Source organism: Papaver somniferum, chromosome 5, assembly GCF_003573695.1.
Source record: "Papaver somniferum cultivar HN1 chromosome 5, ASM357369v1, whole genome shotgun sequence".
In the NCBI taxonomy this organism is placed as follows: domain Eukaryota; kingdom Viridiplantae; phylum Streptophyta; class Magnoliopsida; order Ranunculales; family Papaveraceae; genus Papaver; species Papaver somniferum.
The window spans coordinates 70,780,806-70,852,894 of NC_039362.1; the positions used below are offsets into that span (position 1 = coordinate 70,780,806).

The 72,089-nt window shown below is 37.7% G+C and overlaps 4 protein-coding genes across 6 annotated transcripts; 2 read left to right on the plus strand and 2 right to left on the minus strand.

Annotated features, from left to right (window-relative positions):
• Window positions 1–16,433: 16,433 nt before the first annotated feature.
• On the plus strand, window positions 16,434–19,158 carry LOC113281863 (ACT domain-containing protein ACR4-like). Of its 3 annotated transcripts, none has more exons than XM_026530759.1 (8): window positions 16,434–16,763; window positions 16,855–16,927; window positions 17,028–17,073; window positions 17,175–17,289; window positions 17,403–17,470; window positions 17,566–18,150; window positions 18,294–18,355; window positions 18,516–18,658. In XM_026530759.1, the coding sequence occupies exons 1-7, from the start codon at window positions 16,760–16,762 to the stop codon at window positions 18,312–18,314; spliced, it is 912 nt and encodes a 303-aa protein (XP_026386544.1). In that variant the 5' UTR covers window positions 16,434–16,759; the 3' UTR covers window positions 18,315–18,355; window positions 18,516–18,658. The 3 variants fall into 3 exon arrangements, with proteins under 3 accessions (XP_026386544.1, XP_026386542.1, XP_026386543.1); XM_026530757.1 differs by having other exon boundaries at window positions 16,440–16,763; window positions 18,251–18,355; window positions 18,516–19,158; XM_026530758.1 differs by having other exon boundaries at window positions 16,454–16,573; window positions 18,251–18,355; window positions 18,516–19,158.
• A 1,920-nt stretch (window positions 19,159–21,078) lies between these two features.
• LOC113281862 lies at window positions 21,079–24,406 on the plus strand. Its single transcript, XM_026530756.1, has 5 exons — window positions 21,079–21,188; window positions 21,938–23,275; window positions 23,468–23,581; window positions 23,746–23,895; window positions 23,980–24,406. Exons 2-5 carry the CDS (start codon window positions 22,046–22,048, stop codon window positions 24,118–24,120), a joined length of 1,635 nt encoding a protein of 544 aa, XP_026386541.1. The 5' UTR covers window positions 21,079–21,188; window positions 21,938–22,045; the 3' UTR covers window positions 24,121–24,406.
• A 428-nt stretch (window positions 24,407–24,834) lies between these two features.
• On the minus strand, window positions 24,835–26,259 carry LOC113279158 (UDP-glycosyltransferase 89B2-like). Its single transcript, XM_026527863.1, has one exon. The coding sequence runs from the start codon at window positions 26,257–26,259 to the stop codon at window positions 24,835–24,837; it is 1,425 nt and encodes a 474-aa protein (XP_026383648.1).
• Window positions 26,260–28,178: 1,919 nt separating this feature from the next.
• LOC113281864 (ankyrin repeat and SAM domain-containing protein 3-like) lies at window positions 28,179–29,829 on the minus strand. The gene is made up of 2 exons (XM_026530760.1): window positions 29,586–29,829; window positions 28,179–29,432 (listed from the first exon to the last, which is right to left on the minus strand). Exon 2 carries the CDS (start codon window positions 29,404–29,406, stop codon window positions 28,462–28,464), a length of 945 nt encoding a protein of 314 aa, XP_026386545.1. The 5' UTR covers window positions 29,407–29,432; window positions 29,586–29,829; the 3' UTR covers window positions 28,179–28,461.
• Between the last annotated feature and the right edge of the window lie 42,260 nt (window positions 29,830–72,089).

The following is a 72,089-nucleotide window of genomic DNA, read 5'->3' on the forward strand; positions in this document are numbered from 1 at the left end:
ACATAAAATATGGATCAGGTAATGATCAATATTGCGGCATATACAAGGATTCATTCTATTTTTCATCACTATTTGCACAATGACATACAATAGACATAATCCTTGTAAACAAAAGATTTTAACCCATCTTTCATCAGTAATTGACATAATAGGCTTACTTTTGTTTGTCAAAAGTTCATGGATCTTGTATCAATACTCGCATATCGACATATAAAAGAGATAACTTTTGACATCATATGGGACAATAATAGTTCACGGACGCAAACACACATATCCCATAACATATGGCAATATATAAAACCATAAAGATTAATACTGCAAAAATCATCTTCCAAACAATTTTTTAGAATTTTAAATAAATAAACCTAAAAAATAAATATGAAAAACGATGGACATAGTTATGTGTACTTACAATAATGGTTGTTCCAAACCCTAGTTATCCTTCTTAAACAAAAACAAGAATAAAATTCTTTTAAGAAGTTTTACTAGATAAATAAACTCATATAAATCATTTCACTTACTTTGAATACTCTTCTCATATTCTCCGTATTCATCAAGCTCATCTTCGATCAGATCAATTCTAGATTCCAGATTATCCATCTTTTCTTCAAGTCTCTTGGAAGAGGTTTCAAGTTCACTTTTCAGGGCACGAACTTGTTCCAAGACGAGATTCATGGTTAAAGAGATCTTATCAAAATGAGAAACCGAGATGTTCCCGTCCAGAGAAGAGCCGTGAATGTCAGGGCTCATTACATTATCATAAGAATCAAACCGTATCTTCTTAGATGGAAAGAGAACAATCCAAACATCACTTTCTTTGCTTCAAAGACTTGAATAGGACATGATGGAAGAGATAGATGAAATGTTTATTCAAAGGAGAAAAACTTAATTTTAAACGGAACTGAGGATAAAAGATAAATATCCAAAATGACCTTTGACAAAAACCCTAACAGAAATTGATTATCCTCAGTAAAGGTCTTAAGAAGAAAACCGTTTGAAAACATAAACAGGAGGCCAAAAAAAAAATAAAACAATAACAGAATTAATTCATCACAACCATGTTGAAGATTATGATTTTTATCTAAGAGGGATAGACAAGAATCATCAATACAGTACTATAAACTGTAGTTGTTCCAATCTCTTGCAGGACTGGGTGACTTGTTTCGAGGAGATGAGGTATTTTTTATGCTTTGTTTCTGTCTTGTTTTTAAGAAAGAAGAGTTATGTACTTCATCCTTTCTTTCTTTCAGCACAGATTTGAATACCTTGATTGTTGATTTTCGCAAACTATGCATTCTATTGGAAATCTCTTTTACAAGGGATGAGGGTCTTGTATGAGATTTATTTTTCTTCTTCTGCAAACAACGTTTGACAGAGGAGAACTTTTCCTGTTTCATAGTGCCACATGTTTTAAGATGATCCTGATAGTCACGTGAGGAAATCACAAGATTAGATAAACTCTTGTGATTTTCTATATGATCTTTGTCGTCAAGGTGACTTAGGAATGATATAGAGTCAGGAGGAATTTGCTGACAATTCATAGTCGAAGAGGTTCGATATGTTTTGTAAGAATCACGATTGATCATCTCCAATTTTATATTAGACAGTTGGAATTCCAGATTTTCAATCCTTTTAATTAAGACTTCCTTTTCAAGTTGAAGCATTTTTGAAGAACTAAGATTGTTTATCATGGAATAATCAGGACTGTTAGGAGGACAAACGTGATTATCAGCAAAAAAGATTAAGAGAACCGTCATAGATATCATCCTCAGGACATTAGTCAAGAGTATCCATCCATGCTTTAGTTATCTTACTCATCTCCGTATCAGGACATTTAGAAGTATTGTGAACACTTCTATAGCACTTGAGACTGGAATTGTTAACATAGTCTTTCTGAACCTTTTTATTGATTGACTGAGCTTTCTTTTGAGACTTTCCTTTATCTGTGTAAGAGATTTCTTAAGATGTTGTATAAACAGTGACAGAGTCGAATTAAAGCAATTCTCATCCCTCTTATCAGTCAATTTAGGACGTCGGGACTTACGATCAGATGCAGCAACATGGTTGCTAAACTGATGACGTTTCTATCTTTGTTCAAGATCGAAAATTTTAACTTTTCAGTAAGGGAATTTCTGGATAGAGTATCAAGGTTATTTCCCTCAACGATGGCATGCTTCTTAGAGTCGTATCTAGATGGCAGTGATCTGAGAATTTTCATCACAATGTCCTTTTCAGGAATAGTCTTACCCAATGCAAAATATGCATTAACAATTTCAGACACTTTATGATTAAACTCATCAAATGAATCCTCATCTTCCATACGAAGGTTTTCCCAATCGGAATTAAGGTTTTGAAGCCTAGCTTCCTTTTCACTGGTATTTCCTTCGAATACGGTTTCTAAGATATCCCACGCATCTTTAGACCTAGTGCAATTTGACACATGGTGCTGAAGATTTTGGGTAATGGCATGTATGATGACATTCAAATCGTCGGAGTTTTTCTTTGCAACAAGTATCTCAGCAACATCGTATTCACCAATATTTTTTGGAACATTAACGTTACCTGCTGCAACAACGGGATCATCATAGCCATTAACAACATATACCCATGATTGAAAATCACGCGCTTGAAGAAACGCTCGCATACTAATTTTCCACCATAAGTAATTAGAGCCATCGAAGACTGGTGGTACGTTAATAGAGATAACACCTCTGTCCATAGAGTCAGATCGCTACAAACACAGACTTTTGAGGTCTTGAACGTTTTTGCCTGCTCTGATACCAATTGAAAATCCGGGGGGTCTAACAACCTCACCCAATATTTCGATTAACAATCTGTATGGACTAACTCTAATATACTTTTAAGAGAATCAACTATACAGTCAGACTCAATCTTAATAAAAAGTATATCAAAGAGTTAATATCTCTATATCTTGATTTAAATCTTACTCAAGCAATCTGCGAGTCTCGATTAAATACAAGAGAGATAAACTTGGATGGTACCAAAGACCAATATCCAAGGATCAATCAATATCCAATCAATAACCAAAGGTTGGATTTCACTGTTGATCGATACAACGCACAACCTGTGATATTTCAATAATATAACAAAATATAATGCGGAATAGAAATAACACAGACACCAGAAATTTTGTTAACGAGGAAACCGCAAATGCAGAAAAACCCCGGGACCTAGTCCAGATTGAACAACACACTGTATTAAGCCACTACATACACTAGCTTACTACAAACTAACTTCGGTCTGGACTGTAGTTGAACCCTAATCAATCTCACACTGATTCAAGGTACAGCTGCGCTCCTTACGTCTCTGATCCTAGCAGGACACTACACACTTGATTCCCTTAGCTGATCTCACCCATAACCAAGAGTTGCTACGACCCGAAGTCGAAGACTTCAGTAAACAAATCTGTATCACACAGAAAAGTCTACAAGGATAGATAAATTTGTCTCCCACAGATAAACCTAAAAGTTTTGTTATGTCTTTTGATAAAAATCAAGGTGAAAAAGAACCAATTGATAAACTGGACTTATATTCCCGAAGAACAACCTAGTATTATCAATCACCTCACAATAATCTAAATCGTATGGTAGCTGATAGACGCATTTATGTGTCTATTTTGTTCTCAATGTTCTGTATTGTTAGACTCGATTAAATACTTATTGTGTTATTTTATGTTTTTGTAGATGTTTTTGGAAAAATAAGCTCTTACGGCGAAATTGGCTAGAAAAGTGGTGTTTTACACCCCAGGATAGAGACTATAAACACCCCAGAAATGCGCCGGAGGAACCGAGAAAAAGTGTTGGAAACACCCCATAAAAATTACTAAAGGCACCCTAAGGGACATGTGTTATTCGGACTTCAACAACGGATAAGGGGCGACCACTGGATAAGGGGTGACCTTCTTCACAAATTCAAAAAAATATTTTGGCGGGAAAATATTTGCTCTTTACTGGCAAATTTTCTCGATTGCATTTGGACGTGATTTTGTGCGATTCAATCGCTGAAACTTTGTGGAAAGATGTAATATATCATAACAGAGCTGGTATGGGTGATTGTTTCGACTGAATTTGGCTGGAAAATCACGTGGAAGAAATCAGGGCAACACGGGTTTGAAAATGATATTCACGGATTTTCAGCAAGTTTGACGTGTGCTGCTCGTGTTTGGATGACACTTAGTCATTGAAGATGCGTGTAGAAGCTAAATAAGGGAGTATCAGAAGCTGTTTACGCGTGAAGAATCATTTCAGGGAAGAAAATATTTTCTTTTAACACCGAGTAATGGAGGATCATGGAGAGTTAATGAGCGTGATTTCTTGTCGTTGTTGGGTATAAATAGGTTCCCTGGGTGTCCTTGAAGGGGTGTCGATAGTTGTAGGTCGAGAGGATAGCTCAGGAGCAAGAAATCACGAGTTGATCAAACTCTGTTTCTGCTGCTGCTGCTGATGAAGAACACCAAGAACACGAAGAACAGACTGGCGTAGACAGTCGTTAATCAACAGTGTCTAAGACGCACACTGGAGGGTCGTAGTGCAGTCTCAACATCAGCAGCACCTGTCTCTTATCGTTCTTTTTGTGACGCCTTCTGTGGGTCGTACATTCACTGTTTTACTCATTTTTATCATTTTAATCAACTTTTGAGCAAAAAACATGTATTTTGAGCAAGTGATTAAAATCTTAATCTCAACCCCAAACTCTCGGCCATTGTTAATATTTTTGTATATATTTTTTTTAAATCTAAAAATTCCATTTCCTTCACAAGTCTGAAACGAATCTTTTTACCACTATCACTACAACAACTTTTGGAAAACCATCAAATTTTGGAGCCGCCGACGCGGATTTGTGCTTAGGTAGAATTTTTAGGTTTTTTTTTTTTATTCCATTTGTTCTTTTTACGTCTCTTTGGTTGTGTCTTTGTATTACAGGTTTGAAGTTGGATACTAAAGACCTTGGAATCAAAGCTTAAAACTAAAAGAGAAGGAAAAAAGACAAAGCAAAAAAATAAAGAAAAAAGAGAGAAAAAAAAAGAGAGAGAGAATTATTTTTATTTTTTTTTATTTTTTTTAAGAGACTTTCCATTTTATTTATTTTTATTTGTAATTATTATTATTATTTTTTGTATTTCTTTTCATTGGACTGGACTTTGGACAATTTATTTTAATTTTAAACCCTACGGAAGGGTTATATAAAAAACAAATTAAATATAAATTGTTTGCAGGGAAGGACGACGATTACAATATCGTCTCGGCCCCCCGGGTTCGCACACTGACACCAGAGTCAGTGGCCCGAGTCGACTACAACGGTTCTTCGCCCGTCTGGTACGGGAGGTAAACTTCTAAACACCCGCGAATCTCCTGTCAGCGGGTTTACTGTCTGCCTTAAGGTGATTATATGTTGAGGACTGAACCGGATGCTTTAATTTCCTAGTAAAGGGCAAGAACTGGCCATATAGGATAAGGGTTCGGATTTCATCACCGTTCCCTTCTTGCCCGCCTTAGGTAAACGAAACCTAACGCGAACCCAAGCTTAAAATTTGATTAGAACGAGACCGATAGGGTAACGAGCTTGGTAGGAAAATCTTTCGAAAAATATTGGTTACTCTTTTAAGCATACTTCAAAGTTCTTGATGGTTTCTGTAAGTTGAATGTGTGACTGCGCCGCCTTGTAATACCGGTGAGGTTTTGGGTATCAAAGCTCCACTGAGCTTCCCTCTCCTCGATTCAACTTACATTAGCTCGGATTGATTCCAGAGGGGTGTGCTCAAATTGTAACAAATTCCTTTTCGAAGGAATAAAAGCTGGTCTAGAAAACAATCTAAGTGGAGCCATCATGCTTTTTGTTTGCTAGATAAAATAGGCTTGTTGTGGTCGAGTCAGCCTTCTTTGTGCTTGTTTAGATTTCCCCTGCAGTTAGGATGTCGAACTGGTATTATAATATCCAATACAATAAGTATCCGACTGAGCAGCTTGGACATTATCCTTTTTGTGACCATAGTGTGAATAGTGATTGGGAACGCGAAACTTTTGAAGGTTACGGGTCATACCATGGTGAGCCCAATTACTATCCACATGCGCACCGGTCATACGAGCAAGAAGACTATAGCACTAGTTCCTCGTCTTTGGAGGATGCAATGAAACTATTGAAAAGTAGTCTTTTTTATGATCCTTCTGATAATTCCTCTTTACTAGAGTCAACACGTAAATTAACTGAGTCAACACGTAAGTTAGCAGAAATGAATAACTTAGTTTTTGACGAAAGAGAACTTTCTATAGAGGAATCCCTCAAGTTGATGGCTGAGACGAACGAAAGACTTGCTCGAAATAATCTTACTTTCCAATATAGTGTTTCCAATAATACCCTTAAAAATGAGGATAGTTATTTGCATAATCAAGATGATGAGGTTAGAATTGGTAACACTACTTGTTTTGATGAGGTTCGATCATTTTCATGTTATTATAATGATGATTATGATGGGGATAGTATCGATAAAGAACATGAAATATGTAGGCATAGTGATCAGGAATTTGTTACACCGATTGAGCTTTATAATGATAGTACTGTTTCCAGTACAAATCCAAATAATTTTACTAATTATTCACCTATTCAAAAGGACGAGGATTTGACTAGAGATACCCCCGTTTTAGATGACGTAGTATTTCCTGTCTACGAAGCCGATGATAGTTTTGAGGAACGAGTTTATTCGGAGAATATTGTTTTAGAGTCTAGAAATTTAGAAACATTAGACTTAGAAAAAGAAAATGAACTCGTAGAAATGAGTGAGGATGAACCCGACTTAGAAGAATCAATTGACCATATTCAGGAATCCGATGATCTAGAAATTAGGGAAGTTGTGACAAGTCTTTCTAGAGACACAGAAAACTCTAAGTTTGGGGGTGATTATCAGTCTCCGTGTGCTTTAACTCTTAGAAAGTTCCCCCGTGAAGGACTTGACATTTGTGCCTCAACCATCTTACAAGATTATCTTCGTACACTTTTTCCTGAACCTAATGATGTCCAGAGAGAAGCTCAGTTGTTAGAAACCTATCCTCTGGTTGATGTGGTTAACCCAGGCTATGATACCAAGATTGACTTTGTTTTCCCACCAATACTTTTCTTCCAATTGTGGGAACATTTGATTTTAAGATGTGTCGGTTATTAAGTTTTGAGACTAAACCTAATTACTTTAGGAGAATAGGGTCGACACATTTGCTTAAGGAAGACCAACTCTTTCATTGTGGTCAGTTTTGTGAGTCAAGTCTAATTGACTTTAAGGATCCGCAGTTGTTCAGGTTATTGTTATGTGCTTCTAAGTTCCTACTTGAGTATTTCCAGACTCTACAACCTGATCTTAAGAATCCTTCTTTTGAGGAAGTCCTGCCTATGAAAACATTTTATTCAGACCCTTTTATAGAGCATGAACCTGAGCCACAACTAGAGATAGTTTTCTTAAACAAAAAGTTAAATAAGGGTATGTTCGGTATCTTCTTGGTCTGTTGTAGTTTCCTCTTCTTGTGGTTAGCAGTTTTTGATCCAGATGACCCACAATTATTCCGGCTACTTTTATATGATTCTATGAGGTGACTAATTCCTTCCGATGTCTGGATGAAGACTTTAAACTTAGCACTTCTTGGGAGGTAACCCAATCTCATGCAACATGGTAATATCTTTCCTTAACTCTTTTGCTTCAAATGGTAACAATTTCTCCTTGTTCATATGCTTTTAATTTTATCTTTAGAACATTGAGGACAATGTTAGATTTAAGTTTGGGGGTGGGGAAAAAACTTTTTGTTAGCTTTTAGTTGCAATAAATAAACTCCAGAGCCTAGAAATTTATGCGTATTCAGGATGACACTAACTAATCTAAATGGATGGAAGCATCTTGGTTGTAGGAGTTGAGGAACCAATCTGATTAGATGGAAACATCTATAGAGTCTATTCATAAAAGCACAGAGCTCAGGTGTTAGAAATAACATGATAGTTGCACCATATCTCGTTGAGTCCTTTTCATTTATTATTTTTATTTTATTTTTATTTTATTTTTTCATTTTAAACTATGTTTCTCTAAGTGATTAGGTGGGGCACACGATTCAAGTTGTTACCACTGCTAGGGTGAATTAGAGTGACTGAGTTACTAAAAAAAAAAAAAAGAGAGACCGGACCAGTTAGACCAATCGGAATAAGTATTAACACTTGGATAGCAATATGCGTGTGTTCTCCCTGTTTCCATCGCCTAAGCAAGCGTGGAATGCAGGACCCGTGGGAACTATCGTGTAATCTGCTGACAAGAAGCATGCGCTTGGATCAAAAAGATCTATTCATGCCGTTAAGTTTAAAAAAAAAATGGTTATTGTTCTGTGTAGTCACTGTTGGTTCCCTTGTATTTGCCAGTTTGTTGATCTAGATTTAAGTTATTGACCGCTGGTTTCCTTGTATATGCCAGTTGTGTTGATATTAGTCAGACCGGTATCTCAGTCCATTAGGATAGGTTCATTCTGGCAGTGGCCGTCAGACAGATATGTGAAACATCGATCATTTGGTTAACATCAAAACCATCTAAATTTTTCTATTTCCATCTCCTTTTTCTATCCATATGATTAGTTTGACTCAGAATATGATGTCCATAGTGCAACTATCTGAGTAGAGCTCTGTCACTTTATATGAATTTTAGTATGCTTGAGTGTAAACTCGTGTACAACAATTGGAATTTCGCATCAGGGTACTTCCTCCTGTAGTCAGTGATTGTAAGCCAACCAAGGAGATTCTTTAGTGCCTTCCAAGGTTCGACATAGATAGCTAGGGTCTGGAGTAATGGTTTCGTGGGTACACCTTTGGTAAACCCTCCCGAGATTAACTCGGTTTTATTTTTTATTTTTGCTCGAGGACTAGCAAATAATAAGTTTGGGGGTATTTGATAGACGCATTTATGTGTCTATTTTGTTCTCAATGTTCTGTATTGTTAGACTCGATTAAATACTTATTGTGTTATTTTATGTTTTTGTAGATGTTTTTGGAAAAATAAGCTCTTACGGCGAAATTGGCTCGAAAAGTGGTGTTTTACATCCCAAGATAGAGACTATAAACACCCCAGAAATGCGCCGAAGGAACCCAGAAAAAGTGTTGGAAACACCCCAGAAAAATTACTAAAGGCACCCTAAGGGACATGTGTTATTCGGACTCCAGCAACGGATAAGGGGGCGACCACTGGATAAGGGGTGACCTTCTTCACAAATTCAAAAAAAAATATTTTGGCGGGAAAATATTTGCTCTTCACTGGCAAATTTTCTCGATTGCATTTGGACGTGATTTTGTGCGATTAAATCGCTGAAACTTTGTTGAAAGATGTAATATATCATAACAGAGCTGGTAGGGGTGATTGTTTCGACTGAATTTGGCTGGATAATCACGTGGAAGAAATCAGGGCAACACGGGTTTGAAAATGATATTCACGGATTTTCAGCAAGTTTGACGTGTGCTGCTCGTGTTTGGATGACACTTAGTCATTGAAGATGCGTGTAGAAGCTAAATAAGGGAGTATCAGAATCTGTTTACGCGTGGAGAATCATTTCAGGGAAGAAAATATTCGGAAAATATTTTCTTTTAACACCGCGTAATGGAGGATCATGGAGAGTTAATGAGAGTGATTTCTTGTCGCTGTTGGGTATAAATAGGTTCCCTGGGTGTCCTAGAAGGGGTGTCGAGAGGGTAGCTCAGGAGCAAGAAATCACGAGTTGATCAAACTCTGTTTCTGCTGCTGCTGATGATGAAGAACACCAAGAACACGAAGAACAGACTGGCGTAGAAAGTCGTTAATCAACAGTGTCTAAGACGCACACTGGAGGGTCGCAGTGCAGTCTCAACATCAACATCACCTGTCTCTTATCGTTCTTTTTATGACGCCTTCTGTGGGTCGTACATTCACTGTTTTACTCATTTTTATCATTTTAATCAACTTTTGAGCAACAAACATGTATTTTGAGCAAGTGATTAATATGAGAAGCTAAATCCTAACACTGGGACGACAGATGGGGCCCTATTTCACGCATGTGGTAATTTTAATAATTCTTTTTATGACTTTTGCACTTGTTTTTAATTGATTTATGGTTCGAATTAATTAGTTATCATTTTATTTGATGGGTCATGCTTGCTTAAATGTTTGATGTTCCATGCTTACGATTTATAACTAATATCTTGAGAATCTATATTGACAAAGAATAAGAGTCCATATTTTTAATATTTGAGCTATAATTGCATGGAATTATTATTTGAATCATATGAATGGAATTTGGTGAAATTCTTAGTTCCAGTACCTCTCACCATTGTTAATATTTTTTTTGTATATAATTTTATTAAACCTTTAAATTTAATCTTCACAAATCTTTGAGTTCGAATCCTATTTACTACAATCACAACCAAAAAATATTAATCAGTAGAGAAACTAGATATTGTGGAATCACAAACGATGAAACAAAGATGTTTATGATTTCTTTTTATCTTGCCCTATCGGAGATATAATCTCAAGTCAATTATTCAATTGAACTCGTACGATAGAAAATGGCAAGATCAGATCGCTCAACTACAAGAGAAGTAGTTTCGTATGGCTTCACAATCCCAATGAAGTCTTTCAGTCGTTAATCGACAGGGTCTCGAGAAGAAACCTACGATTAGAGGAGAATCGACTCTAGCAAACCAACTAGTATCACATAGGAGGTGTGAGGATTAGTTTTGCACATTTGCTAGACGTCTCCTTATATAGTTTTCAATTCAGGGTTTGCAATCTAAGTTACCTTGGTAACAAAGCATTCAATAATCACCGTTAGATGAAAAACCTGATTTATCCAAGCTAATATCTTTCAACCGTTAGATCGAAACTTAGCTTGTCACACACAAATGAAATCTACTCATTTAGGTTTGAGTAACCGTACCTAAACGTGTACATTGGTTGATTCACAAATGGTTGACCAATGGTTAGCCATATGAGTGATTTCATATTAACCGTATTCATCTTTCTCATAACTAGTTCAAATGACTCATAAGAACTAGTTCAAGAGTTGTTCAATTGCTTAGGTCTTTATACATAGACACAATTGAAATAAAATCGGTTTGATTCATTTGAATCAATTCATGAACAATATACCCACAGTTTGCAAAGATTGCATTCCTTATAATTTATTGTTTTAAGTCCATGAACTATCGATTTGTGAAATAACTAGCTAGGGTACGCGTACGGGTATGCGTACCTTAGCTACCGGATTTTGAGTTGGTTTTAGTTTCCAAACTCAGCAGACTTTTTCGGTTAAAAAAGTTCCGCCAGTGCGCGTACGGGTACGCGTACCTAAGGTGACTGGTTTTTTGATTTCGTAAACTTCAAACTCAGCAGAATTTCACGGAAGTGAATTTCCACCAGTACGCGTACAGGTACGCGTACCCAACCTGTCTCCTTCATCAATACCGCATGCACACATATACACACACTTGGTTTTCGGCACATGGATTTATACACTAATGTGCGAACAAACTATATGCTCACATCCATAGGTGGTTACATATTCTCAACTCTACATTTCAATTGTTGAAACATTCTTCTATAATGTTATAACAGTCGTTAGACATAAAGAATCGACTATCGTCATCAAAGCTATTTTCAAGATTGAAACGTCATCATGACTTTCGTCACGGGTAAAGATGAAGATGGTGAAAGCAAAAGATTACCAACACGTATTTCGAGAAAAAGATAGGCGAGTAAACTCGGCTCGAAATAGCAAATGTGTATGTATGAAAACTATCATACTTATACGACTTTTGTCTCAAGAGTAGGAGATAGAGTAGATAGACTTTTGAGTGACAAGATGATTTCAAGTCTCCACATACCTTTTGGTCGGATGAAGTTCCACTGGTTCCTTGAGTAGTTCTTCGTCTTTGCAAGATAATCGCCATGGAGTCTGGAGCTGAACTATTCCTAACTATCCTAGACCGAGACTTAGTCATAAGTATACTAGAAATCAAGACATATAGTTTCGATCACTAATATTGACAAAGATGCTTGAGATAGCAACGCATGCGAATTCGACCGAGCAATGATCTAACAATGTGGTTGGTCAATGCAGTATGTTTTTATTTATGAGATTGATTGTGCAATGTTTAATCCCGGAAAAATTTAAATTACTTATGATATTGATGGTGTAAATGTGAAGACATCCACATGTTTGGTTTTAGATAATCGTAATAACACAAAATAAACAGCAAACTAAATAACATAATACCATAGTGAATCGATTTGTGCTTCAACTTCAATCAGCCCACTCCACCAAAAAACACTTAGGACATTCTCAGAAATTCCTTTCATATGTGTCTTCTTCACAAGAAGTCCGCAAATGCATAAAAGTCTTGTAATCGGGATTTAAGCATCCACTGATTCTCTATGGACAATGTTTGTTTTCGTGATCTCCATATCCACAGTGCTTGCATAACTCCTTCTTTAATTTGGCTTTAAGTTTGAAGTTTTTACAGAGTGTTGCAATCTTTTCTTCTTCTTGTTTTTTAATCTTCATAGCATCATCTACCATATGTGGTTCCTCTGGACAGTTGGGATCTTGACATTGCAAATACCCTGAGCTTTTCCGGTTGTGATTGAATCACCATTCTGACGCGTGAACAATCTTCCCGCGGAAACTTTGAATACATCCAAGGGCATTGCATAAGACTTTGGTTATCCATGAAATATAATGGAGAAACCTCTTTGCTTCGACACATAATATTTGCTTCGCTTTGCCTTTAAAAAACATGGTGGATGTTGAGAAAGAAATCTGTTGGTTTGGTTGAGAATAAAACCTAGTGTTATATTTATAAACGGGTGCTTCAAGGGAAGACGCGCGGTTTTACTACAAACGCCAACGGCTAAATTTCCAATAGCTCGATTTTCTTTCTCGACCTTCCAACGACTCGATTTTCTTTCTCGACCTATAAATTCCATTCTTCCCATCTCCAAAATCACATCTTTTTTTTTCTAAAACTCTTAATCTCTCTCACTATGCTGAAATGTCTGTTAGAAATCGTGGTCCCAAGTTTACTGAAGAAGAGGATATAACTATATGCAAAACATATTTTTCATAGGGTAAGTATGGGCTTTCAAGACGGTTCTTTTTGGGAGAACGTTTTTCAATGTTCGTCTCACTGACGGGAAACTCAGAAAACCGAGATGCTCGTCGATTGCGTGCTCGTTTTCAATCTATTAGGCTTGTAGTCCAGCCATTTCTTGCTCTGGTAATGGAAATTGATCGAGAAAAGTTCATCGGTGTAACTGAAGATGAAGTGATCCAAACAGCTCTTGATAATTGGGAGGAAGCTAACGATAAACCTTTTCGTTACGAAGAGTGTTTTAGAATTCTAAAAGATGGTCCATCTCAAGCACATCTATTCTGCACTCGAATGCCGCTCCCGGTCTTTACAATGGAAGAAGATGTTATTCTTGTCTGATGTTGGTTACATAATATGATGAGACCAATGAACAATGACTATTTCTGAGAAAGAGTATTGGGACATTTTGTAGCATCGCGGAACGAAACCATAAGAAACAGTAAGAGCCTAGAACTAAGAATTGCATTCATCACTAAGGAAGACAAACATTATACTGAAGTTTTGTGGATGGTTCACCGTAGCTATTCTGGATTATCCAACGAAGAACTGGTGAGTATCTTACCTTTGTCCTCACTGATCAACTGCATCATAAATATCTGGACTTGTTGTTTATCTGTTTTACTGAAAACCATCGCTCAGACCAAGTTTACTGAAGAAAGCGGAAGACAATTTAAGCATTTTGAATGTTATGAACTCTATAAAGAGAATGTCGTTGGATTTGATGTAGTTTGATGTTTTTGTTGTGGTTTATTAAAATGTAGTTTGATGTTATTTGCAAGTTTAAATTGTAATAAATTTTGCTTAATCTGAAGTGAAATATATTTTAAAATCTAAATATTTTCATTCATTGATATTACGCCAATTCTTTTGCAAGATATAAACTTAGACAATAATAAAAAGTACTAAACAACTTCAATAAAAATCAAGTACAAGTTTTGGCCTCCTGTTTATCTTCATTTGATGTATCTTCCATTCAACGCGCTCTTTGACAGTTTCGCCTTTGTTTTTGAATTTTTTTGTTGTTAACTTTCAAAACTGGAGCTCTTCTTTGCCTTTTAGCGGAACATTTTCTTGGAGCAACTTCAAAAACTTGAACTTGCCTCTTACAATTTTCAATCTTCTTAAAACTCCCACGTATCTTAGAAACATCAGTTTCAAGTTTTGCATCGCAAAAAAGTGTGATCGCCTTTTCAGCCATTTCATCAATAATAAACTAAAAATTGAAATAAATTTTAGAAGAGAAAATTCAAGAGAAGTGAATTTTGGTGTGAGTGAATTGTTTGTGATGGTAATTTGTAGAGGTAAAAATGATGGCTCAACAAAAATTTTCATTTGACCATTATCATAGGAATTGCCTTAATGTCGTCAAGAAATAATGTGAACTTCTTTTCCTTTAGCTATCTATATGAACGTATACAAACGAGCCGCTTGTGGATGAAGAACAAAATACCATTATAATGGGAAAATCAAAGTTCCAAATGGATGCCAACATCGTAGCAGAAAAGACATAAGCAACTATAAGGAGACAATAGAGTCAGAGATAAGCTTAAGAAAAGGTTTATGCCAAAAGTATGGCTAGGGCAGAGGCAGAAATATGCGTGATGCAGGGAATATCATGTGCATATTGTGGTAGGGGTGGGGGACACATGAGCACCGGCACGAGCCGTAAGACACGCATTGATGCGGGTGGTGTGTTCACGCACCAAACACCAACAACAACAACAGCATCATCTTTTTTATCTCTAAGAAAAAAAATGAAGCTCAAAAAGCTTTTTTGATATATGACTCATTCACACGTTTGCTCACATCTCAGTTGGAAACCCTCCCCACTTGCATCACAGTCTTTGGTGTCTTATTTTTTGACCTTATATTGGGTTTACGTACAGACTGACCTAATTATAAATAATCATCAGCAATTTTGTATCCCTTGTTGGATTGGATAAAACAACGCTCCTAATTTTCGCGCACTGGTTCTTGAAATTTGACCATTTGGCTTCTTCCCACACCCATATAAAAATTTCAAAGTAAAAATATTGCGAAAGTTTACACAAATGTACCACAAATTTAGGTCATTTTCTTTTTCTTCTTACGTTGTTACGGATGCGTAACGAGGGGAACAAACGGAATTCCATCATTCTTGATTGATCCAGCATCATCTTCCGAGGAATTTAATAACCCCGTGTTGTAATAATTTTTGTTGTTTTGTGAACATTCGCAGTTTTGGAGGTTTTACTCACATCTACCAAACAATATACTGTAACAGTATCTCCGAACATTAAACTTTTGGAGAACGGTAAGGAGGAATTATGCCGACTTAAAAACCGTTAGGTACGTTACACATAATGCAAAGAAGTCTAGCTTAATTGGGGGCCAAACATTTTAATTGGGGGCCTTGTACTAGAGGATAAAAAGGTCACCCAATCCTAATTTGGGTCACCCCTTAAAAAAATATTTTCTAAATAGATAAAATATCCCTAAATAATTAGTGATAATCTGATTTAATTAGAATTTAATTCTTTTTTTTCCAGATTTTTTGTCTGCAATTTTGTGTCTGTTTTTTTTTTGCCCAGATCTGTACGAAAAGTCGTTTTGGTATTGAAAATTTTCAGTGACGACCCTAAACAGTCGTTAATTTTTCGATTGTTTCAGTGACGACTCTAAACCGTCGAAGATTTATTAATGGCGGAAATATACGACAGTTTTGAGTCGTCATAAACATAATCAATTCCCTGACGACCCTTTGGAAGAGTCGTTATTGTTTTAGTTATGCATATGACGACTGTAAACAGTCATTAATGTTTTAGAAATATCGTTAAAAATAATCGTTAGTCTCTAAAAAGAGTCGTTATCTTCATCGTTAATGGTGGAAATGTACGACAGTTTAGAGTTGTCACATACGTAATCAATTCGCTGACGACATTTTGGAAGAGTCGTTATTGTTTTAATTATGTATATGACGACTTTAAACTGTCGTTAGGGTTGTCATTTGAAAAGAAAATAAAATAATCAAGAATAACACATTATATTCATGATCGGATTAATACGTCCCCAAAAATTTTGGGATGCAAATAAAATATCATGGCCGCCGATTAGTTTTTTTTTGGCCCCCAATCAAAGGAGGCAAAGAAGAGGAATACTTTTTGACCCGGGAACGTAGGAATAATTAGTTAAACTGACACGTGTTTTATCTCTTTTCAAAATGTACTGTGATAAGACCATACATATGTTTACATTTTATGCTTCGTACATCTCTGAGCGCATTTTAGTTAAAAACAGAGGTTTCCTGGTCATTAAATACTAGCACTAACATGCGCTGGTGTCCTGCAGCTGATAAATCCAGGAAAGAGGATTCGTTGGGTTTTGGGATTTTGGATACTCTTTTTAAGCATAACAATAACATCACCCAAAAGATTCACAGAAAGTGAGAGCTAATTTTAGATAACAGTAGATAGAGAGACTTTGAGAGAGTGAAAGAAAGAAACTGTTTTTGTGTACTACTAAGTTTTGGATTATTGTGTCGGAAGATTTTATAAGATCTTCTCTATCTATCTATATATATTTTTCTTCTAAAACTCAATCCATTCCATAGTGCTTCAAAGAAACAAAAATGGGTATCCAATTGATTTGTTTCATTTTTATGTTTCTGATGTATTTCATTTTTGCTCTGTTAAACTTGGACTGATGATGGGTTTATCAATTCAGATGCTGATTTGAGTTCTTCTTGGGATATGGATGATGAATATGAGAAATTAATTAAGAGAATGAATCCACCCAGGTATATCTAATTAATTTCTTAATTCATTTTCATGTTCAGGATTTTCTTTTTCTTTTCATTTCTCTCTGTTTTGCTTATGTCTTTCTCGGTTCAATTACAGTGTTGTAATGGATAATGAAGCTTGCAAGAACGCGACCGTTATTCGGGTAAAACCAAAATTGTCTTTTTGTTTTTTTAATATATTTCTAGTGGTTTATCTTCTCTGGGTTTTGATTGTTCCTGATGAAAATGGATGTTTATGATGCAGGTGGATAGTGCAAACAAACATGGAATACTTCTGGATGTTGTTCAAGTTCTTACTGATCTTAACCTTATCATAACGAAAGCTTATATCTCTTCTGATGGAGGATGGTTTATGGATGGTAAAAACTAAAACTTTTCTTTTCTTTTTCTCTTATCCATTTAATTATGTCTTTTAATCGCTTGGAAGATATAAAGTAAGTGATGAAATTGATTCTTTTATTTTTGCTCTCAGTTTTTAATGTAACTGATCAAGATGGGAACAAGCTTCAAGATGAAGGAATACTTGATTATATTCGTAAGGTTGGTACTTGTGATCAGCTTGCTTATTTTGTAATTCTTTGAAACATTTCTGAGGTAATTATACCCCATCTCTGATACAGAGTGTTTCTTTGCAGTCTCTTGGAGCTGATTCGGATTTTATACCAACGCGTAATAGATCGGTTGGAGTTGAATCCGTAACTGACCACACTGCAATCGAGTTGACGGGGAATGATCGGCCGGGGCTACTATCCGAAGTCAGTGCAGTACTCACTGACCTGAAATGTAATGTTGTGAGTGCTGAAGTCTGGACTCATAACACAAGAGCTGCAGCTGTTGTGCGCGTAACTGATGAGTCGAGCGGGTCTGCCATAACCGATCCGCACAGACTCTTGAGGATCAAACAACTTTTATGTAATGTGCTTAGGGGAAATAATAAAATCCGGGAAGCGAAAACTGTGATTTCTAATGTGGAAATCAACACTGATAGAAGACTTCACCAGATGATGTTTGCTGATAGGGATTATGAACGAGCGGATGATTATATACAAAAGAGGCCTAGTGTTACGGTTGTGAATTGGTGCGATAAAGACTACTCTGTGGTTACCATAAGGTGCAAGGATAGGCCTAAGCTTCTTTTCGATACGGTTTGCACTTTGACTGATATGAAATATGTAGTTTTTCATGCTAATGTTGATGCTGAGCAGCCAGAAGCTTATCAGGTAATTTCCTTCAGTGTGTTGTATGCTTAGCTAGTATCTGTCATGGTGTTTATGAAGATCTCTATCCTTAATGTGATTATGTTTCTTTTATATCTTGAAGGAATACTGCATCAGGCAGTTGGATGGTTTTCCTGTTAATTCAGAAGCAGAAAGGCAAAGGCTGATTCAGTGTTTAGAAGCAGCAATAGAGAGAAGAGTATCTGATGTAAGGACTATCTCATTTTCATTAATTTTTCCCACAACATGAATTAAGATTTGGTCCAAAGCATAGCCGTAAAAAATGCTCATGGTTGTGCAAAAGGTGTTATTCCATAGCTTAATAGTCTTTTCTGTTTTCTGCCAATTTGATTTGGACATGGTCGCAGGGATTGAAGCTAGAGCTGTGTACAACTGATAGGGTTGGGTTGCTATCTAATGTCACCCGAATCTTCAGAGAGAACAGCTTATCTGTAACAAGAGCGGAAGTGGCTACCAAAGCAGGCAAAGCCATCAACACTTTTTATGTCCGAGATTCATCTGGAAATCCTGTTGATGCCAAGATAATTGATTACATTAGGCAAGTGATTGGTCAGACAATTCTGCAAGTGAAAGGCAGCTCTGAGTATTCCAATTCTCCTGCACAAGAGTCTCCTACCCGGTTTCTCTTTGGCGGTCTCTTCAAGTCAAGGTCCTTCGTTAATTTTGGAATAGTTAGACAGTGAGGAAGAACTGCCTCAATGTAAGTTGTTGTTGTTGATGTTGTTTCATTCTCAAGTGTGTATATTCCATCACATTAGAGAAAAAATGGATACCCATGTTGTAGTAGATGCCGTAGACCATAGTGATAGAAGTAGTGGGAGAAACCGCAGGACACATTTATGGCTCCTTAGGAAAACTCAAGTTGTAACTTACAACCAATGATCGTTGGGTAACATTGTATGCAGTAAAATGGGATTCAAATTGGACTGCAGAAATCCCTTGTACAGAATCAAATTATCAGCATTTTAGTTATTATTCGTTCTTTGCTTATACATGGTTCTCACTAATCCATTCTTTGGCACTTCCTACATAATCCTGCAATGCCACGACGTGATAGTGACCATCGTTTGATTGAAACTTTCGGGAGCCCAAGGGGTTTTGTTGTCTAATTATGGAGTACGATTTCAAATTTTGAATCATTAGATTCCTGGAAGAACAAATAGTTGAATGAAACCATATTTGACCAAGGGACATTACAAGTACAAACATTTTGCTATTTATCTAGATTATTTTTTGAAAGAATTTTTCTTTCTAATTCTTATGGGGCCGCCCACGAAAACAATGTGACACTCCTAGTTCCAAACATATGGCGCAACATCTTCACCATATAGTTGGTGTAAGGTCCGGTCCCTTTGCCCGAAAACTCGTGCTTACCGTGTGACACAAGACACTAAAGTTGACCCTTGCCCCGGGAGTATGGGACCTCATTCGCCCTACACCTTTACATATCTAGATCTCAAACCCCTTCAATCCTGTTAAATGAGCGGCATGATCCATTAGAGGGACGACAATCTAATAAGACAAAAACGGTCATTACATGGTAATCAATTAACCCTTATTATTAATAAACAAGATTAGTATTGGTAATCAAGATTAGTGTTGATAATTAATTTTCATTTATAATAACTCTAAAATCGGATTTTTAGAGTTGAAAAAAAAAAGTTATGAGGGGAAGAAAAAGAAACTTTCGTGATATTTGTGAAACCCTAGATTTTGATTCACTCAACCAAAATGAGTGATTCCAGTGACAAATTTGAGATGGGTAAATCTCTAAATTAGTTCCCATTAGCTTTTTGTCGCTCAAAATTATCTAAAGTACATAAAAAAATCGAAATTTTTAAAATTTCAGAAGAACTTACGGTTGAAATTTAGCTCGTTACCAACCGTAGCTTGCAGTTACGGTTCCAAAAGTATCGAATACCAACCGTAACTGGTTCAATTTGGGGAAAACCCAATCGTAATACCAGTTACGGTTGGTAGAATGACAACACATAGCAACCGTAACAAATTACGGTTGGTAACTAATGAATCGAGATCAACCGTAACTTACCTACGGTTGGTAAGGTTATTTGAGTTACAAGTCGTAACTCAAATACGGTTGATAACAATGATGCAATTACAAATCGTGAAAAGAAATTGAAACATCCAGAACAACTTACGGTTGCAAAAAAAATTCTTAACTGAACATTTTATCTCAAAATCAAGAACTTACGGTTGGTATTTGAGTTAAATGAACCGTAACATCAACCAAATCTACAGTTACGGTTCCAATTGGAGTTATTACCAACCGTAACTCACATGCAACACAGAAATTTCAATTTCAATTTTGATCCAAAACCCTAATTTTTGATACAAAAATAACTTAAATCAAACCAATAAACTAAATCCTAACTGTGTCTTTTCAAAATATAGTTTTCAATCAACGATTATCAATTTTTTAAATCGCTGATTAATCGAGGACGATGAAAATTTCAATTTTGATGGAGGAGGAGAAGAGAAGAGAAGATGAAAAAAATAAAAAAAAATTGTTTTGATTTTTCTGATTCCATTAGGTTAAAAATAGAAGAGGGTAATCTAGTCAATTTATACCCCTATAGGACACCCCCTAACCAATAAGAGGGACATTGCTATCACACTTGCCGCCACTCCAATGGAACATGCCGCCACTTTAACAGGATTGCTATAGAACTTGTTCCTGTCGTCGCTGTCGAGCCATTGCATCTACAGCATCAACCCTCTATACGGAGAATGGTCTGACAACTGATGGTTTTTATCGCAGTGGTGATTTTTCAGACTTTTGTTCCCCCAAACTCTTTCGTTACCCCTGGCCCGAGGCACGTTCCCTTCAAAACCACCCGGTCCACGTGAATTTATTCATGGGGGTGCGTAGACTAGAGAGCTCTGGATTGGGTGTGAAATAGCTAACGAGCACTGGATTGACTTATGATATAGTCATCGTGTGCAGGCAGATCAAGAGTTGTTGCCCTAGAATGGTGATTAGCGGGAGTGGGGCGCCAAAGGTTAGTAATTCTTCTTCTTCCTCTCCTCGTCTTTCCTTTTTTTAGTCGAATTCGTATTCTAATTTCAAACCCTTTACACAAATTTAGAAAGTATCCCAAATTTGATTAGTTTCGTCTATTTAAGGATTTCTGCTTGCTTTTGCAAAATTCTACCCTGTTAGGAGTATATGATACTTTCAGATGCAATTAGTGAAGAACTTTCAGTTACTGGGTAAGGAAATTCATTAGTTTTTATTAACTTTGAGCTCAGAAATATGAACGGGTGAATGTCAAAATTTGGTTTTTTCCTCTACTTGAGTTATTTATTTATTTTGTAGCTGTGTTTTGAATTTTCTACTTGATGGTCAGAAACTTAGGGTTTTGGTTTATGACAAGATCTTCAGTATTTGGGTTATTGCACTTTGATGTTGTTTCCTCTGGGAATTCATTAGTCTGTATACTTTGTTGGTTGTTGTTTGGAGTTCTTGTGCGAGTTTACGCTGTAGTTCTATCATATTGCGTATTTTTCGCATTCAAGTGCACGCGTGCAACATAGATATATGATTAGAGTATATACCAATTTAAAGAAAGCTTTCTGGAATCTCGTGGGTTTTACTTATTAGAAACCTTATTGAATGAATGCCGACATATATCGTTGTTAATTATGGAATTGAATAAATGCTGATTCACTTCATTGATAACGTTGCATGGAATCGAATTCATTAGTTTGTGTATTTTCTTTTATTTTGACTATTTCCTTCTAACTTCAGGTGAAGGAACACGAACCTTGTCGTAAAGGTTCAACCGACACTATCTCCGAGTAATACTCCTCTTGTTGATTAAGTTTCGACTTTATTGGGTTTCTACAGTAAACGGAAATGTCTGGTGGTCAATCTCAACCAAGAACTCAGCTTGGGAGGATCCCACGCACATATAAAGGGAAAGGGAAAGTGAAAATCGAAAATGTAGTCATAATTGATCTAGAAACTGATGAGGTGCATACTGCCACAGTTGGTGGCGTACCAGAATCTTCCAATCCCGAGGATTGGAATGCAATGCTGAAAGGCGGCAAAATACAACGTAGGAGTGTGATTAGCATTGATGACGACGATGATGGTGATGATGGATATTTCAACCCTGGAAATAATGATAAAGCTGGTGCTGGAAGTTCAGGTAATGATAACTGCAATGAAAAGAAGACCAATTGGAAGGAAACTTACTACCAAAAGAAGAACCTCTCCAGAAACCATTCTACCTCATATCCCATTTTTGAGAGTGATTCATCATCTGATAGTGACTCTTCCGAATGTGAGGTTATGGAAGGGTCTATTGGAAAAATCCGCGAGCAGTGGGAAAAAGCTGCTTCCACAAAAAATATGTATGGGGACATTAGAAGAGGCCAGACTGGATTGGAGGACCGAGCTAGTACTACTGACTCGAGCAGTGACACTGAAATACATTACAAGGGAAAAGCTGCAGCTGGACCTCATAGAGAATTACCAACTTGTTCCAGTTCCAGCAGTTCTCCAATTGGTGATGACATTCACATAGACCCTTTCTGTGATCAGGATGAAAACCATTCTACTGATGATTCAGCCCAAAATGCTGACCTTCCTTGGTGGCGCAAGTCCCGATTGACAAATAAGGGTACTCCTGGGAGAGATTGTTTTCAGGTAAAAGAGGAAAAAAATCCTGCAGAATCCTACGATATTCAAGCCCAGCCAAGGAAGAAAGCATGCTTTAATTATAGGAATGCCAGGTTTCCTTCTAAAGAAGATACTTCTCACTATGGCCCTCAGTTGAACAAAACGGAGCTTAGCCAGGACAGTGTATATATATGGGATGAAGATGAAGGAATTTTCCGAGAACCTTCTAAACGGCGTATTGAACAGTCAAGTGATGAAGTAGTTGTCAACAACGGTGCAACTTGTTCTGAGCGCAAAGACGAACTCTCAAGTGATAAAGCAGTTGTTAACAATGTTGCAACTTGTTCTTGGTGGAATGACGAACCTATTCCTTATGGAAGAGAGAAATATAAGGAGACGGATGAGCATAAGCGTGCGATGGCAGAAGAATGGGCATCCAGGAAGGAACAGTTACAAATTCAGGTTTTTCCTTGCACCTCTATAGCTGTTTTGTTTGTCTTGGCCTGTTGTCCTTCGGTTATTCCTTTTATTTTTCTTTCAGATGATAGTCCCTCTGGCTTTTGGGCATCATGGGTTCTTAGGTTTTAGTTTATACGCGAAGTCATTAAATTGCGAACTAACATCTGACACTTTGAGCTTATTTTTTTTTGGCAGTCACAAGAGGCAAAAAAGTTGAGGAAGAGAAGAAGAGCGAAAAAACTTCGGATATTAGATGTGGAAAGTAGGCAGAAAAAGCGGGTGGAAGAATTAAGAGAAATCATGACAAAGGTTGAGTTTGTTCCTGTTTATCATTGTAGTTTACCTTTAGATAGGACTGCCTATCTCCATCTCCATTGCAATTTTGTCAGGCATAATAACCACTTGGGTTCATTTAATACACATATTTATTGACTTTATTAACATCATATGCATCTTAATATTTGCTAATACAGGCTGAGGAAAATATCGACTTAAAAGAGAGAATTCGCGTTGAAATAAGGAATAAACTCGATAAGCTGGAAATGCAGTGTACTGATATGGCAGCACTACTTCGTAGATTGGACATCCATATAGAAGGTGGCCCCAACCCGCTGCCCCGTGAGGTAAGTTTCACCTACCAAACACTCTGATTTCAGTAGTCCCACATTTATACAATTTTTTTTACTCGTATTCCATGATCATGGCAGGTACATGCAGCTTACAGGAAAGCCTTACTGAGATTCCATCCTGATAGAGCATCAAGAGCAGATATTCGTCAGCAAGTTGAGGCAGAGGAGAAATTTAAGCTTATTTCCAAGTCAAAGGAGAAGCTCCTTAAAACTTCATGACATGCAAATAAAGACGTAATGTTCTGAATTTTGTGCAATATTTGTTAACCAAGTTCAAATTTCAGTTTCAAAATATCTATTCATAATTGAGATTTATAGGAGGAATAATATCACCTTGTAGTAGGATAATCATTCGTGTATAGCAGTGTTTGAGATTCCAGATATACTAAATACCAATACCAGCACAAATGATTACTTTTGTTTGCTGTGTAATCCCAAGGAGAGTGAAAAACATTGTCAAACTTGTATTATATATATATTTATTTGGAGAAAATACTTCTATTCAGGATGTTTTAAAAAAAAAATCAGTTGTCATTTGATGAACTAATGTCTCTCTGGCTTTTGGGCATCATGGGTTCTTAGGTTTTAGTTTATACGCGAAGTCATTAAATTGCGAACTAACATCTGACACTTGGAGCTTATTGTTTTGGCACATGACCAAAGAGTGAGGCATTTGATAGGTTAAAAGAAGATTTCATTGATAAAGGGTACGCCAACCCAATGATTACATAGGAACTAAAAAAGGAACCAGATACGGGAGGCCAAGCACCCAAATGAAAAACAAAAGCACCAAGTAGGTTTACTAGACTACTACATAGTTTTTGTAAGCTCTAGTGAAATCAGGCTAACAAGTTTATTAGACTAGTCATATGCTGTCCTTACAAGTTGTAGCTTAGTTGAAGAAAGCCAAGCTACTGCCCTTTCTTTACAGCATTATTTGTTAAGCCCGCGCAAATCTTTAACCAGACTTTGCAAGTCCTTGAATGACGTTCCTCCTTGTTGAGCCGCTGCATTTGCAGCCTTATATAGCTTCTGAGCTCTAACTCTCCAACGCTCGCTGAATGACTCAGCGACCAACTCTCCTAACTTAACTGAGTCAGGAACCAATTCATTCCCTTCACAAACCCTGATAGCAACTTTCAATTGATCCACAATGAGATTTGCATTAAGGAACTGTTCAGCCATCATCGGCCAAGCTAACAAGACAACTCCCGAGGTGAGTCCTTCTAGTGTCGAGTTCCACCCGCAATGAGTCATGAATGATCCAACAGATGGGTGTCTTAGAATTAACAATTGCGGAACCCATCCTCCTCTAATCACCATTCCTCTACCAGCTGTGCGCTCTTCAAATCCTGCAGGAAGAGCACTGTATGCACCTTTAGCAAGTCCTTCTGTAGGCTCTTTAACGCACCATAGAAAACGAACTTTGCTGCATTCCAACCCAGCTGCCAGCGCTTCCATTTGCTTATTTGGGAGTGCAGCTTGACTGCCAAAACAAACAAAGACCACTGAATTCTTCGGACATTTATCTAGCCATGAGAGGATTTTTCCAGGTGATACTGAACTAGGCCCGCCTCTGTCCTTGTCCTTGGCGGTGGGATCGACATTAGGAAAAAGCGGTCCCACGGCCCAGACTCGCTTATAACCCAACCCGTCAGTTCTCTTCTTCATGAAATCCAAGTACACCGTTTCCAACTCGGTAAACGAGTTAAACACAACTCCCCAACTACGAACATTTGCAAGCAAATTTTTTCTGTTAGTAACAGAATCTTCATTTCTATCAGAAAAAGAATCTCTCAAGCTAGGGATATGCCACCGAGGGAAAGTTGGGGAATTTGGAATTTGATGGATAGAAATTGGATCATCATTTGTGCTGTGGAGCACGCCGGTTTGCAACAGATCAATAATTGAAAGCGCCATGGCACAAGTAGTAGAGAAAACAATACGAGGTATGTTGAGCTCACAAGCGAGATTCTGTGTCCAACCTAAGAAAAAATCTGATATGATTGCAACAGGTGGTGAAGTCTGAGGTTTGAACCACTTGAGTAAAGGATCATATAGTTTGCTCATGGTGATCATCATATCTGGAATTAGAGCGGGTGATAGGTCTTTTGCATTTTCAATACCTTTAGGTATTTTGAGATTTCCTGGGAAAGGTAATTCTAGTGGTTTGATAGAAGGGTTTTTGGAGAGTAAAGGTTCGAGAATTGGGAGGTTTTTTGGTGTTACGAGTACGGTGATGGTTAGATTATGCAGAGAAAGCTGATGAGCAAAATCTAGAATTGGAATCATGTGGCCCTGTGCAGGGTATGGGAAGATCAAGATATGTGCAGAACTGGAAGATGAAGAACTCGACATTGCTAGCTTTAAGATTTTGAGATTGATGATCAGGACTCAGGAGAAAGATGATGAATTCAGAACTCACAGAATTTTGAAACTGTTGAGAAACTGTGTATTTGGAGGTTGAGTTTTGAGCACTGAGAATTCATTGGTTTTAGGTGGCTATTTAATGAGTGAGAAGTGGGTGTCACAGCATCTCATGGACAACTAATGGCAACAGAGTTTATGATGGATAAAAAGTGTATCAGCCCCCAGAGAGGAAAGGGACGGAGACATTTTTGTTCTTTATGATTATAAGCCATTAACTTACCCATCACTCGCCATACTCAGGTATTAACACTTTGTTTCACTTTCTTGCTTTCTCTTTGTAGTTTACTAAAATGGTTAGGCCTTTGCTTGAACTATTTTGTAATTTGTAGCTAGATGAAGAAATAAAACTGCTTCATACAGCTGGAGAAGTCTAATTAGAGGTCCAAAGCATCGGTTACGCATCACAATCAGATTTAATTTTTAGTGGTGTCTCAGCTGCTTTATACTGTATTAGTTAAAAGTAAGTGAATTTATTCCAAGTTGATATGAATGACTTGTAGATTTTGGTAAGGGTACAGCAATAACTTCAAAATATGTATGATGATGGAAAGACAAATGAAGTAAAGATGACAAACAACATTCACAGCAGTACTATCAAAATTCAGCCCACTTGCTCTTTCCATCTCTCCTGATTATGTTAATTGGAATTGTCAAAACATAAGGTCTTCTCAGTCAGAGTCTATTTAGTGAAGGGAAACATTTTATAAATGACTATACAGGAAAATACAAAGCAGTGAGCCCAAAATTAGCTTCTCTGGCGCAAGCTATGCTGTCAAAGCTTGTCATCAGAGATTGTCGAAAAAATGAAATAAAATAACCATGAGTATATGCGAGCTTTGCCAACCTCAGACTTAAGCCGCTGATGGTATTTACACTGCTCATTCAGCACTTGGTCAGTTATTCTACCAAATATTGCAGGCAGGTCACCTGCTATATCCTGTCTTTTAAAGTTTTTTTTTTTTGCAGAGCAACACTTCCTATACTTGCGCACTTTGTATTCTTCATTATTATTTCAACAATCTTATGTTCCAAAATACACGAGATGAACAAAAAGGAGGGCGTAAAAATGTACAGTATATATGAATTACTGGCGCAAACACCTGTAGGGACTAATTTACTTATTTTTTGCCATGTAGGGCGTAAATATGTACTCGATAGATGAATCAGGGAAACAAATCTTGCATTACTTCGTTTTCAGCAGAAAGTTCAAATTTAAAAAAAGAAGAGAAGAAACTGTAGCCCTTACTCGAACAACATAAAAAAGGAGTTTCTGTCCTATTCAATCTAGTATGTGACAGAACAATGAAACAACATAGTCATATCAAGCAAAGCTGCAAATAGGGATCCAACTAAGATGATACATTTAACAAAAGAGCAAGAGTTTGAAAACATTCTCAAAAGGAAAAGCCAGCAAAATCTTAAAGAGTACAAGCAAATCAACCATAGCCATAATTGGGTTTGGGTGTGTGCGCAAGGGTTTCATAAATGATAGCGCGAGCCTTCTTAAGCAGGTTTTAGATCAGACCTTGAATATAGTCTAGGAAATGTACCTAACTATAATGGATACGCATTATCATTTCAAAGGGTTATATGCTATAATTTCAAAGGGTTATATGCTTTAGGAGTGATAACGCTTAAAATCCCAGGTCAACATCATCACACAACTTTCTTACTGCACCTTACATATAAAATTTAGACTTCAGAATCCTAATTGCTCACAATTAAACTGAAAGGACCTGATTTTTCTAGTTAACTCTGCACTACAAATATTCAAAATTAACATCATATGGTATACTATATCATCTTAGAGTAGATCAAAAACATGTTCCACCAGCAAAAAAAACATATAATTAAAACATATCAGAGTATGCAACTTTATTAAATAGCAACTTAAGTACAAATATAGAGTAAAACGTGTAACTTTCTTATATTGACATCAAAAGAACTACAAAGACATACGAAAACACGTGAGTTTGTTATATTGACATTTGACAACAACAGAACAACAAAGAAATGCTAAAAAGACTACCACGTCTCATTATTTGTTTTGGCTTGCTATATATGTATATGTTACACAAAAAAAAAGCCGATATAGAGATCTTACCCATCTATAACAGTTCAGCATTTGGTTCAATCAGAATCTTCCTCCCTGAGAAGTCGAATTGCATTATATAATTTGCGACGAGGCCCAACAGCATCAACACCCATCTCTTTAAGATCCTCCAAAGTAAGTAGCGGCAAGGCATCTTCATCGACCTCATGCATTTCGAATATATCGACATATTTACTAAACCCAAGACCTTCCAGCCAGTCACTAACACTGTTTATTACTCTAACAGGAAATCCAATATTGCTGTTGCCATTACCACAACCAGATTCAGGATCAGTATATGGATCATCCTCAGCATCCACAGTTTCAGGGTTTTCGGTTTCAGGGTTTTCATAAGCATCCCTTGACAATGTCTCATCAGAATCATCTCCACCTCGCGATTCAGAAACAGCAGGATCAACTAAATAATCTTCCCAAGCTTCTTCTTTATCTGTTTTTGAAGTATGACGATCCATAGAATCATCAAACCTGTTGGTATAACCATCATCAAAGTACACATCCAATTTCGACCCATCAAAGCTGTTGCTTTTCGCAGCAGGACTTAACCTAGAACTCCAAGCTCCACCAGCAAGTCCACTATACACTCTGGTACTTCTACCTCGGCGCTTCATTACTCTACCCCTCTTAGTAACAACACCAAAATCCAACTTGGGTTTACTCATATATCCCTCATCTGAACATGTAAAATCGAAAGGTGATTTCGATGAATTAGGATTCCAATTCTCTCTATTCTGCTGAGTATCATTCTGAGCTGGACCATGATCCATTTCCATGAATTCAGAACTTGGGATTGGATATCCATAAATTGGATCATAAAATGACTGCCCAGGGTAGTTTTCCTCCAAATTTTGGTTAGGTCTATGAGAAGAAGTAAAACTAGATACAGCAGCTGAAACATCTCCTATCTCATTTAACCTAACATTTGGGCGTCTCTGTCTCTTTGAATTCATACCTAACAACAACATTATCTTCAAACCAAAAATTCCCAAACCTGAACAACAAAAACCCAGATGTTCAAAACACTAAAATTGCTAAAACATAATGAAAACAAATTTATCTTTCTCAAATCAAAAGAAGAAAACAAAACCCTAGATTTCAAAATTAAGAAGAAAAAGACAAGGAGCAAAGAAAAGAGTGTTGGTACCTTTACTTGATTAGACAGTTAGAATTTCTTCTTCCTGTTGTTCACAGTGTGCTTTGAACCTTGACTTTTTTGCTTCAATTTGAAATTTTGCTTTGCCAAATTTTGCTTTGACAATTTTAATAAACAAACAGAGAAAGAAAGAACATAAACAAACCTAGAGATACTGTGTATTTGAGAGTCTTTGTTTAGTAGTAGAAGAAATGTAGAGAAAGTAAGGAAGATAGCCTGTAAAAAACGGCAACTGTCGGTCTTTGTGGAATAGTTTACTAGTAGAAGACCAGAAGATATCCTGTAAGGAAAGACACTTGCCGGTCATTTGTGAAATTTCTGAGTATAGATCAACATTACACGTGGTGTGACTGTTTCTGTGAGCTAGGTAGAGGTTTGTGATCTGATTTGTAGACCATGGTTTCAGCTTAAGGGCAAGTCATAGGTGTAAAAGTTTGGCGCTTGATAAAGCCATCCGGGCTCCAGATTATCCATGATTCCTCTAGATCCTCGGCAAAGTGAACAGGACAATGTGAACTCAGAGAAGAAAACTTTGGCGGTTAAATTCTTTGACCTGCTTAAGTAAAAAAAAAATCTTTTCTAAAGCATTTTTTCTCTTCTTTGGTAAGAAGACTGTCCCGACTTATTAATATCAGTTCTTATATTCAGAATCGCTCTACTCTTCCTCCATGGCAGAGTGTTCTTCCCGCTTAGGAAAGAACGCAAAATTTGGGATAAAAAAAATAATTGGGAGATATAAGAAAAGGACAAAAACTGGATCCATATATCAATTCGGGGTCACCCCTTATCTAAGTATTTTACGTATTACCTAATCTGCCCTTCACTAATTAGGATTAGTGATTAATAATAATTAGTAAAATCATAAGATTTTTGATAAATGATTAGTGTGTGTTTTATTTGAATTTGGGTGAGTGAGGTGAGAGTAGAAGGAGGGAAAAATATTTTGAGAGAGAAATTTTTTTGGGGAAAATGGAGGATGATTGTGAAGAGAAAATTGTTGCTGCTGAATCTTTAGCTCAACTACAACAAGGAGCTAACGACAACAACTCTCAGTTGCAACTCTTTTTGTTGAGCCAACACCCTTGAATGATGATTTTGACGAGTATGGAGAGTTTTTCGAAGAAGCTACACAAGAAAGTAAACTTGCACAACATGCAAGCATCCCCAATACACAGGTAAAGCTGCTAGGAGGTTGAAAAATCGATTTTTTTTCTTTAAACCCGCAATTTTTTCAACTGTAAAACCTCGGTGCCGGCATGGAAATGGTATGAATATCATGCCGGCAGACACATTACCGGTATGGTATTCATACTACGACCATGCCGGTAGAGCGATATCCCCCATTTTGAATATTGATCTGGCATAGTATTCTACCAAAAAACTATGCCGGTACGCAATCAACTTTTTTACCTACCAAGGAATATACTACGGAATATTCAACCGGCATGGTTTCATTGATAGGTTACCATGCCGGAACTGCATGAAAAACATACAGGAAACATTTCCATCTAAAACCAAATACCGGCATGGGAAATTAATAAACATCAACGCCGGAACTCCGTACCGGTGTGGTACCATCAATATCGAGAATGACGGCAGCGCAACCGACGTTGTTAAGTTTCAAATTTACAATGTCGGTACCTACCAAAAAACATACATGAATAAATGTTTGCCAAAGCTAAATACCGGCATAACATATCAATTATTTTTAATGTCGGAAGCGTGTACTGGCTTGGGACAATAAATTACAAGAATGCCGGCACCTTTGCTTCCGGCGTTGCTGTCTAATGAATATTTTATGCCGGAATATGTTTCAAATTTGGTCTTCAGTTTTGGTTAAGTTCGACTATGCCGGAACATTGGTCGAGCATGCCGGTACGGGTTTCCGGCATAGTGTTTTAATTTCGTTTGGAACTAATTTTCATTCGATCTTTAGGTGGTGACTGATGAGTGCTAAAAAGTGCATATTTCTATATTTTTTTCCTTGGCATTTAACTCATCTTTTGTGCATTAATTCTACATTTTATCCCATATTCTGTATTTTCTTTGTTTTCAAGAATAAATATTTTTCTTAATTAATTTTGCATTTTTAGGTAATAAATAAATCTTGGATGAATCGCGGAGAGAAAAGAGCAGAAAAGTGGTGAAAAAGCCGGGAGGAATCACGCAAGGAAGCCGCGAAGAATGTTGTGCACAAGACCAAAAGGCTAGAAGTGGGCTTGAAGAGGAAGAATTGTTCTTAAAGAAGATATGGGATTGGCATACCCAAGACCCAAAACCCTCACCCAAACCCATTTCCAATATCCATACCCGCCTTCATCTTCAGCCATCAGATTGGATCATCTCAGCATCCAACGGTCGCATCATCTTCGTGCATCGAAATCTGAAGCTCCTGTCAAACACTATAGCACCTAACTCCATCTTGAGCCGTCAGTTTCGTTGTATCAGGCATCCGACGGTCGATACCAGCCTCTTCACTTGTAGCCATTAGATCAATCTATCATTTCCGCATCCCACGGCTGAGCTTCGCGAATCATCAAGCTTCCTATCCCCGCCACACACCCAAGCACCTAACACCTATACCCCGCACCAAACAACCCCTTCTCCTATTCTCCATCGAATCCATCTTCTCCTCCACTCCGCTGCAGAGAAAACCCATGTCCGCCATCACCATAACCACCACCTCAACCACCACCATCTCCTCTCAAATCAACCACACACTAAAACCCATCTCCACTACCATCATTACCACCTATCTAGCCACCTAATTTCCCATTTTTTATACACGTTTGTCTTCCAAAACCCTAACGTGTGAAAATTGGTAAATTAGGTTGAGTTAGATGGACAATTGGACGTAGCTAGAGCATCAGGAGAAGAATTGGAGGCATGGGTCGACATCTACCAGTGTCATCAGTGATTAGGTAAATTTTAATAGAAATTTTTATAAGAAACCTAATTCCATAAATTGGGGATTTTTGGGGGAAATTGATTGTACGTCTAATTAGAAGCATGGGTCACGTATTAGGGTTGTTATCAGTGTGTTAGGTGAGTGAATTTTGGATTTTTGGGTAAACCCTAATTTCACTGATTTGTGGGATTTTTGGGATTTTTCTTATATGTATAAATAGATGTTGTGTGATGTTTGTAAGGCATGCCTGGATTAGCCAATGTGTCCAGAACTGTGAGTTCTGTAAAAAATTCCATTTTATGCTCTGTTTTTATCCTTTGTTCTTCACTGTTTTGCTATCCATGTTTTTCCATGTTCTGTGTATTGTTCAGTTTCTCCATTTGATGTAATGTGCTGTTGCTATCCATGTTATGTTTCATGTCTCCTGTTATGTTATGTTTCTGTAATATTTGTATCATGTTCTGTACTGTTTCTGTTATGTATGTTCTGAATCCCAAATGCTAGGACTAGATGAAATTATGAACCAGCTGAGATAGTCTTCATCATGTGCAGCTCATGTTCAGTGTTGCTAAGCCCTTAGACTAGTTGTGCTTTAATCAGACAATTAGCACTTTGGTAATTATCTGTGAGTAGAATATCCCTTAGGTTAATGGTGGATTCAACATCCTAGTGTTCTTTCATCACTCTTGTTTACTGTCTCCCTTCATTGCTGTTTTCTCAATAGTTCACTGTTAGTTCACTGTTATGTTTAGTGTTTAATGTTTAGTTCCTCAAATGTTAAGTTTGTTCACTGTTAGTGGTGGAAGTTTAGGTTAGAATTCATGTAAATTGAGCTGATTGAGAAATGGAGGAATTTAGTGTCCACTGTTGCTTGTGATTGATTGTGCTGTTAAAAGACAGTCAATGCTAGGAGTAAAACAGTTGGACAAGCTTCTTCTCCTTCCATTCCATTTATGTATGCCCTGGAACATAGGCAGGCTAGAACCTCCACCTAGCTCCATTAGGGACAAGGATTTAACCAAAAACAGCCACTGCCTAGCATCTTTCCTGTTCTTCTTTGTTGTCTATCTGTTTTTGTGGCTTCTTATCACTGTTTTTATAGCTGTTTTTATAACTGTTTTGTGCCCTGTTCTTCCTTTGCCTTTGGCCCTTGGCCATTGCCTTTGATTTATCACTGCTATGCCATTGTAAATTTGCATCCTTTTGCCCTGTGTTGCTTCCATGTATATACCATTGTCACTTTTTCTTTGTACATGTCATTGTAAATGCCATCCTTGGCCCTGTGTGACTTAGTGCCCTGTCTGCCTAGAGCCTGCTTTACCTTGTCTGCCTGCACAGCTCCTGCTCTCCCTTTCCCTGCTGAGCACCTGCCCTTTGCACTGCTGCTGCTGCAACTGAGCTTGGCTCAGCTAAGACCAAAGTTTAGTTCATATCCAAGGCCCAGTTCACTACAAGCCCAAAGGCTTCACAGTTAATCTCAAAGCCCAGCTCATTACTAGGTTACCTAGCCCAGTTCAGTCCATCAAAGGCCCAAACTGCTTCACAGTTAATCAAAGCCCATCTTGCTCTTATTGTGAAAGCAAAAGCTTCAAAGTTATTCAAAGCCCATTGATATTCAAAACCCTTTGGTACTCAAAGCCCATTAGCAATTTAGAAACCCAAAATAGTTAGAAACTCCAAACATACCCAGTCTCTGTGGATCGACCCGTACTTGCACGAGCTACAACCGACGACCGTGCACTTGCGGTATTACTATAGGCCCGTTTTTATTGCGCTTAATTTTCACACATCTCCGGGCCCACCAAGTTTTTGGCGCCGCTGCCGGGGACTCGGGTTTGTTTCTCTAATAGTTTTATTAGCTATTTTTGCATTTCACTGCATAGCATTTGCATCTGCATCTGCTTCACTTCATTTGTTGTTGGACCTGCTGTTCTGAACCAGTTTTTCCTCTGTTGGGACGCCACCAAGGAAAAGAACCAAAGCCCAACTGGGTTTTTGCAACAATATCAGAGCAGCTGGGGTGTGCTAAAAAGGTAAACCCATTCAGAGAACCCGAATTGTGGGCTTCCAATTTTTAATTGTGGGCTTGTAATATTAAAGCCAATTTTTGGGCTTTTTATTTCTGTTGGGTTTGTAATTAATTTTTGTGGGCTTGTTTGTTTAATTTGTGGGCTTGTATTTAATTTTTGTGAGCTTGTTTAATTTGGACTGGTATTTTGTATTCTGGGTTTTTAAACCCAGCTGAGCTTGTAACCGATCACGCTAGGTTAACTCGTTAGTGGGCCAAGTACCCAAATTCTAGGCCGAGATTTTGGACTCAGTTTCACCAAACGTTTTCAAACCAGCTGAGCCAAAGCAAACACAAAACCAACAGTGGGCTTGCTCCCATTCAAAAACCAAATTTTATTTTCTTTTAAAATAAATAAATAAATAAATAAATATTTTCTCTCCCATTCAAAAACCAAAATTTTTACTTGCTCCCAAATTTTAAAACCAAATTTTATTTTGCTCCCACATTAACAACCAAATTTTTTTTCTTTTATCCCACCAAAACCAAATTTTTCCCAAAAATCCAAACCCTTTAAAAACCAAATTCTGAGCTTTGTACATTCTTTACTTAGCTTTTGAGCCAATCATGAATAGATCTTTTTCTACAGTTGGGGAGTACAACAAATCCCTTAGAGAACTTGCATATGGACAAACTTCACGTTATGAACCTTCCACGGACCATGATGTCAATAGTCATAGGAATTATTATGGACATTTTCAAAGTCCCGAGCCACAATACATGAACCCTAATGACTATTCATACATGCATCATTCATCGCAACGTGAAAATGAACATTCTGCTAGAGCCTCACTCACACAATCATCACTTATGGATCAATTAGAAGCTCGAGTCGCAGCTTTAGAAAAGCAAGCACATGAGGAATCTGTCACATCTAACTTTCCTAGGCAACCTGAAATCTATCCTTGTCCCGCATGTGATGGCTTAGACCACACTATTGCGAATTTCTATATTTTCCATGAATTTAGGCGGACTGGAGAAATTCCAAGGTTTGTAGAACCTACAGATTATTATGATGGTGGTTATTGGGACCATAATCAACCTTTTCAAGGTTGCGATCAACCATTTATAGACCCTAACGACCATGCACCCATGTATCAATCACCACAAGGGGAGGACGAACAATTTCACATGAGCCCTTGTATGCAATCTATAATGGAAAACATCAATCTCCTCAAACAAAACACTGCTAGTTTAGAAATGCATACATTGAATGATCATAGCAGCATTGTTATCCCTAATGAAATTAATTATCAAAATAGTGTTTTTAACCCTACTCATGATAGTCATATTGAACATGAACCTAATCTAGAGGTAAATGAGTGGAATAGAAACACTATAGTTTTTAGGGAAGGACACTCTTGTTTTGTTGAGGATGATAATAATTATGATGTTATATTAGAAGAAAATGTCTATACTGATGATGTTATGGAACCTTTGGGTTCAAATACATTAGGCTTCTCTGCTCAGACCTTAATGAATGATATCTCTTCTAGTATTCCATATGATGTTTCCATTGAATTGCCGATGCATGAGGACAAATCTGTTGATGATGTTGATGATTCTGATTGTGAACTTGCTAATTTGATTGATGATTGTGAGCATGATGTGACATGTGTAGATGATTTAGGAGATTTTGATTTGATTGATAATGACGTGCCTATTCTCCTACATGAGTCACAATCTGATGGCCTTCCACCCAACCTAGATTTGGTTTGTACCAATATTGTAAAACCAATTTTTCTGAGAATGCCTAATCTAGGTTTGGAACTGTGTGCTTCCCAAGTCCTCTTGGACCATTTTGCATCTAAATATAATATCTTTGAGGAACCACAGTTGGAAATGGCATGTTTGCCCGTCCATAGCAAAGTACACTTTGAGTTAGATCTTGTGCATGAGGAACCCCCAAAACTGCGAGATTTTGTTTCCAAAATTTTATCCATTGAAAAATCCAGGTTTGGGGGTAGCTCATTTTGTTTCACAGTTTCACGTTTCGTTTCCTGTTATATTTGTGTGAAGCTGTTGAAACCTCTACACTTTGTCTTTTGGGTTGATCCTCAACTCTTTAGATTGTTAGTGTATGGTGAATTTTTGTATATAATCCAGTAGATAAAATTTCTTAAAACCCTTTTGTTCCTTGTGTATATATTTTGCTAATCCAATATGATCTCGGCTGACATATGTTGGATTCTTGCCTTGAATAACGGAGTTCTAATATTGCTTTCGCCGAATCGGGTATTCTCTTTCCTTTTTCTCTACTCAACATGATCCTCTTCATATGTTGTATTATAATTTTGTTCATATTTGAAACATTGAGGACAATGTTAGTTTAGGTTTGGGGGTGAAAAGTAGATACTTTGATAATATGCCATAATTGAAAACAAGAACTCCTTCTTTTTGAAAAAATGAAAAATGAAAATAAAAAAAAAAAAATTGAAAAAAAAAAAAACAACATAAAAATGGAGCTCATTTACCTTGAAATGTTGACTCTTGTGCAAATATGTAATTATTAGGAGTCTTAGTCTAGATATTTAGGCACCCTGATTCTAGCACAATTCACATAGTGATAAGAAATTTGCACGCGCACGATCTACCAATACATGTATAGCCTCGATCTTCAAGTGTTTGATAGGAAGTCACGATTGCCAATCACTTTAGAATACTGAACGAAACTTGACTAGCTTGTTCTTTGGTTGGTTGGGATAGAAGGTGGAGGTTACATTAAGAAAAACAACCATCGAATTTTGACTGGGTGCATCAAAAAGGGCTACCTCTTGCAAAGTGTCATGTAATTTTTGTTTCCTTTTGTATATGTATCAAAAGTGTCTCCTTGTCAAAAAAAAAAAAAAAAAAAAAAAAAAAAAAAAGAATGAAAAATAAATAAAAATCAATCAAGTATTTATCAATTCCATCCTCTCTTGTTCCAAAAATAAAAGAGAGTAGTCAATGTAAATAAGAGTCATGTAAATAGTCATTTTGTTGTTTCATTGTAATAAGCAAGGAGGGTGTATGCCATTGATGTACAACGCGAGTAATTGTGAAATACCTCCAACTCATTCACAATTCTCGTAAAGTCCGGACAGCTAGCTAGATTTCGACCTTGGTTCTTAGCCTGAGAAACTATCTCTTGGTGATTAGTAGTCATAACATCCGATCTTTCTTTACACATGTGTAGATACACTTTACACTCTTATCACATGTCTTTATTTTTTATCAGTGCTAGGATTGTGCCTTGGATAGCTAGATTGACATCTCCATTTTGCTGTGAGCTTAAACTGACTTGCACATGTCACATTTGATGGAATCTGAGCTTATATTTTGACCTAGAACTTTGTAGGTACTTTCTAAGCAAACCTTCACGAGACTTCACTCGTCCACTAGGGACACTTAGTGGTTTAAAAGGCTTAGTGCATACGCTAAATGCATTCGAGAGACCAGCGACAGTGGTATAGGTAGGATTTCCTTTGTTTTGTTTTACTTGAGGACAAGTAAAATTCAGGTTTGGGGGTATTTGATGAGTGCTAAAAAGTGCATATTTCTATATATTTTTCTTGGCATTTAACTCATCTTTTGTGCATTAATTCTACATTTTATCCCATATTCTGTCTTTCTTTGTTTTCAAGAATAAATATTTTTCTTAATTAATTTTGCATTTTTAGGTAATAAATAAAGCTTGGATGAATCGCGGAGAGAAAAGAGCAGAAAAGTGGTGAAAAAGCCGGGAGGAATCACGCAAGGAAGCCGCGAAGAATGTTGTGCACAAGACCAAAAGGCTAGAAGTGGGCTTGAAGAGGAAGAATTGTTCTTAAAGAAGATATGGGATTGGCATACCCAAGACCCAAAACCCTCACCCAAACCCATTTCCAATATCCATACCCGCCTTCATCTTCAGCCATCAGATTGGATCATCTCAGCATCCAACGGTCGCATCATCTTCGTGCATCGAAATCTGAAGCTCCTGTCAAACACTATAGCACCTAACTCCATCTTGAGCCGTCAGTTTCGTTGTATCAGGCATCCGACGGTCGATACCAGCCTCTTCACTTGTAGCCATTAGATCAATCTATCATTTCCGCATCCCACGGCTGAGCTTCGCGAATCATCAAGCTTGCTATCCCCGCCACACACCCAAGCACCTAACACCTATACCCCGCACCAAACAACCCCTTCTCCTATTCTCCATCGAATCCATCTTCTCCTCCACTCCGCTGCAGAGAAAACCCATGTCCGCCATCACCATAACCACCACCTCAACCACCACCATATCCTCTCAAATCAACCAAACACCAAAACCCATCTCCAATACCATCATTACCACCTATCTAGCCACCTAATTTCCCATTTTTTATACACGTTTGTCTTCCAAAACCCTAACGTGTGAAAATTGGTAAATTAGGTTGAGTTAGATGGACAATTGGACGTAGCTAGAGCATCAGGAGAAGAATTGGAGGCATGGGTCGACATCTACCAGTGTCATCAGTGATTAGGTAAATTTTAATAGAAATTTTTATAAGAACCCTAATTCCATAAATTGGGGATTTTTGGGGGAAATTGATTGTACGTCTAATTAGAAGCATGGGTCACGTATTAGGGTTGTTATCAGTGTGTTAGGTGAGTGAATTTTGGATTTTTGGGTAAACCCTAATTTCACTGATTTGTGGGATTTTTGGGATTTTTCTTATATGTATAAATAGATGTTGTGTGATGTTTGTAAGGCATGCCTGGATTAGCCAATGTGTCCAGAACTGTGAGTTCTGTAAAAAATTCCATTTTATGCTCTGTTTTTATCCTTTGTTCTTCACTGTTTTGCTATCCATGTTTTTCCATGTTCTGTGTATTGTTCAGTTTCTCCATTTGATGTAATGTGCTGTTGCTATCCATGTTATGTTTCATGTCTCCTGTTATGTTATGTTTCTGTAATATTTGTATCATGTTCTGTACTGTTTCTGTTATGTATGTTCTGAATCCCAAATGCTAGGACTAGATGAAATTATGAACCAGCTGAGATAGTCTTCATCATGTGCAGCTCATGTTCAGTGTTGCTAAGCCCTTAGACTAGTTGTGCTTTAATCAGACAATTAGCACTTTGGTAATTATCTGTGAGTAGAATATCCCTTAGGTTAATGGTGGATTCAACATCCTAGTGTTCTTTCATCACTCTTGTTTACTGTCTCCCTTCATTGCTGTTTTCTCAATAGTTCACTGTTAGTTCACTGTTATGTTTAGTGTTTAATGTTTAGTTCCTCAAATGTTAAGTTTGTTCACTGTTAGTGGTGGAAGTTTAGGTTAGAATTCATGTAAATTGAGCTGATTGAGAAATGGAGGAATTTAGTGTCCACTGTTGCTTGTGATTGATTGTGCTGTTAAAAGACAGTCAATGCTAGGAGTAAAACAGTTGGACAAGCTTCTTCTCCTTCCATTCCATTTATGTATGCCCTGGAACATAGGCAGGCTAGAACCTCCACCTATCTCCATTAGGGACAAGGATTTAACCAAAAAACAGCCACTGCCTAGCATCTTTCCTGTTCTTCTTTGTTATCTATATGTTTTTGTGGCTTCTTATCACTGTTTTTATAGCTGTTTTTATAACTGTTTTGTGCCCTGTTCTTCCTTTGCCTTTGTCCCTTGGCCATTGCCTTTGATTTATCACTGCCATGCCATTGTAAATTTGCATCCTTTTGCCCTGTGTTGCTTCCATGTATATACCATTGTCACTTTTTCTTTGTACATGTCATTGTAAATGCCATCCTTGTCCCTGTGTGACTTAGTACCCTGTCTGCCTAGAGCCTGCTTTACCTTGTCTGCCTGCACAGCTCCTGCTCTCCCTTTCCCTGCTGAGCACCTGCCCTTTGCACTGCTGCTGCTGCTGCAACTGAGCTTGGCTCAGCTAAGACCAAAGTTTAGTTCATATCCAAGGCCCAGTTCACTACAAGCCCAAAGGCTTCACAGTTAATCTCAAAGCCCAGCTCATTACTAGGTTACCTAGCCCAGTTCAGTCCATCAAAGGCCCAAACTGCTTCACAATTAATCAAAGCCCATCTTGCTCTTATTGTGAAAGCAAAAGCTTCAAAGTTATTCAAAGCCCATTGATATTCAAAACCCTTTGGTACTCAAAGCCCATTAGCAATTTAGAAACCCAAAATAGTTAGAAACTCCAAACATACCCAGTCTCTGTGGATCGACCCGTACTTGCACGAGCTACAACCGACGACCGTGCACTTGCGGTATTACTGTAGGCCCGTTTTTATTGCGCTTAATTTTCACACATCTCCGGGCCCACCAGTGACATATATTGATCCAACAAATGCAAATCCGCTTCATCGGGATACGTCAGAATACTATAAAATACCTCCGGTATGTGACCAAAGAATACTTTTCACCTAGTATCTTGAACTTTACTAATGGATTGCTAGTAATGAACCTTCTAATGAACGTGAAATTGATCTTATGTAGGGAATAATAGATCGAAATGAAGCAATCGCTTGGGATAAAGAGACGGCTCTTAAGAACATGTGTGTGTTGGTGAGGAATAACGAAGGTTCAAAGAGGCGTTTTGAGATGGCTTGTGAGAGAAGTGGGAAATACAAGTAGAAGAATAGCCACAAGAGAAAGGATTATGTATATCCAAAGAAGACTAATAGGGTATACAAGACTCGTACGAGGAAGAATAATTGCCCGTTTAAGCTTGTATTCCGTTTAAATGACATGAACAATTGGGATTGTGAGGTTTTGTGTGGCTGTCATAACCACCGGGATCCGAAAGATTTTGTTGGTCACTCCCTAGTTGCGAAGCTAAAACCTCATGAGTTCGAGGATGTAAAGAGATTGACCAAAGCACTTATCAAACCGAGACAAATTCTCAGAGGCTTCCAGGAAAAGGATGAGTCTAACGTATCTTCTCTACGTACAATTTATAGCGCACAAGCAACTATTAGAAGGGTGGAATGGGAAGGGAGGTCCGTTATGCAAGAATTTGAGAAGATAGTTTGGGATTACAACTACACGCGTTTCATTAAAAGAAGGTCGGACGAGAAGACCCTTCAAATATTCATTTCGCATCATTTGCTTTCACAATTTGCAAATACATGTTGTGGTGTTCTTTTGATGGATTGTACCTACAAGACAAAAAAATACAATATGTCGTTGTTCAACATCATGGGGCAAACCTCGGACAAGGTAACATTCACATTGGCTTGGTGTTTAATGGAAAACGAGAGGGACTATAATTATCATTGGGAATTACGACAATTGAAATTATTCTTCCGGGAAAATCAACTTCCGAGGGTCATCGTAACCGATTAAGATGACGCATTAATGAAAACAATATCCGACGTCTTCCTGGATGCACAAAATTTCCTATGTACGTATCATATACGTGAAAATGTCAAAAAAACTTGCCATGCCTTGTTTGAACCCACTAAGGAGGATATTAAGAAGAGAATGATTGTTCAACTAGAGGAAGATGTTCGAAAAAACAAACTATCCCCCGAAGAAGAAGAAGATGAGAGAGGCAAGATAAAGGAGCGAGTGGACAAAGAACATGCGGAAAATCAGAAAAAGTGGTTGGAATTTCTAAGAGATTGGGAGAAAGTTTATTGGTCTTTTACCGAGGTTATGTACGAAAAGAGATTGGAGAAGTTTATTGCCGATTGGAACGAAGTTTATCCGACTGCCGTCTGGTATTGTCGAACTCAATGGTTGGATAAGTTCAAGGAAAAATTTGTACGTGCATAGACAAACCGGTATAGACACTTCAAGAGTGAAGCAACTAGTGCAGCGGAGTCCGCTCATGGGAGATTTAAAGATCTCATCCAGTCCGGTCAAGGCAATGTGGTTACGGTCACCGAGGCAATGGAACAATATTTTAAGGCTGATATCAATAGGATCAAGGAGGCTTTTGAGAAAAGCTCAATGGAAAGGATGACTCAATTTCTTCGTTATGGTAAGTTGCTCCAAGGAATAAAATTCAACGTCTCTCATTGGGCAATAAAACATATGATGAGACAAATGGAATATGAGAAAAATTACGGGAAACCGGGTGATGTGTGTATTTGTCCCGACATGTCTTTATTGGGGCTTCCGTGTCGTCATATGCTTGTGAAGTATGAAGAAGTGATACCTATTGAGGTTATTGATCCGTTTTGTAAGCAACTATATTTCGACCCTCCCCCTTCGGGAGATCCCGGGCAATTTCCATGGGATACGAACGAAGCAAAGGAATTCTTAGAAGCTTACTCACGTGGCAACTCGGTAAGCCGACAAGTCTTGTTGAGCCAACTAAGGTTAATTACTCGTCCATGGATCGCACAAAGCGAAGAGCCAAGAAAGGGAGATCCAATGGGTAGACCACAAACTAAAATGTCAAGGAGAAAACAAAGGGTAGAATTGAAAGAAATGACTCAACGTGAAGAAGAACTCGCGGCAAGTAAGAAACGATATTTAACCGCATGTGAGATTTCCGAACAAAGGTTCGTGGAAGCGCAGGTTCCAAACAAAAGAGGTAGGCCGAGGAAGGAACCGCTATCAAGTCATCAACAAACGAAGGATTCCGTATCCACACCAAAAGCCAACTCATCGGAGGTTCCAATGAAGAGGGGTAGGCCGCTAAAGGTATCAACATCAAGATACAAAGAACAACAAGGTGAGAATTCCGAAGCTATACCCATAGTCGATCTAGCGGAGGTTCCAAGGAAAAGGGGTAGGCCGCCAAAGGTGTCAACATCAAGTGACAAAGAACAACAAGGTGAGCATTCTGAAGCCATACCCATAGTCGATCTAGCGGAGGTTCCAAGGAAAAGGGGTAGGCCTCCAAAGGTATCAACATCAAGTGACATAGAACAACAAGGTGAGCATTCCGAAGCCATACCCATAGTCGATCTAGCGGAGGTTCCAAGGAAAAGGGGTAGGCCTCCAAAGGTATCAACATCAAGTGACATAGAAAAGCAAGGTGACGAGGCAAAGGTGGTGACAAACCCAAGTGATACCAAAGTTGATGTAGTTTTAGTTCCAAGGCAAAGGGGTAGGCCAAGGAAGTACGGACTCCCATCACATATCGAAGACAGTGCAAGTGTAGAGATTGCAGAGGATGGTTTGGATATAATCAAGTTAGAAAAGGGTAATATGAAGATGTATAAGGATCCCAGAACAGGTAAGACAATTAGAAGTTATCATACCAAGATACAATCTTACATAGACCAACTTCCTGAGGTTATTCACGAGTATATTGTATATACGGATGATGTCAATGGAGATGGAAATTGTGGCTATCATGCTGTGACAGAACAATTAGGAATCTTTGACACGACGGTTAGTAGAGGTATGATACCATGCCGATATGCTAGAAACAAGAATGGTCGAACAACTTGTGAACAAGAGGAGCTTTTACGAGAAATTGCTTGGTGTAGGCGAGGCTTTTGATGATATGCATGCTCAAGTATTAGGGCCCGAGCAAGAGATGAACTTTCTTCCTTCTCAATATTGGATGAGAATGCCGCTTTGTGGGCATCTGGTGGCGGATACATTTAGATGTGTTGTTCATTATTTTACCCCCACCGTAGAAGTAACATTTACCCCAAAGTGGCAAAAATGCGAAGGATCCCTTAAGAAGAGAAGAGTTTTTTTGGAGTTCGTGAACGGTAATCATTTCGTTATTCCAAAACTCAAGGACAATTGTCCATTGCCACCTGTTTGTGGGATGGTAAAAAAACAAGGATCTATATCCCAATATCTGGAAGAGATGGATGGCATTGTATGAGGAGAATCACCAATTTTGGGATGTGTTGGCCTTATCAAAGAAACCTCTTCAAGAGGAGGACATTCAAGTTAATACGTGTGGAAGCGATGATGAGTAATTTCGATATATGTGGTTCACTAATACGCAACCTTTTGTTTTTTTGGAAGTTTGAATTGTAAACATTAAATCATATTTTGATGCCTTTGCCGGCATAGTTGTGTTTTATAATTATGACGCCGGAACTTTGGTGCCGACGTAGATAGTTGTGTTTTGAAATCACTAGATTGTTCAAGCCAAACTAATACTATAGAAGAAACACACGATCACTCGGTTCTTGGCTTCTTGTGTACCCTCTTCTTCCTTTCGCTCCACAAGTCTTTTGCCTCTGGATCTTCAATTTTGTCTATCTTTTGCTCGACGTTCTCCATTTCTTTCTGGGTCAACACCTCTCCTTTCTTGTTCTTTTTCTTAAAGAACTTTGACAAATTTCCAATCCGCTGACGCTGTTAAGGAAATTTTAAACATGTACTTAGTATGTACAATTGTATAAGTTCATAGATATAGATTAAAAGAATAGTAATGAACAAGACGTACGTACCAACAACGTAACGAGCTGTAGAAATGCGGGTACAGTTTCCGGAGTTGTGGAGGGACGTGCTGGTGGTGGAGGAACATCTACGATATCCGGGCGTACAACATAAGGACGCGAGAACTTCGATGGCCTCTTAGGAAGGTTGGTTCACTCTCATAACCGTTCTCAGTCAATTCCCAATCAGCCCTATCCAACACAAGTCCTTGTTCTTCCCTTTCACTCCAATGTGCAAGAATAGGTTTAGGGTCGTAAACTATGAGAGTATGGTTCTCATTTGATTGACATTGAGGAAAGTCATGAGAGAATTTCTGATAAGATGTATCCGTGAAATCTTTCTGCTTGTACCCAAGTTGGCGCATTACACAGCGAGGGTTGTGCATAACAAATCCTTTTGGATGAAATAACGGTCCGTTGTAAAATGAAACATTGTCATGCCTTTGCAAGTAAACTCCCCTGGCATTCCTATATGGGTCAAACACAACATCTTGGACAACCACCGAGTCCAAAGCCAATCTCATTGCACATAACCGTTTCTTGTTATTGGGCCTCAGGGTATTGTCGAAGAAGTATTTCCGACCTAGAGGCCTATTCTGTTGATATTCAGTGAAAGCACTCAATCCTTTATACGGTATGAACAATTTTGGGAAGTGTTCATAAGCCCACACCTATTCCAATGAAAGATCGTTCCAATGAAATGTATAAGAAAATAAATAATTGGAAACTAACAAATTTAATGAAAACGATCACAAAATAAGTAGTTCACTATACCTGAATTACAGTGAAATTCCCATTAAATTGACGGGCGTTCGCCTTAGAAGCTCGACGCATTTCTGCCAAAAAATGTGCCAAGAAAGCAGTGCCCTATGAATACTTATGAACCTTTTCCAACGGATCCAAGTATTGTAGGTTGTTCATATGCACCCTGTTACCATTAGCGTCAGGGAATATAGCGAAGCCCAAGATGAACAACATATAAGCAGCGGCAGTTTGCTGAACTTGTTCGGGATTCAATTCCTTGTTATTCGTATTCCCAAACAATTCAATGAGTTTTACGGATGTGATAGTCTTTTTTTGGGAACGGTTTGTCTTGTACATATTTTCCAAAGTGGTTTCCTTGTCCAATCCAAACAACTTTTTAGTCAGCTTATAGATCTTGTCCCATCCTAGGTCCTTAGAGTCATCTCCTACCTTAACGGCTTTCCCAAGAACCTCAAGACCTATTATCCTTTGGACATCTTCAGGGATAATGGTCATCTTTCCAAAACGAAAATGCATGATATCAGTTTCACCAAAAAACCTCTCCAAAAAAAAGTTCGTCGTGACGGTATCAGTGGCCACATAATTTTTTATCGCGGGATACAACCCAGATGCTTTGACTACTGCTTTAACAGCGTCACCCTCAAGCTTCAAAGGCCATACATCCGATCGTTGATGGCGTCTAACACGGAAGGCTTTCTTGTGGTCATATAAAAACACACCAAACTTAATTAAATTCACTCGATCAGAGATAAATAATATAATAAGAAGATGCAAACGTCTTACACAACTTTGATAGATCCAACGAGCCCAAGAGTGTTTGTAAGCAAATAAGAGTTGCGGGTTTATCGGTTCACCCCAATATTTGCCATCATCGCGGTCTGGAATCATGTCATATTTATCAGGAAGGTGGGATGGGGGTGCCTTTTCATTATCCTTAGGGGCTTCAACTCTGACATCAGTTTGTCCTAAGCCACCTGCTTGTGAGGATGAGCCACCTTCTCGTTCCGGTACAGGTAATTGTTCCCACTCATCATCATCATCACTTCTGGTTGAGTCGCTTATAGGTTGATCCCGAATTGTGACCTTAGCAGTAGCCGGATCAGGACGGCTACGTCGAGAAGACTTACGTTTTGCTTCTACAACAGCTTTGCCTTTTCCTTTGTTCTTTTGTTCTGTTGTAGACCTATGTTCCAATTTGTAAACTGAGTTAAATAATCACAGCCGACATATATATTGAACATAACATCAATGCCGGGATCTGAGCCGGTATTCTAAATAATTAAAAATCCATGCCGGTTGTCTTGAATTTTAGACAGAAAATTAACAATTTTTCGTAAAGAAAACCGGTATAGTAAGTTCACATATCGACACTACCGGAACAGATGCCGGCATTGTAAGATAGATATTGTGTATGCCGGAACTATGTAATTTTAGTACAGAGTTTTTAACAAAAGAGTCTAATAAAAACGACATAGTATTGATCAAATATACAACGCCGACAACTACAACCGGCATGGCATTCAATTAAATATGCATGCCGGCAGGCTCATACAATAAAATAGGGATTCAAGACGTATAATCTGGCATGATTTTCAAATTGAATTCTACCGCGAATCAAACATGTAACTGAACTTCAAATTTCGATTTCAAAATTTACTTCTAGTGTCGTAGATAGACTAAACAACCAAGTTTCACTTTGGATAAACCCTAAAAATACTTCAATTCAACATATACATCACTTACCGGAGCAATTGTGTTATTCTCGCCTCACCAACAGACTCTTCAGGCTCAGGCATTTTCTTGCGCTTTTGATTTCGATTTACCACCATCATCAGCAGATTCTTCAGGATTGGTTATGGGTTTTTCACGAGGTTTGCGACGACCCATTGTCTTTGGTATAGAAGATAAAACAAAAAGGGATAGTGAATACAAAGGGAGATTGAATAATTTCCTTTCTATAACCGTCACTTAAATAGAATGAAGGAGTTTGTAACCGACGCATAAACTAGTATTAAGGATTTTATAACCGTCAAATAAGTGGGATAAAATAGTTTGTAACCGTCAAATTAGTGGAATGAAGGAGTTTGTAACTGCCACATAACTTGTGTTTGTAATCGTCAGGATGCAGGCATGGAAAGATGGCACAATTCAATGCCAGCATTCTGACAATAAGTTTCAATTGTAACCATAAAACCGGCATACTATGTTGATCACACTTCAACGCCGGCACCAGAAACCGGTATTGTATATGGATATTTATCGATGCCGGTAGTGATTCTTGATTCATTATTAACGCATCTCCAAAAGGTTTAAGCAAGCAAACTGACCCATGTAGGATCCAAATATCGCACAATAATAAGATCTCGCGAGAATGTAGGGAAGCTTGCGAGAGAACGTAGCATGTGTGCAAATTAAGATCCAACGTGAGCCTGCGAGAACATCACACGATGATTCCGAAATTAGGGGAAATGTTAGCTCTATCCCACCACATATGAGCTGTCATCCACTATGTAAATATCTATATAAAGAGAAAGGTAGGAGAGAGAAAAGTAACTTGTATTATTATTATCTTCTTATTCTTACCCAAAAACCAGGGAGAGGGAGAGAGCTCCAAATACTCATTAATGGAGTCTCAATGTAATTCGTATGTAATTCAATGATCATAGTAAAACCTAACTCTGTGGATGTAGATCAAATTGATCGAACCACGTAAATCTTGTGTCTTATTTTCTATTTTCATTATCTTTATTTTTATTTTCATATCAAATAAGTTTAGATCTAAAAATTATATTCATGATAATACAAGGGGTGTGTTGTGGGATTTCCTGCAACTACATAATGGCGCTAGAAACAGGGAACGAGTAAAGGATTTATCCTTCCTGTAACTTGTTGATTCAAGAAATTTTCATGAAGATTAGCTACTGTTCATATTTTTCTAGATCTACAAAATTTAGGTTCAAAAATGGAAATTTTATGGAAGAAATCACACTTTCAGGGAGTAAACATCATTAACAATTCAAAGACATGAAAAGAGTGAGAGAAAAAAATTAGTTGTTGTGGTGAAATTTAAGGAGAAATTGGAAGTTTCAGTGGAAGATTTTCATGTTCAGGAGAAGAAGGCAAATGTGAAAGAAGTTAAGGAAGGACGAAGAAAAGATAAGAGGCAGATGCTGTAATTTCTATCACAAACAGAAATTCGCACAGATGGTTTGAGCTGGAGCGAGTAAGCGATAGGTCACGGGTTCGAATTTCGCAGAGACGCATATTTTTCATTTTCTTCTCATTTGCATGGGAGAATAAAAGAATAAGAGAAAAACATTGTGCGTTTATTTCGCAAAGAGATCCTTGAACAGTTGGTCAAGAGAACAATATGTACATTCGTGGTCGCAAGTTCGAACTTCCCTGCGAGCATAGTTTTCTTCTTTTTACAGATAGCGAAAAAATGAATAATCTCGCAATATTGTTTCATTAGTTCGCAAACAAGAGTTCGCAAACAAGAGGTAGCACAGTTGGTCAAGCTTCGCTAGAGTGAGTTGTAAGACTTGAGTTCGAATCCCTCATCAAGCTTAATTTTTCGCACATTTTTGAAATCCTAAAGGCGAAGAAATGGAATAAAGTACAGCATTGTGTGTTTCTTTCGCAAGCAACAAGTAGCGCAGATGGTCAGAGAAGGAGTATGCAAACTAGAAGACATGGGTTCGATTCTCCCTGCGACCAAATAATTTTTGCTTCGCAAATATTCATTTCGCTGAGTTGATATTTGATTACTTCGCACAGTCTTTGATTATTTCGCAAGAGAGGGTTAGCACAGTTGGTCAGGAGGCATGAATGCAAGCAGCAGGTCGCGGGATCAATTCTTGCTTCTCGCATGTTTATTTTTATTATGCGAAATTTATACAGAATTGCCTCTTACACAGTTGGAATTTGATTACTTCGCAAGAACTTTGATTATTTCGTAAAAGAGGCTTAGCACAGTTGGTATGGTGCGAGAAAATCCAAGAAGCAGATCAAGGGTTCAAGTCTCACTTCTCATATTTCTTTTTGCTGCGCGAAATTCATACATTTCAAGGCATTTATTCACTTCTTTGACAACAACAACGACTCACATGAAAGCTAAGTACCACTTTCCTTGAACATTTTACTTTATACTAAGAACGAATAAAAAGATTTTTGATTTGATTTACAAAAAAGCGATTCAATCGCACGATTACAAAAATTTAAAGATTTCAAAGATTATAAAAATTACTAAGATTTCAAGACTACAAAGACTTCAAAATTACAAAGATTGTGAGATTTCAAAATTACAGAAAACTGAGAAAATTTAATTCATATGTTTCTCTAGAATATTTCTTTTACAGAGAATAAAAAGATTTTTGATTTGATTTACAAAATGCAAAACAATCGCAGAATTACAAAGATTTCACAGTTACAAAGATTTCAGAATTATAATGTATTAGAATTTCTCTTGAATATTTACTTTGCTTCAAATGATATGATATTATGAGAATGAAAGAATGAATGAAAGAATAAAAGAACAAAGAAACGCGAAAATTTTGCGAGAGACAATCTAAGATCCATAAAAATCTAAGATTAGAATGGGGCGAACCTTTATGGCGTACCCCCTAGTTCGCGAATAAAGTTTCGCAAGAGGCAAATGTAAGACCTAAAGTACGTCATAGAAGGGGGTACCTGTAGCATGACTCAGGAAAAAGGCTACACCGCCCCTGGAAACTGAGTCATGGAGATTTGGGGTCAATAAAGCCCATCCGAGAGAGGCACCTTGGATTCTCAACCTAAGCATATGACTTAGGTTGGGCGACTAAGGTAATAGGGACTCTCCCAAGGAGTGCAGAATCTGATCAAGGCGCCGAGGTACACGGTTGAGTCAAGAGTGCCAGGGGCGTTTGAAGCGTCCTTGCCATTCTTGACAAGTCTTGGCTTATACTGCACTCGACCCGAAGAAAACCCCACTTAGGGTGCAGTCTCGTAACCATAAGCCCTATAGGTAAAAGGGATAAGAGGCTGCGAAAACAAATGGTTGTTGTTAAGACCGGATGGGAGGAGCTAACCTTGTATGGTAGAAGTACGCCTCCTTAAAGGGGCAACCAGGGGGGAGATAAGGGCGGCACCCTCCATTAGGGAGATGATAAGTGTCTTAAGACGCATATGTCATGAGGCTTTTTACTCGCAAGGGTATTAAGGCTTGTCATATTTGTGCGACAATCCTGAAGAGGCAATAATACTAGAGAAAAAGATAAGACGAGATCAATGGGTCATTATATGAAAGTGTGAAGACGTCCTGCGATTTCGTCGCAAGACGCCAATGTCGTGGGGCTTTATTTTCGCAAGAATATTTAGGCCTGTCATATTGTCGCAACAATCCTGAAGAGGCAATAATACAAAAGAAAAATGTAAGGCAAGATCAAAGGGTTTTTGCATGAAAGTGCAAAGACGTCCTGCGATTTATTCGCAATGACAAGAGGTGGCAAAATAAGACCTTTAACTAGGAAGGAAAAATAAGACCACATAAGAAAATGAGTAAGCAAGTAAGCTTGCGAGAAAGATACTAATAGTGCAGGAAAAAGGAAAGATGAAACACAAATAAGAACTTGTGAGGAACAATAACTACACGAAGAGGAATGCATACACTAAAGAAAAAGCCAGAGAAATGGAGAATGGAGGCAATTTAAAGCTACATCAATTTTAGCGTGCAAAATGAGCTAAGTAAAGAAAACATTAGCTATACATTGCAATAGATAAGCATTCTCATCATACAAACATCATACTTGCATCATAAAAACATTGCATAAGCATTTCATAGCATAAACATCGCATACAAATTTCATAACATAATCATCACATAAGCATTATATTCGCACAAGTACTTTACAAAACTGTACGGAATAATATTGCAAAACTTCGCAATAATATCGCAGAATTTCGCAGAATTATTCAGAATTTCGCAGAATTTTTCAGAATTTCGCAGGATTATTCAGAATTTCGCAGAATGTGTCAGAATTTTGCAGAATGTGATTATTTTGCAGAATGCGACTATTCCGAATGATATGATCATTTCACTCAATTATTTCGCACAATTATAAGCAACTTGAATAGATTATACTATCGCATGAGCACAAAACATGAGACAGAGGAAAGATGAGAATGAAGAAACAATTCGCACATTCAACATTTTCTCAAAGATTCTACCCTCATAGATAAAGAACAGAGGCAACTATGGATTACCAAGAAAACATTTTATGTTCTTTATCTTCTCGGCAAGAATCACCAAAAATGGAGTAATAATTTCGCATGAATAAAGGCAATACTTATTATTCTCATTCAAGGACGGATACTTCTTACATTTTGAGAATTGAATATTTCTTATACTTCATCAAGGAAACTTCATGCTTCTTATACTTCTTCAAGGATACTTCATACTTCGCATACTTCAAAAGATGATACTTCTTATTTACTTCGCAACATTCCGGAACTTCACAAAAGAATAGAGGCAAGTACGTACTTTTCAAATCCAGTATTCTTTCGCTCGTTCCTTCATCAACAAAGGCTCTTTTATCCATTTGGTATATGAGGCCTGAGCTTGATACGTATTATCTCGGTATCTTGCGAGAAACTCGTTGCATTTGCGACATAATTTTATAAGGGCAATTGTCCGATGCGCTACAAACTCATCCCCGTAATCCATTTTGTGTTTCTTGCGCTTATCATATAACCTCGACATATAAGGACCATCCGCAACAAGAACCCAAAAAAGGTTTGAAGGGCGGTGATCTTCAGGCAAATCCGAAACTATGAACTAATTCTCTTCGCTTTTTTTACACGTTCGATTATCTCTTTAATTTCCTTGCGATATTTTTCTTGTATTGCTTCCTCTTCTTCTACTCTTTTCCTTCTAAGTATCTGTTCTTCCATTGCGGCAGGTGACTTGGTGGTTTGCTCCTTCCTTTTAAGTTTTTCTAGTATCATGGGAATTGAGTTGGTGGTGGATGATAATTGATTCCCTGTCGAAGTGGATTTTTTTTCATATAAAAATTCTTTGAAATCGGTAGTTCGTGATTACTTTTCCATGAGAGAAATGTGTTGGAGCTCACCTATTTTTTTTTTTGAGGTATCAACTGCAATAGGTGTATCCATTCCTTTAAATATATGAGGGTACAACGGCTCTTTTCCACTTTATCATTCAGGTATTATCAGTATCTTAGATCCCACGCCAGAAATGGTCTTTACTGGTTTATGGTTAAAAAAAAATAGTCGATATGCATTGAATGCTCTATTCCGGCAGTGTACGTTAGATTTTCGACAATGCCGGAACCAATTTCCGGCACACTAATGTATATAACTAAAAAGAGGGAACATTGTTTATTGCACTCAGAATTTTGATACTGAATTCCGGCATACAATAATATAGAGTATATATAAGATCTACGCCGGTACCAGATACCGTCATGGAATTATGTAAAAATAGTATGCCAGAAATGCAATTTATTTCAAATGTAATCCTTGTTGACGGAACAACGAATGCACTTAGCATGTGCATCAATCCTTTGAACCCCTAGGCGACCCTAGTGGAGGAGTTATAGTCTCGTGAGGGTTTACATAGAGATCTACCCACAAAACCTACACTAAAATTTCTAAATCCATCAATCTTCGTCCGAGGACGATACACTCTCCATCATCTCCGAGATTTTGGATTCCATGAATTGGTAGCTTGCATCGAATGCGAATGCTTCCCCCTTTTCCTCCAAGTAGCGCGCTTTGACGACTCCATGCTACAAAAACATAACACAAACTTACTTGGTTAGTGGTGTTTAGTAGGAATATCAGACAACATGGATCACGTAAATTAAACCACAACAATACTTACAAATTGGTCAATGGACAAGTTAAAGTGGGGATCGTTGAAAATTGGTTTTTGGATTTCTAAATAAGCAAGTATCACACTTTCAATGACTTGGTGCCTAGCATGAATCTATTGAACACTTCTTCTATTCGGATTCCCAAACTCTTGCATATATTTATTGTATACCTTACCCCAAAAGGTTATGGAATCCACCCTTACGGAGGACTGCCTCCCAGCTCGAGTTTCAGCATACCAAGCTTTGGTGATCTCCAAATCTTCGTTTGAATCAAAGGATGCCATTGCTTTGTATGTTGAGGTATTGGGAGAGTTAGAAATATTATATAATGATATCATCTTTGGAGAGTATATGGAACCAGGTGTGTGTTGTTTTGTAGGGAGAACAAGTGTATTTATAGGATGATGCCCAAATATGGTCGTTATTGTACTCAATCAATGAAGTTGTACTTGCAAAAATTTGAATTTTGAATTTGACGGCATAGTAATAAGGATAAACGACGCGCCGGAAAATGGAGCCGGCATTGTGTCATCTATAACATCAATGTCAGTACATGGTTTATTATACACAGAAACCATATAATTTTTGACACTATATACCGGCATGTAATAAATATATAAGATCTATGCCGGTACAGTATACCGGCATGGAATTATGTAAACATAGTATGCCGGAAATTTAATTTATTTCAAATATAATCCTTGTCGACGGAACAACGAATGCACTTAGCACGTGCATCAAGCCTTTGAACCCCTAGGCGACCCTAGTGGACGAGTTATAGTCTCGTGAGGGTTTACATAGAGATCTACCCACAAAACCTTACGAAATACCTAACCAAATGCCCTAAAAACCTAAGCAAACACCACTAAACTACCAATCTTCTTAAGAAGAATCCGTCTCCGATTCACCCAGCTGGTGGTAGTCCGTGACTTTGGTTACAATATGGTTGGAGTTGGCTTCAAACATGAATGCTTCCCCCTTTTCTTGTAAGTAACGCGTTTTCACGACTTCATGGTACAAAAACAACACACAAACTTTGTTTGTTACATAAAATTTGCAAACAAGCAGATTATGTCAAATTAATCATAAAGATACTTACGAGTTGTTGAGGGGACAATCTATTGCGGGTAGCGTGATTGATCCGGTGTTTCATTTTTAGATACTCAACCACTACATTTAGGATGATGTCGTGTCGTTCCTCGATTTTTTTGGCAGTTCTTCCTTTCGGGTTACCGTAATCGTGAATAAATTTGTTAAAAATCTTCAACCACATGGAATCCCGCGTGTTGTTATCTATAGTTGAAGGACGAGTTTCGGCATACCATGATTGGGTGATTGCTAAACCTTCCTCCGAGTCGAACGATGTCATTTGTTGTATATGGGATTAGGTACTATACTAAGCTATTTATAGATAATTATTCTAGGGTTTAGGGTTTCTAAGTTAAGAGGCTCAAGGAGATATATAAGAACACACGAGTTTTGGACTTTTGGGTCCAAGTATTAGCTCACTTTATATATAGAAAAACCTCAACGACTATTTTTTTTTTAAAATCACCAAAACCGGCATTGAAGTAATTGTGACATAAGATGCCGACACCAAGTTCCGGTACAATTTTGCCATAAGCTAATCATGCCGGTACAAGGGAATTTCTTCACAGAGATTGGGACAAATATGCAACCATTACCGGCATGGTTTTACAACAATATTCAATGTCGTTACAGGGAACTGACATTGGATCTATAATAACGACTATGCCGGTGTTTGTGATATTCAAAAAAAAACGGCTAGTTTTTTGAAAAATAAGACCGTTGGTGATTCATTTCTATATAATACCCCCGATTCCTTGGGAAAAATCTACACAAACCACCCACCAAATGACAAAAAACCTTCTCTCAAGAAAGCAAGCACGGTTAAAGCTTCACAGGGGATGGGAGATTCATCATCTAGCTCTATTTGCAAAGTAAGTAGTGTTAGAGCATAGCTCGGTCGACCTCGCATGCATTGCTATCTCAAGCATGTTTGTCAATGTTAGTGATCAAAACTGTGAGTCTTCATTTCTAGCCTACAAAGCTAAGTCTAGGACTAGGATAGAAAAGTGTAGTTGAGCTCAAGGATTTCATGGCGATTCATCATACAACGACGAAGATCTATTCAAGGAACCGTGGAACTTCATCAACAAAAAGGTATGTGGAGACTTGAACTTATCTATCACTCAAAAGTCTATCTCTTCTATCTCCTACTTCTTATGAGACAAAAGTCTTATGCTATATAGACTAGATCATACACATTTGATATATCGAGCCGAGTATATCTCGCCTATCTATATCTCGAAATCATGTGTTGGTAAAGCGTTTCTCTTTGATCAAGTTTATCTTCACCTAGTGACGAAAGTCATGAAAAGTTTCAATTACTTTGAGAATTACTCTGACGTGAAAAGGTCTGTGAATAACGGCTATATAACGTCCTCTGAGAATGTCTCAATGATTGGAATGAGAGTTTAGATTACATAACCATGTATTCCTTAATCCAAAGTTTTTGAACTTTGTTGATTGAGAGAAACCGGAGGAATTGGCTTTGCCAAGTCCGCGAACTGACGGAAGTTCTCGACCGAGAATTTTTGCTGGGATTTTCCAAAAACTCGTTTGCGTGTAAGTCCGCGAACTCAGTCCGCGAACTGGCGAAAGTCTCCTTGCCGAGATTTTCTGTCGAGTTTGGAAAACTCCACCGGTTGTCTTAAGTCCGCGAACTTGTTTGTGAGCTTAAGTGGTTATGATCTAAAGATATGCTCTGAACATGAAACTTAATTTACTAAGGAATGCTTTATGCAAACCGTGGATATAAAGTTCATGAGTCGATTCAATCGAATCGAATCATCTTTGTTTCAATTGTGTCTTGTGTAGTTACATAAGATCTCATAGCAATTGAAAAACTCTTTAACTAGTTCATTTGAGTCAATTGAAATATTTATGGTGAAGAAGAACAAGGTTAATATGAAATGCTCATATGGTTAACCTTTTGGGTTACTATGTTGAACCAACATACACGTACACATTTGGGCATGGTTTTCACAAACCCAGTAAACATCTACCCAAGTGTATGTGACAAGCTAAGTTTTCGATCTAACGGTTGAGAAATATTAGCTTGAATCTAAATCAGGTTTTCATCTAACGGTGAATATGGATTGCTTTGTAACTAAGGCAAAACCCTTATTTGAAGGATATATAAAGGAGACATCTAGCATTGTGCAAAACTAATCTCCACACGTCTGTGTGATACTAGTGCGCTCGCTAGAGTCGATTCTCCTTTAACCTTTGGTTTTCTTCTCTAAAACCAGGTTAACGACTTAAAGACTTCATTGGGATTGTGAAGCCAGACCGATACTACTTTTATCGTAGTTGTGTGATCTGATCTTGCATCTTCTATCGTATGAGTACAATCTTTGATTGGCTTGAGATCGTGAGAGTTCTCCGATAGGCAAGATAAAGAAGTCACAAACATCTTCGTCTCACTGTTTGTTATTCCTCGAAAAACCGCCTGTGTAGTCAGGAAGGATTGAAGAGAGGTGATTCATTAATCTAGGTTGTTCTTCGGGAATATAAGACCGGATTATCAATTGGTTCATGTTCACCTTGATTTCATATCTTAAGACGGAAAAAAACCTAGGGTTTATCTGTGGGAGACAGATTTATCCTTTGATAGACTTTTCTGTGTGAGACAGATTTGGTTATTATCAAGTCTGTGATTTTGGGTTGCAGCAACTCTTGATTGTGGGTGAGATCAGCTAAGGGAATCAAGTGCGCAGCATCCTGCTGGGATCAGAGGCGTAGGAGTACAACTGTACCTTGGATCGGTGGGAGACTGGTTGGGGTTCAACTATAGTCCAGTCTGAAGTTAGCTTGGAGTAGGCTAATGTCAGTAGAGGCTTAATACAATGTGTATTCAATCTGGACTAGGTCCCGGGGTTTTTCTGCATTTGCGGTTTCCTCGTTAACAAAACTTCTGGTGTCTGTGTTATTTCTTTTCCGCATTATATTTTATATAATTGAAATAATACAGGTTGTGCGTTCGTGATCATCAATTGGAAATCCAACCTTTGGTTGTTGATTGATATTGATTGATCCTTGGACATTGGTCTTTGGTACCGTCCAAGTTATTCCTTGTATTTGATAAAGACTCGCTATTCTTTTTAGCTTGAGTAAAAATCAAATCAAGAAAGAGATATGAACTCCTTGAGATACTTTTATCTAGATTGAGTCTGACTGTCTAGTTGATTCTCTAGCAAAGTATTTCGGAGTTAGTCCATACAAATTGCTAAGCGAAATATTGGGTGGTGTTGTTAGACCCCCCGCTTTTTCAATTGGTATCAGAGCAGGCAAATAGGTTAAAGATCTCATCAGTCTGTGTTTGTAGCGATCTGACTCTATGGACAGAGGTGTTATCTCTATTAACGTACCACCAGTTTTCGATGACTCCAATTACTTATGGTGGAAAATTGTTATGCGAGATTTTCTTCAATCGCGTGATTTTCAATCATGGGTATATGTGGTTAATGGCTATGATGCTCCTGTTGTGGAAGTCGGTGATGTAAACGTTCCCAAACCTATTGGTGAATACACCGCTGTTGAGATAACTGCTGCAAAGCAAAATTACGACGGTTTGAATGCTATCATACATGCCACTACCCCAAATCTTCAGCATCATGTGACTAACTGCACTAGATCTAAAGATGCTTGGGATATCTTAGAAACCGCATTTGAAGGCAACTCCAGTGAAAAGGATGCTAGGCTTCAAAACCTTAATTCCGATTGGGAGAACCTTCGTATGGCAGATGAAGAAACATTCGATGAGTTTAATCACAAAGTGTTTGAAATTGTTAATGCATCTTTTGCATTGGGTAAGACTATTCCTGAAAAGGACATTGTGATGAGAATTCTCAGATCGCTGCCATCTAGATACGAGTCTAAGAAGCATGCCATCATTGAGGGGAATAACCTCGATAATCTTTCCAGAAACACCTTGGTTGGAAAGCTTAAGATCCTTGACCATGAGCATACATCCAAAGTCGGTAAGGATGTTTCCTTTAAAGCACAAAAGAACACTAAATTACTGGTCAAAGGTAAGAGTGTTCATGTCTCTGAGGATGATCAGTCCGAGGATGATTTTTCGGATGAAGATCTTGACAAATCAGTCTCCTTGACCACAAGACATTTTAGGGATCTTCTGTTGAAGAGAAGTAAAAGGTTTTCAAGAGACAAACCTAAGTCATCAGACAAACCTCACGGTCGCGTACCTCCTAAAAATAGGGATGCTGACGAGGCTGATGACGAGGACATGCCTCGGTGCTTTAAGTGTAAGGGTTTTGGCAATTTTGCTAACGGATGCCCAAACCGTAAAAAATACACTGGGAACAAAGGTCTAGCTGTAACACTTGATGAAATGTCTGATTCCGATGAAGATAGGAAATCAAGTGTAGGGCTTCTTTGTGAAAACATCGATTTTGATACTTGTAGCAATACATATATCAACCTCAATGGGTTCGGAGAAGAGGGAAACCCAATCAAGTTGGAAGATTCTTTGAATCCGATAACTGGAAACCCTGTTGGTGATGTTTCAGGATCAACTGTATGTCTGTCAGCTTGCACATCTCAGATGCCTGAATACTATCCAAGTTTGACGTGCTTGTTTTGTTCGATGAAGGGACATGAACTATCAAGGTGTTACAAATACAAGCACCAAATAAGGCACGCCAACAAACTTCAACGAAGAGCAGACCGTTTAGCAAGGAAGCTGAAACTTGCTCAGAAGACCGCCGAGGTATGTAGGATCTTATATTCATCTAAGAAGTTTGTTCCCAAGGACAGAATAAGACCATTTGAAAAGAAAATATGGTCAAATCGTTTTGATAGACAAAGATCAGAGGATTCCTCCCATGAGGAAAAAGATGGACAAATCGTTGTTCATCGCAACACAACTTTATTGTGTTGTTGGGAAAATCTTGTCTCATGTGCTGTTCGAAAAGAGACAAGATTGAGTGCTGATCCAGGCTTCAGAAGAGTTTTTCCTTCTTTTCTTAGTTTTGTTATTTTTTATCTATCAAATAAAAGAAAGGGTCATTATCGACAATTCTACTCTTTATAGGGTTTTAGAGTTGGGCGTATACGAACCTGTCAATATGTTTCGAACCCTACATTCCTTTTTCCTCTTGACATCCTATATAAGACTGCTTGTTGAGTTAAGTGATTCAATCACACAAATCCAGTTGTTTATGACTGTTCTAAAAGCACTATGTCGTCAGATGGAAAGGGTGTCAACATGATTGTTAACTCTTCAATCAAGGAAAAAGAAAAATCTCCTGTCTCAAAGTCCCTGAAAAGAAAAAGAAGGAATACAAGAAAACCCAGGGCTGTTCCTTCTAACTCTCAGAAGTTTTCCGATGTTCTTGATGAGTTAAAGGAAATAAGAAGGAGATTTATAAAATAAAGACGTTCGTGTCTAAATATTTGGAAATTCAGAGGACCCTAATTCGACCTCTTCAGCCAAGATAGTTCGTGGGTATTGACACTTATCTCCGTGAACCTTATGTCCTGATGGTTGTCGATAACAAGGAATTCTGGAATGATAAAGAATTTCTCAAAGGAATTGGTGCCTAGTATGTCTTCTTTTTGGTTTAGTTGGAAGAATAACTAGTGCTTTCAATAGTGATGATTGTGACTACACATAGCTATTTTTGTTTTCATCTTCTTATGTTATTTTTTAGGTTTATTGGTTTTTAAATTCTAAAAATATTTGGAGGATGATGTTATTGCAGTATTGATCGTTATGATTTTGTGATATTGCAATTTGATTATGGGATATGTATTGTTTGCGTCCGTGAACTTGAAGGTCCCATATGCTTTCAAAAGTAAAGTCGTTCATGAATTGGTATTCGTATTGATGAAAGGACGAATGGACTTTTGACAATTACAAAAGTTATGCCTATGCAATCATGTATTTGATGGAAAATAGGATAAAATATTTTGTTTGACAAGGATAAAGTCTATTATGTCGTTATGATGGAAAATAGAATAGATCCTTGTATGTTATCCACGGTATTGATCTTCATTGATCCATTTTGTTATGTTTTACCGTGAAGGCTCCATTGTGTGTCTTATGTTGAGCACCTTACAACTATGTCGATTAATATTGGCCTTGTTGGTTGTTCCATAAGATGTTATATGTTGAGCATTCTTGAACTAAATTAATCATCTTGATTGGTTATTTAGTTGTTTGCTCTGAAAGTCTTCTTTTGTCGAGAAAATCTTTTGACAATTAAATTGATTATTTTTGTGATTAGTTTGGTTGTTTGTATTCCAATTAGATTAATTATAAGTTCTCTTGTAATTAGTCTAGTTGAGTTTTCATATATTCCACAAGTTCTTGTGTTGAGTATATGAACGACTATACAAATCATGTTCTATTGGTTAATGTAGTCGTATATTCCGTAAGGTTTTCCTTATGTTGAGTATGTGAACGATTAAGTTAGTCATCTCCGTATGATTACTTTAGTCGTAGCTCTGTAAGTTTACTTATGTTGAGCACTTTCAATTAAATTGATCACTTTTGTGGTTAGATTTAATTGCGTATTCCAATTAAACTAATCATGGGTTTTTTTGTGATCAATTTGGTTGAGTTTTGGATATAAAAAATCATTTCTATGGTTTTTGGTGTCCAATTAAAAAATCCTTCTTTTCTTTCGAAATTAAGGTCGCTCTTGTTGTTCTTTCGGGAATGACATCTAATGGGGGAGAGTTCTTTTGAACTTGTGCTTAATGGTAATCAGGGTGTGCGGCTGTGGAATTTTATAGGGGTTATCTTGTATCTTAAAACTCCTTGATGAATGCATTTATCTTTGGCTTTATGATTGCATCTAAATTAAGTTGGTATGTATTTTTCTTTTAGTCTATGAAATGTCTCTTGTGGAAATTTCATTATGATCCCGTTCTTGTACCTTTGCCAATTTTATTGACAAAAAGGGGCAGGAATATTGTAGTTCACACTACAAATACATATGGTTTTCGGATCATTGTGTATGGGGGAGTGGTTTCCATGATCGAGATGGAGTATTGATTAAGGGGGAGTGATACATATCACCGTAGTATTATTGTTAAAGTTGTGATATAATTGGGATTTGATGTTACATAATAATACTATGACACTGTATAATAATGATCGAGAATCTCGATTTCTCTCATTGTTATAGCTACGGATCTTCAACAACGGTGATGCTAAACTTACAACCTTTGGGATCATTGGAGTACTTGGAAGGACAAAGATTTCAGGGAACGTTGAAGATTAGACTATGGAATAGGAGCCACTAAAGTTTATCTTTTTTGTATTCCATATGTATTAATAGTTTTGTCACTAAAATTGACAAATGGGGAGATTGTTAGAGCATAGCTCGGTCGACCTCGCATGCGTTGATATCTCAAGCATGCTTGTCAATGTTAGTGATCAAAACTGTGAGTCTTGATTTCTAGCCTACATATTTAAGTCTCAGACTAGGATAGAAAAGTGTAGTTCAGCTCAAGGACTTCATGGCGATTCATCATACAACGACGAAGATCTACTCAAGGAACCGTGGAACTTCATCAACAAAAAGGTATGTGGAGACTTGAACTTATCTATCACTCAAAAGTCTATCTCTTCTATCTCCTACTTCTTATGACACAAAAGTCATATGCTATATAGACTAGATCATACAAATTTGATATTTCGAGCCGAGTATATCTCGCCTATCTATATCTCGAAATCATGTGTTGGTAAAGCGTTTCGCTTTGATCAAGTTTATCTTCACCTAGTGACGAAAGTCATGAAAAGTTTCAATTACTTTGAGAATTGCTATGACGTGAAACGGTCTGTGAATAACGGCTATATAACGTCCTCTGAGAATATCTCAATGATTGGAATGAGAGTTTAGATTACATAACCATGTATTCCTTAATCCAAAGTTTTTGAACTTTTTTGATTGAGAGAAACCGGAGGAATTGGCTTTGCCAAGTCCGCGAACCCAGTCCACGAACTGACGGAAGTTCTCGACCGAGAATTTCTGCTGGGATTTTCCAAAAACTTGTTTGCGTGTAAGTCCGCGAACTCAGTCCGCGAACCTAGTCCGCGAACTGGAAAAGTCTCCTTGCCGAGATTTTCTGCTGAGTTTGGAAAACTCCACCGGTTATCTTAAGTCCGCGAACTTGTTTTTGAGCTTAAGTGGTTATGATCTAAAGATGTCCTCTGAACATGAAACTTAATTTACTAAGGAATGCTTTATGAAAACCGTGGCTATAAAGTTCATGAGCCGATTCAATCGAATCAAATCATCTTTATTTAAATTGTGTTTTGTGTAGTTACATAAGATCTCATAGCAATTGAACAACTCTTTAACTAGTTCATTTGAGTCAACTGAACTAGTTATGGTGAAGAAGAACAAGGTTAATATGAAATGCTCATATGGTTAACCTTTTGGGTTACTATGTTGAACCAACATACACGTACACATTTGGGCATGGTTTTCACAAACCCAGTAAACGTCTACCCAAGTGTGTGTGACAAGCTAAGTTTTCGATCTAACGGTTGAGAAATATTAGCTTGAATCTAAATCAGGTTTTCATCTAACGGTGAATATGGATTGCTTTGTAACTAAGGCAAAACCCTGATTTGAAGGCTATATAAAGGAGACATCTAGCATTGTGCAAAACTAATCCCCACACGTCTGTGTGATACTAGTGCATTCTCTAGAGTCGATTCTACTTTAACCTTTGATTTTCTTCTCTAAAACCAGGTTAACGACTTAAAGACTTCATTGGGATTGTGAAGCCATATCGATATTACTTTTATCGTAGTTGTGTGATCTGATCTTGCATATTCTATCGTACGAGTACAATCTTTGATTGGCTTGAGATCGTGAGAGTTCTCCGATAGGCAAGATAAAGAAGTCACAAACATCTTTGTCTCACTGTTTGTGATTCCTCGACAAACCACATGTGTATTCAGGAAGGATTGTAGAGAGGTGATTGATTAATCTAGGTTGTTCTTCGGGAATATAAGACCGGATTATCAATTGGTTCATGTTCACCTTGATTTCATATCTTAAGACGGAACAAAACCTAGGGTTTATCTGTGGGAGACAGATTTATCCTTTGATAGACTTTTATATGTGAGACAGATTTGTTTATTATCAAGTCTGCGATTTTGGGTTGCAACAACTCTTGGTTGTGGGTGAGATCAGCTAAGGGAATCAAGTGCGCAGTATCCTGCTGGGATCAGAGGCGTAGGAGTATAACTATACCTCGGATCGGTGGGAGACTGATTGGGGTTCAACTATAGTCCAGTCCGAAGTTAGCTTGGAGTAGTCTAGTGTCTGTAGCGGCTTAATACAGTGTGTATTCAATCTGGACTAGGTCCCGGGGTTTTTCTGCATTTGCGGTTTCCTCGTTAACAAAACTTCTGGTGTCTGTGTTATTTCTTTTCCGCATTATATTTTATATAATTGAAATAATACAGGTTGTGCGTTCGTGATCATCAATTGGAAATCCAACCTTTGGTTGTTGATTGATATTGATTGATACTTGGACATTGGTCTTTGGTACCGTCCAAGTTATTCCTTGTATTTGATAAAGACTCACTATTGTTTTTAGCTTGAGTAAAAATCAAATCAAGAGAGAGATATTAACTCTTTGAGATACTTTTATCTAGATTGAGTCTGACTGTCTAGTTGATTCTCTAGCAAAGTATTTCGGAGTTAGTCCATACAAATTGCTAAGCGAAATATTGGGTGGTGTTGTTAGACCCCCGCTTTTTCAAGTAGATTAAACATTACTAAAAATATAATCTTCACTACTATGACGCATAACTAATATAATCTTCTCTTACAGAGTCATCATTGCAAGTGTCAAATTTGCAAGTCACCTTCTCATCTATCCATGGACTGTCCTTTTATCTATTCAGTAGAAGCTGTGATGGGACACGCCGGTTTTGGATTGCAAAAACTGATGATGCTGAAAATGGAAGAATGTTCCTAAGGTGTTTGAATCACCCGAAGTGCGATGAGTTTCAATGGTTTGATAAAGCTGTTGAACTAGCAGAGTCAAGAGAAAACCACAAAGGCCAATGCAAGCCTATCGACGGGTATGATGGGTGTTATATGAAGGGAAAGGAATATGTTGAAAGAGAAGAAGAACCAATGAAGATGATCCTTGACACCCCCATCCCGGGTCTTCGAATAGATTCGGGAAACGCTCAAAGGTTCCGCAATTGTTGAAAAGGGATGGAAATAGATAATCTTTAACCAAATGTAATCAATTCTATGTTTTTTAGCATGTTTTAATTTAAAGTTTCAAATCCAATGTAATAGACTACTTAGGAATGAAATAAAATAGCATTCGAAATGGATTTATACTCAAAACTGGCAGAGTGCCGGCATAGAAGCAACCAAGCTTACAGTGCCGGTTTTCTGTCAACTATGAAAATTTGAAAAAAATCATAAAACCGGCTTAGATTTTAGAAAAAACGACTATGCCGGTACCTTCCAATTTCTATACAGGAACATGAAATTTTTAATCTTCTAGTTCCGATATGGTTTTATAAAACATTTCATTGACCGTACCAGGAACCGAAAATGAACTGTAATTTACGTGCATGCCGGAACCAGTACCGGTGTTGTTGAACCTAAGCTTTTCCATGCCGACAGCAGTCGTAAATAAATCTTGCAAAAATAACATTTCACTAGAAATATAAACATGTTCAACATAAAACAATCACTAGAAATCTAAACATGTTCAACATAAACCAAACAACTGGATTCTGCTTAAATGTTCTTAATCCAAGTATCATAAACGAAAAGCAAACCAAACAACTAAAGAGTTAACCATGAGGTACAAACGAAAACAAGTTCGAAATTGTTCAAGACGTAACAACCACCATCCAGAAAATAAAACACAACTAAATAGTTAATCACTTGGTCTTTTGCTTCTTTTGTGCCGATTTCTTCTTAATTTCCCCGAACAAATCTCTTGCACTAGGGTCGGTTTCCTCAATTTTATCAAGCTTTTCCACGACTTCCTTCATTTATTCAAGGGATAGCACCTCTCCTTCCTCGTACTTGCAACCTAACATCTTCTTCAACTTGCCAAGCCGACGCCGCTAGTTTCATACATACAACACATAATTAGTATATATATGCTAATATAAGATTATGTGTACATTAAACGACTAAGTAATTAACAATACTTACTAGAAATCCAACGGTCTTATTAAGTTGGGCGATCGTAGGTGGTGCCTGTGCGGGAGTTAGAACGGGAGGGTGGAACTTGGACGTCATCCGGGAGAACGACAAAAGGATGTGACTATTGCAGGTAATCTTCCATGTAGTCGGCATCAACCTCATGACCGTTTTCCGCAATCTCCCACTTATCCCACTGACTAATATCTACCAAACGATGTGGTTCCCTATCCCTCCAATCTGTTGGATCCGGTTTTGGATCATACTCTACATGCAACTGATTAGGAGTTGAAAAGCACCGATAAAGGTCAAGAAAAAAACATTGAAAAGAGTTCGTCTCGAAATGTGATAATTGCTTATATCCAAGTTGGCGCATCACACGTGTAGGATTGTCCATAACGTATCCTTTTGGGTGGAACAACGACCCATGGTAGAATGCAACGTTACCAAACCTCAAAACTTGGTGGTTTGATCTAACCTCCTTGTAAGGGTCGAACACAACATCTTTGGGACTCATCGCTTCCAAAGCCAATCTCATATCGATCAGTCGACCTATGTTACCGGGCTTCGGAGTATTGTTGAACTCGTATCTCTTAGCTATAGGCGTATCGGGTTCGGGAAGGTCTTTGATCTTCAAGGAGCTCCAGTCCTTGAACAAGGTTGGGAAGTGTTCATAAGCCCACACCTATTCCAATGTGAAGCAATAAGTTTTGTTTCTAAGTTCACGATAAGGATACATGTGAACAATATACATAATAACATAAGTTTAAAAACAAAATTACCTGCAGTAGAGTGAAATTCCCGACAAATTGGTTGGTTTTAGCCTTAGAGGCCCTTCTCATCTCCGTCATCAAATGTGCCATTACCGCGGTGCCCCAAGAATACCCATAGACATCTTCCAACTGATCCAAGTACTGAAGGTAGTTCGCACTAACCCTGTTGCCATTAGTGTTAGGGAATACCCTAGTGCCCAAGATGTATAACAGGTATGCAGCGGCAGTATAACGAATTTGTTTAGGGTCCCATCCATCCTCCAAACTTCTTTGCTTTGTGTTTTCAAACTTCTTCTTAAGCAGCGTCAACTTTATTGTCTTTGTCTTACCAGACGTGGATTCATAAATGCTCTCAACAGAAGTTTTGTAGTCCCAACCCAACAACTTGTTATCCAGAGCGTGCAACTTCGACCATTCTAGGTCCAGAGACTCAACTCCTTCTGAAATTGATTTGCCGATAACACTCAAGCCTAGAATGTTCTGAGCATCTTTAGGGATGAAGGTCATCTCCCCAAAATGGAAGTGCATGGTATCAGTTTCACCATGATACCTTTAGACGAAGCAATTGACAGTTATGGAATCAGGCTTCACATAATTTTCAACCAAAGCATATAGACCAGAATCCATTACTATTTGTTGGACCTCTTCACATTTCTCGGACAATTTCCAACAATCCGCGGCTTGGTTTCGGCAAACACGCACAACCTTCGTATGATCCTACAATTAGGAGACGATACAATTAAGATATTTTACACAAATACACAACAATACATATGCACAAGATAAAAAATACTTACATAGGTTTGATAGATAGTACGAGCCCACGAGTGCTTGTATCCAAATAGTGTTTTCGGTTCCGGAGCTTCACCCCAAATTCTACCACGTTCAAGGTCAGGTATCATGTCATTAATATGAGGAAGGTGGGAACCTTTAACTTTCACTTTGCCATTGCCTTGTGTTGGTTGTTGACTTGGCCCACCAACTTCGCTTTGGCTTGCTAATTGACTTGGAGGAACCACATTATCTTCATCCTCACTTTCCTCTTCATCTTGCTCATCTTGATCATCGTGCTCACGGATTACAACTCGACTACGGTCACCACCACTCTCCCAAATTATCCCTCTTGTCTCAGCCCCCAAACGCTTTTTGCGACCTTCATCTTTCCCCCGAGGAGGGAGAGATTGAGGAGTATCAAGACCTTCCTTCCTTCTTCTCTTAGTGACCGCATCTTTAGTTTTTCTTTTGTTAGCTTCTTTGGCTTTTGACATATATCACAAGCACACGAAATGAATGTGAGAAAACTCACTTTCAGTTTTTGTACCGACATTGACTTACTTAAACTAACCACGCCGGTTAAGTGTTCCGGCAGTGAACATTGACTATCAAGAATGCCGGTAGTCATATGTAATTCTCCTGGATATCAAAAGACTACTTCCGACACTCTGGAAATAAATCAATTCCATGCCGTAACTTTGTACCGGAAAACAAATCAACCTAAAAGCTATGCCGGTATAGGTGACAAATTCTTAAGTTTTCCTGTATGTTTTAAGTCCACTACCGGCATTCTCGAATTATTATAAAAGAATGCCGGTACCCAAAACCGGCATATAATGCAACCCAAAATCTATGCCGATACTGGTGACAAATTCATAAACTCTCCTGTATGTTTTAAGTCCACTACCGGCATACACGAATTATTATTAAAGACTGCCGGTACTAAAAACCGGCATAGACTTCGACCCAAATTCTATGCCGGTAGGGAAAATTCAGTTTCAGGTGAATCTGGGGTTGGAAACGGCATTGCATTCATCCAAGATTGAATGCCGGAACACAAAACCAGCACTGTATTCATACATATTTCAGTGCCGGTACTCACTGAAACTCAACTGTTGCAGTCAGGGTTCGCGATTCTAACCTAAACCCATTGCTATAAATCGATTTAAACACTCATAAAGTAGTTTAAAATCACTTACCTTCTCATAAAAGCCATGGTTGCGAGAGGTTGATTGTCCGAATCCGCTGCTTCTTCTTCTTCTTGCTCTTGAGAAATCTTAGCAATTATTTGTTCGTGTTTTTGTTGACCTATCGATTTTGACGATTGGGTTTTCTTTCGTGGAGGCATTGTTTATGATTTGGGTAGGTTAATCGACGAAGAAATTTTTGAATCGACGATCAATCAACGAAGAACGGATGAAGAACGATGAAGAAAAAAAAATCAAAAACCTAACCCTCAGTGCCGGAACTGATTTGAGAATGGGGGATAAATGGTTTGGTTTTTGATTTTAAATTTTAGTAGAAAGGATATAATGGTCTTTTCATAATATTTTTTAATTAATTAAAGGGTATTTTAGTATTTTCATACCCAAAAATAACCCCTTAGCACACACCATGGGTTGGGGGAAGTAATCAATATCCCCAAATTACTTTTTTTATCCCCCAATTGCGCGTTCTTAGGAAATGTATAAACATCTGTAATCTTAATGTAGTGTCGCAATGTGTTTTTATTTATAGAGTTTGTAATAAACCAGCTGATGCCTTAGCTAAGGCTGCTAGAAAACATAATCTATGTGAGGAATGGTGGAATGATCCACCTGACTTATTAATTTCTCACTTGGATCATGATGTAAGATCAATTTCTATGTAATAAAGTGTGCTTTGTTTAAAAAAAAAAGACTGTACCGACTACCGAGGAGCTAACTGCATACACTATGGACAAGCAAAAGCCAAAATTTGGTCCAAAAAACCAATCACAGTGCAATGGAATAAAACCAGATATGGTGGAGTAAAATCAAATATCAAAATATATTTGGTCTGAAATCCGGACCAAAACTATATCTAGTCGAGCGGAAGTTAAAAGCGCGTTTGAAAACAGGCATAAATAGAATAACCGTTTGGAATGGGGCGAATGTATAGTATCCGAACGTTGAACAGATGCATATAAACTTCGTTCGAATGAGGCTAATATAAACTACGCCTGGATGGGCGTGAATATAAAGTTCGCCCAATGACAGGTGAACATTTTAACTTCGTTTGAGCCAGGCGAACATTATATTCACGCCACATCAGGCGTAGTTAATACGTTCACCTGACATCAAACAGATTTTATACTTACGCCCTCTTACGCCCGATTGGGTGGAGTTTATACCTTTGTTTGCCAATTTTCGACCGTTTGATGATTTTGTGACCGTTCTGAAGAAAAAAATTCGAACGTTAGAATTTTTTGAACGTTTAATTATAACGGTTATCTTTCTTTTCTTTTCAATATACCTTTACCATTTCCTCATGGCTACTAAGTCGATCATCTATCAGAACAAGAACAATCACTGTATCATTTCATCTTTCATATCTTTTAGCGTATATTCATTGGAATTGTTTGGAATGGCAGCACGAGTACCACAAGGTCCAAATTTTTCAGTAAATAAAAAACGTAACGATGTGTAAAATTCATTTATCAATATCTCAAGATTCTGGTGTTGGAATCGATCAATCAGAAGCGGCGTTGTGGAGTCGCATCAAATATGAGATGAAACGTCAATTACCTAAAAAAACGAAGCGCCCTTGGACCTCCATTCAAAAACGATTCAAGGAATAAGTAAAGATGTGGCGCTCTTCTCTACAAAAGAGTCGGAAGTGAAAAGACGAGGGTAGCCAAATATACCACAATCTTAAACTTTTCCACCTATAAGTCCTCTTACCGAAAGTGATTGTCTATGGACTGAGTCGAGACAATACAACGAATCGGTATTCACACTTTGTGTGATCGTCTACGGATACGATATCGAGACAATACAACAACCAAAGTGTGATTACTTGATAATAGGTTCGGATTTAACCAAACTCTATAGGATCACTATCAAGTAATACGGAGTTAACGTTTGTCTAATTGGTTATTGGACCAAACTTTAAATTATAATAACAACAATTATAATTGCGGAAAACAAAAGTAAATGACACAGCAAGATTTTTTTAACGAGGAAACCGCAAATGCAGATAAACCCCGGAACCTAGCCAGAATTGAATACTCTTAGAATTAAGTCGTTATACAAAATCACACCAACTTCGTATAGTTGAGACCAAGCAGCTAAACCTATAGTTCACCTAGTTTCTTCAGTATCCCTGCGCTTCCGACATTCAATAAGTGCACGCACTGGAATAATTCCTTTGGTTCGTATTCCAAACATTAAAGGAACAACAAATCTGTTCGGTAACAACTCTATTCAATCTCAGTGATATGAGTTAGACAAAGGCTCTTCTGTTTAATCCAATAAACTTATTTGCCGGGTTTAGATCTATCTATCCAACAACTACCAAAGTAGCCGAGTTTAGATTTTGCAGTCAAATATAAGATATACCAAGATACTATATAGTGATGCCGATCTACGTAACTAATCAACCAAATATATCAAGGATAAACCGATTATAGTTGGATCCCAGCAGATCAAGTTTTGTGCACACCAAAGATTGGAAATCTTCTTTGTCTTCAAGTCTTCTTAAATCTTCAATAAACACCTGCACACAACAACTTGAATCTCTTGTGATCAATAACACACATAACGTAGTATGTTAACAATGGATTATCACAAGGCGTCTTTAGATCTACAAACAGTTTCAAAGATCATGTCGACACTTCGATCTAGTTTAAGTGAATTTTATATCAGAAGAGAAGATTCTCAAGAATAAACAAACTAGGTGCAATCAAATTTCAACAACCGCTAGTCAATCAAATCAAATTGAAAACTAATAATACTGCAATTATCTAGTTATTCACCAATGGTACTCATAGAGCTTCTTGATCCCACAAAAGTCTTTAAACGAGCGGTTGTAAGAGATTTCGCCTAATTAGTGTAATTTCCTCTCCGAATAGACGGCTCCACCAGTAACAACATAACAAGGTAGTTCTGCTGGCTCTTAGGATAATTTGCTCGAAATGCAAACTTGGGTATTTATAGACCAAGGAAGTTTGGACACTAAGGAATTTCCAAAATCGAATATTCTTAATATATGCAATAAATTCCCAAATCCGTTTTCATAATTCCTATAAATGCTTTATCCAAAAATAACTGAAATCCTACTAGAAAATCTCCAATTAGTAAATGCACATTACCAATTTTTATTTTCCAGAGATATGTATTTTAATTGCTGGTAATTAAAAGCATATAAAAATTAACAACCTTAATTAAAAGATTCTCAACTTATTTCGGTCCGGGATCTCCTTGAGTTATTAAGGAATATCTTTGAACAATAAAAGATAAGAGTTACTGATCATGTTCAAAGTATGTCGACATCTTATTTCTTTGTAAATCCTTTTTCATATTTACAATCTTGGAACCGATTATACCACACTTCCAAACAAGTTTAGAACTGGTTCATCTGATTTCCAAGAACTATGTGATTGATCATATCAATATACTAATCATGGGTTTACGGTTCTACCAAACACAAGGATCGGTTCTACCTTAATATGGTTACTGGGACGGGTTACTTCAGTAAACATGATTGGTTACGTCAATTAACAGGACCGGTTACCATATTCT

Bases quoted from the DNA above. Each gene is read 5' to 3' on its own strand.
- LOC113281863 (XM_026530757.1), top strand. The intron at 17,074-17,174 runs GTAAAACCAAAA...TTTATGATGCAG, and splicing joins AGAACGCGACCGTTATTCGG to GTGGATAGTGCAAACAAACA. The intron at 18,151-18,250 runs GTAATTTCCTTC...TATATCTTGAAG, and splicing joins AGCAGCCAGAAGCTTATCAG to GAATACTGCATCAGGCAGTT.
- LOC113281862 (XM_026530756.1), top strand. From the start codon at position 22,046: ATGTCTGGTGGTCAATCTCAACCAAGAACTCAGCTTGGGAGGATCCCA. The intron at 23,582-23,745 runs GTTGAGTTTGTT...TTGCTAATACAG, and splicing joins TAAGAGAAATCATGACAAAG to GCTGAGGAAAATATCGACTT. The intron at 23,896-23,979 runs GTAAGTTTCACC...TGATCATGGCAG, and splicing joins CCAACCCGCTGCCCCGTGAG to GTACATGCAGCTTACAGGAA.
- LOC113279158 (XM_026527863.1), bottom strand. From the start codon at position 26,259: ATGTCGAGTTCTTCATCTTCCAGTTCTGCACATATCTTGATCTTCCCA.
- LOC113281864 (XM_026530760.1), bottom strand. From the start codon at position 29,406: ATGTTGTTGTTAGGTATGAATTCAAAGAGACAGAGACGCCCAAATGTT.